At 43.3% G+C, this 72,089-nt stretch overlaps 2 protein-coding genes across 2 annotated transcripts; both read left to right on the top strand.

Annotated features, from left to right (window-relative positions):
- Nucleotides 1–6,275: 6,275 nt before the first annotated feature.
- Nucleotides 6,276–20,216, top strand: FGA (fibrinogen alpha chain). The gene is made up of 6 exons (XM_073645158.1): nucleotides 6,276–6,433; nucleotides 7,868–7,987; nucleotides 15,107–15,290; nucleotides 17,666–17,811; nucleotides 17,911–18,892; nucleotides 19,383–20,216. Exons 1-6 carry the CDS (start codon nucleotides 6,335–6,337, stop codon nucleotides 20,084–20,086), a joined length of 2,235 nt encoding a protein of 744 aa, XP_073501259.1. The 5' UTR covers nucleotides 6,276–6,334; the 3' UTR covers nucleotides 20,087–20,216.
- A 143-nt stretch (nucleotides 20,217–20,359) lies between these two features.
- LOC141157651 (fibrinogen alpha chain-like) lies at nucleotides 20,360–35,231 on the top strand. The gene is made up of 3 exons (XM_073645172.1): nucleotides 20,360–20,717; nucleotides 34,047–34,192; nucleotides 34,450–35,231. Exons 2-3 carry the CDS (start codon nucleotides 34,178–34,180, stop codon nucleotides 34,729–34,731), a joined length of 297 nt encoding a protein of 98 aa, XP_073501273.1. The 5' UTR covers nucleotides 20,360–20,717; nucleotides 34,047–34,177; the 3' UTR covers nucleotides 34,732–35,231.
- Nucleotides 35,232–72,089: the final 36,858 nt, after the last annotated feature.

Below are 72,089 nucleotides of genomic sequence, written 5' to 3' on the forward strand. Positions count from 1 at the left end.
TTCAGTCATAGGAGTGGGCCAGTGCGGCTTCAGTCACCGCTCAATGATACCTTGATATCTATGATCTGATGTTTTATTACAGAGAAATACACATTTTTTATATGTAAATGAGCTGTTAAGATCTATGGGCCAGACATAGATCTCCCAAAGAATCTGCTCCCAGAGCTTATTTTAAATGAAAAGGGGCATTAAAACTTGTACATACATACACATGGTTACTGATTGTTGTGCATGCCGGAGGTAACTGGAGCGGAAGTCACAGCGACTCACCAACGCCTGCGCAGAAGATCCCTGCGTACACTGCCCATAGAAGTGAGGAAGAGGTACGTATTGTGCAGGGAGCAGGCGCGGGATTACGGCGCCTGACTGCATGCCACAGGGTAGTGTGATGTGCAGGGGAGGGGGGAGGTATTATAATGAAGAGAGGAGGCAGGGATTTCTTACAGACCCCCTACACCCTGGGGCCTGGAAGAAATCATTAGCATACAGCTATAAAATAAGATTTCTGAACAACATGACACTAATATGAGAAATACAGGTAGGACTAGTTTAACATTTCTATCACCTGTATGCCCATATTAGTAGGTCATATACGTCCCAGGAGGTGACAGATTCCTTTTAAGAATGAATGTGCACATGATTGATAACCGTTCCTTTCACACAGGCTCTTCAGAGCCCCGTTTTTCAGTTTCAATCTGCAAATTAACCCTTACCCCATGTTTTCCACACTTTCAAAAATGATATTTCATGAAATTTTGTGGGCTTATTTGTCTTCTCTGTTTGTGACACGTGTATCTCCCTATCCACAGCCCTATTCCTTCCCCTCTCTGTATTTGGTCGCAATCATGTTTCCTTAGTCGTCCTGTCCCTGCAGCTGAAAAACACCCCCATAGCATGATGCTGCCACCACCATGTTTCACTGTTGGGATTATATTGGGCAGGTGATGAGCAGTGCCTGGTTTTCTCCACACATACCGCTTAGAATTATCACCAAAAAGTTCTATCTTCATCTCATCAGACCAGAGAATCTTATTTCTCATAGTCTGAGAGTCCTTTATGTGTTTTTGAGCAAACTCTATGCGGGCGTTCATATGTCTTGCACTGAGGAGAGGCTTCTGTTGGGTCACTCTGCCATAAAGGCCCAACTGGTGGAGGGCTGCAGTGATAGTTGACTTTGTGGAACTTTCTCCCATCTCCCTACTGCATCTCTGGAGCTCAGCCACAGTGATCTTGGGGTTCTTCTTTACCACTCTCACCAAGGCTCTTCTCCCACGATTGCTCAGTTTGGCTGGACAGCCAGGTCTAGGAAGACTTCTGGTGGTCCCAAACTTCTTCCATTTAAGGATTCCTTTGAGCTCATGATTCTCATTTGGTCTGACATGCACTGTGAGCTGTGAGGTCTTATATAGACAGGTGTGTACCTTTCCAAATCAAGTCCTATCAGTTTAATTAAGCACAGGAGGACTCCAATGAAGTAGAACCATCTCAAGGAGGATCACAAGGAAATGGACAGCATGTGACTTAAATATGAGTGTCTGAGCAAAGGGTCTTAATACTTATGACCATGTGACATTTCAGTTTTTCTTTTTTTATAAATTTGCAAAAATTTCTATATGTCTGTTTTTTTCAGTCAAGATGGGGTGCAGAGTGTACTTTAATGAGAAAAAAAATGAACTTTTTAGAATTTACCAAATGGCTGCAATGAAACAAAGAGTGAAAAATTTAAAGGGGTCTGAATACTTTCTGTACCCACTGTATTATCTAACATCTCTGTAACTTATGCAACTCTCTATTTTATTTTCCTTTTCCTGCCCTTTTTTCTTTTGTTTAAATACTCAAATTCTAGTACTAATGTTGGAATTCTCTGGCTCAGCACAGCAGACCCCCTTCCATTCAGGTTCAGTTTATCTGCAGAATACAGATTGCACCACACTGAAAAGTCAACCTGTGGTCTAGGAACCCAAATCTTTTTGATGTGCATCAATACTTAAGCCATGAATTTAACTCCTCAAGTTCCCACTGTCTCTGCTGTATTCGGCATGGCACAGCCAGTAATCCAGAGAATACTACCCTGGAGGTCCTTCCCTTAAGCTTACAGCCTAATTGTTTAAAATTATTCTTAAGGATCCTCTAAATACCACCTTCAGTGGCTTGCAAAAGTATTCACCACCTTTGGCTTTTTACCTATTTTTTTACATTACAACCTGTGTTTAAATACTTTTGTAATCTGATTTGTGTGTGCATCAGCACTAAATAGTCTAAGTTGGTGAAGTCAAGCAAGAAAAATATAGGCAAAAATTAAATTTATTTAAATAAATAAATATTGACATGTCCATATGTACTCACCCCTTTTGCTATGAAGCCCCTAAAAATTTCTGGTGCAAGCAATTATCCTCATAAGTCGCATGCCTAGAGAAAGGAAGTACACTTGTGTGCAAGCTGTCTGAAAAGCCACAGAGGCTGCCAGACAATTAACCAAGAGGCACCACCAACCAAACAACACCAAGAAGTCCAATGAGATCTCTAAACAAGTCAGGGACAAAGTTGTTGAGAAGTACAAATCAGGGTTGGGTTATAAAAAAATAAGCCAATCTCTGATGACGCCCTAGAGCACCATCAAATCCAACAACATCAAATGGAAAAAACATGGTACCACAACAAACCTGCCAGGAGAGTACTGCCCACCAAAACTCTCAGCCCGGGCATGGAGGGCATTAGTCACAGAGGCAGCACAGAGACCAAAGGTAACCCTGAAGGAGCTGCAGAGTTCCCAAACAGAGACTGGAGTATCTGTCCATACGGCCACAATAAGCCGTACACTCCAAAATGGAACTTTTTAGGAACCAAGGTAAATGCTGTGTCTGGTGCCAAATCAACACAGCTCACCACCCCAAGAACACTAGCCCCACAGTGAAATATGGTGGTGTCAGTGGCATACTGTGGGGATGTTATTTAGCAGCAGGGTCAGGTAAAATGGTTTGAGTCAAGGGGAAGATGGATGCTGTGAAATACAGGGATATTCTTGAACAAATCCTGTTTCAGTCTGTCAGTGATTTGAGACTGGGATGGAAATTCACCTTCCAACATGATGATGACCCAAAGCATACTGCTAAAGCAACACTGTAAATGTTTTGGAATAGCCTAGTCATAGGCAGATTATAATGAGGGCAATCTGGACTACCGCCCAGGGCCCGAGGCTCCGGGGGGGGGGGGGGGGGCCATGACCAGATTGCCTTCATTACAATGTTTTATGCGCCGCCTCCGTGCCGCCAATGCGGCACACATATCCCAGCAACTTCACGCAGGAGCAGCAGACTGGGCCGGGGAAGCCCTTGGCCACTCACCCAGCAGCTCCTTGGCCGCTCCCCAAGCCCGGGGAGCTCTTGGCCGCTCCCCCAGCAGTTATGCACAGATAGCAGGCATGGCCCTGTGCTCGGCCGTGTCTGCTGAAATGACGTCATGCAGTGTGCGCCCAGCCTGCACTGCTGCGTGCTTACTATTGGAGACAAGCCAGGGGATGGGGACCGGAGACAAGCCAGGGGATGGTGAGTGGCTACTTCCCAATGTACATCCTGTGTGTCTGTGTGCATGTATGATTGTGTTTATGTATGTGTGATATGTCTGTGTATTTTTCTGCATGTCTTCAAATATCTTTAGGCCTGTATGTGTCTTTGTATATATCTGTATATGTGTCTGTGTGTGTACATTTCTGCGACCCATGTATGTGCACGTCTGCTTGTATATACATGACTACTTGTTCGACTGCATGTGCATGATTTTGTGTGCGTGCCTGCTTGTGTCTGACTGTATGTGTGACTGCGTGTGTGTACTGTACCCCGGGAACTATGTGTGGCCCCATACTGTAGCCCGGGAGCTCCGTGCAGCCCCGTCTTGTAGCCCGGGAGCTCCGTGCGGCCCCATACTGTAGCCCGGGAGCTATGTGGGGCTTTGTATCGTATCTAGGGAGCTACGTGGGGACTCATACCATATCTAGGGAGCTATGTGGGGACTCGTACCGTATCTAGGGAGCTATGTGGGGACTCGTACCATATCTAGGGAGCTATGTGGGGACTCGTACCGTATTTAGGGAGCTATGTGGGGGCTTGTACCGTATCTAGGGAGCTATGTGGGGCTTTGTACCATATCTAGGCATCTATGTGGGGACTCGTACCGTATATAGAGAGCTATGTGGGGTTTATTCTGTATATAGGGGGATTATGTGGGGGCTCATATTGTATGTAGGGGGCTCATTCTGTAAATAGTGGGATGTCAGCATACTTAATTGTGCTCAATATTAAGTCATACAATTAATTATAATTTATATGTTAATATTAATATTGTACAGAATTTTAATTCAGGGCGGCCTCCACAACTGTCATGGTCTCTCATGTGGCCCCTTGGGAAAATTGATCTCCCACTCCTGCTCTATTTTGTTTAGTGCTATGTTATGCATAGCGCTGCACACAAGGGAAAAATTTGCGGTGCACGCATAGCGCGCCGCTTTCTGTCTTTTTCTGTCTACAGATATGCACCAAAGCACCTGTGTGTTGCTCACATGACCTATCACATGATTTATCAAAGGGGATCATGTGACATGTCACGTGATACATCAGGTACCGGGGGGCCCCACGCCTTCTAAACTGCCCGGGGCACTTGCTACTCTTAATCCACCCCTGGGCCTAGGTAAAACACAGAGCTTAATCCAATTGAGAATCTATGGTCAGACTTGAAGATTTCTGTTCACCAGAGGAAACCATCTAACTTGAAGGAGCTGGAGCAGTTTTGCCATGAGCAATGGGCAAAAATCCCAATGGCAATATGTGGAAGCTCATAGAGACTTATCCAGAGCAACTTACAGCTGTAATTGCTGCAAAAGGAGGCTCTACAAAGTACTGACTTTAGAGAGGTGAATAGTTATGCACACTGAAGTTTTCAGTGATTTTGTCCTATTTGTTGTTTGCGTCATAATAAAAAGAAAAACAAATGTTCACAGTCGTAGGCATGTTCTTTACATGAACTGATGCAAAGCATGAAAACAGTGAAATGCCAGGTTGTGAGGTAGCAAAACATGAAGAATTCCAAGGGTGGGTGAATACTTTCCACTGTATTTTGTCATGGGTTCCCACGTGGACCATGGCACACAGGTTATACTTCAAGCTCCCCAGTAATTTATCAGCCATTTTCACACACATGCTGAACCCTGGCAGAGGGAGCCAGCAAACCATTCGGTTGTGGTAGTCTTGATGACAAATTATTTTTTCCGTCTTCCCGATTGTAGAATTATCTATAACCATCAACTGTGGTTGACACCACTACATCTGACACTTCTGTAGGGCTTAGGCTTGCATGAAGCTGCTCGGCAATGTATCCCCATACCATGAAAGTCCAGGATCACAGTTTTTGTGCCAATGTTTATGCCAGAGGATGCTGGACTTAGTAAAGCATTGGTGACTTTTATGTACTATGCACCTCAGCACTTGAGGACCCTGCATTATAACTTTAATTTGTCTGAAACTTTATGGCTGAGTTGCTGTGGTTCCTAAGTGCTTCCACTTTTCAGAAATATCACTCACAGTTTATTTTGGAATATTTCTGAGGAAAGAAATTTTATGTACTTCCTTGTTACAATGATGGCATCCTTCTAAAGTACCGTGCTCAAATTCAATGAGCTCTTTAGAAGGACCCAGAAATTGAACTGAATGAAAAAGCTGAATCCAATAATTAAGTCTATACAGTGTATGTCACAGGCACAGAACATTGAATCATATCTTTTTAGTATAATCACTAGCACACATTATTACACAAAATCTAGACTGTACATCCAGAGATGGCATTTTGGCAACTCTGAACACACAAGTAGCATTTAATAAAAGATTGGCACACAACTTTTTTAATTTTGTGAATAATTAAAAAAACACCGTGTCGCAAACCTTTTCTTTTGTATTTGTGAATTACATCATAATATACTCAAGATACACCTCTTCATTTTTGGAAGTTGTATCACTATTACTAGTCATGAAATCTTTTGGGAAATAGAATGTATCATAGAGAATTCATTAATGATTAAGAAGTGGCTATGAAGTACCTTTTCTCCTAACCTGTTTACTTATTTCCTCCCACACTGTATATCTTTCTTATTATTTCTTAACAAATTACTACAATTTAGGAACACCAGGTTATCTAAGGGAACCTTTAGTAAATTTACTCAATTGCTTGAGCAATAATGACCAGGACAGTGACATGGGCCAGAGCATAGGTCTTATTAGCTTAGTAAACATAGCAAAATCCAATCGGTGATTACAGACTAGTGGGCAGCCTTATAAAGGACAACTCGATGGAAATACCTCACTATAGTCTTCACTCTACCAAAGCCAAAATGAAGCTGAGAGCAACACTTGTAACCTTGTTGCTCTGCCTTGCGAGCACCGCATGGGTATGGCATTTTTATTTACCTAATTATCCAATATGTCTATTATATAATATCTTAATATCTGCAATGTAACATTGATACTACCGTTACTAAACAGTCTGCTTGCATTTTAGCATTAAGGGGGTATGCCAAATGCCATAAGCGTATACAAGTCATCTATGCAATATCTTTAATTTACTTTTTATTTCTGGTCTCAAAAACAGCTAATTAAAATGGAAAAAAAAACAAAATTCTGTATCCTCAACAGTCACCTTCTTATGTCTAAAAGCCACTGCGGAAATGCAAAAGTTGGTCACACTTCTATAGATAGCCGTCAGGCTTATCTTCGGATTTCCAGGACACATATAGGATACATCTAAAGTTGGCACATTATGCATATGTATATTTAGACAAAAGAAAAAGCTTAAGCACAACTTGTGAATGGTGACCACAGAATTTTTAGTGTAATCAGTGGCCATAATTATTGCTGGTTCCCAGCTAAATTGTCTTGCATTTTTGCACTAGTTCTTGCTGACCTTAAACCTTCTTATGTGATGGAAATGTTTATGGAAATTAAGAGTTTTATTTCACATAGATAAGCTCTTAAATTCCATATATGCTGCATTTTGAACAGATATTTTAATACGTTTTTAAGATAGGGTATGTTGACTTGCTGCAAGTTTATTACTGACATTCATGTGGTTGTTCTTAATGGAATTTGTAGATACTCGTTCACAAACCACAGAAACGTATAGAACTGATTATCAACTCTATTTTTGCAACAAACCTGCTACATGTTAACCTTAAAGATCCAATAGAGAAATTTTTAGTCAGTTTTCACTTAAACAAACTTAAACAGTTTTCACTTAAACATTGATGCCCTATCCATAGGATAAGGCATCAATGTATGATCGTCCGGGGTCCCTCACGCGGCACCCCCGCCGATCAGCTTTTATCGGTGCCGGCGGCCGCGAGCCAGAAGTACTCACCTGTGGGGCTGCACCGTCAAGTGGTAGTGGCCGCCAGGGTGTACTGCACATCTGCCTCCTAGCTTTTATTAGCACCGATAAAAGCTGATCGGCGGGGGTGCCGCGTCAGGGACCCCGGCCAATCATACATTGATGCCCTATCCTATGGATACGGCATCAATGTAAAAGTAGTGAACAACCCCTTTAAGTAGTTACATATTTGCTTCATGTACCATAATTATTAATAGTTTGATTTGATCAAGAACCTGGTCTATACAGATACGTATTATACTCTGCAAATCTGTTAGCAATCTTGTTTTCATGCTTGGACAGAATATGTGGTAACTTACCTCATTGTGTTCAAGTGTAGATGAATTCTTTGATATATTATAGGCTTTAGTTTATTTCTTAGAACTTTCATTGATTTCTTCAGAGAAAATCATATCCTGATCGCTATGTCAATATATCAATTTTTTTTTCTTTGGAACAGTCAGATGAGGCCTTTGAGGAATCAGGTGCAACCGGCCGTGGCCCCAGAATTGTGGAGCAGAAAGCTGATACTGGATGCAAGCAAGAAACCAACTGGCAAGTCTGTGCAGATGATGACTGGGTAAGGACTGCTGAAAATACCATTGCTATATTAGATATTACTATTCTTAGCCCATATTACCCTTTATAAAAAGGAACCTGTCACCCTGCAAAAGCTGTCCAATCTGCAGACACCATATTAAAGAGCGGGGGCAGCTGAGCAGATTGATATATAATCTTGTGAGAGAAGATTCAGTGTAACCTGTGTTTTATTCACATTTAATCTTCGGCTCTTTCTGAGATATTTGGTCCAGTGGGCGGTCCTATCAGTGACTGACAGCTTTCTTTATCTAAGTATGCATACAGAGATAGCTGTCAGTCACTGATAACTCCGCCCACTGGACCTAAGATCCCAGAAAGAGCAGAGGATTAAAGGATGAAAACTCAGGTTATACTGAATCTTTTCTCCCAAAACTATATATCAATCTGCTCAGCTCCCCCTGATCTATAACACTGTGCCTGCAGATTGGGCGGCATTTTTATAGTGTCAGGTTCCGTACTTCTATTACTGAAAATTACAATTCTTAGGGTTTTACTTTGGGTTACAGGTGGGATACCCACTAATTTAAACTTCTCATTTGTAGGCAAGTTAGCAAAAAAGATTATTATCATTACTATTGTTGAAATGTTTTACATATTTGATTTGTGTGAAGTAAAGGAAGCAGAACTCACCATGGGGACTTATAGGGTGCAGCTGTTAGTTCTGCTTCACTTACTTCACACAAATCGGCTCTAGATAGGAGATCTGTAGACATGTTACAACTTACTTTTTGGTAGGGTTTTCGCTGCAGAAATAATGAGTAAATAAAGGTTTAATCTGAAATACTTCTCCAATTGCTAGCTAAAATAATCACAGCTTTTTGCAGTAAGCCACTCACAGACTCCTCCTCACTGCTCGACAGACGGCGGTAGTGGACTCTTGGTTGGATGCTACAGTACTTTGATCCCTGCAGGACAAACAGGTGGGATTGTGGATGTCTTACTGCTGAGACTCTAGAGTAGTGTTCCCCAACTTCAGTCCTTAAGAGCCACCAACAGGTCATGTTTTCAGGATTTCCTTAGTATTACTCAATAATAATGATGATTCCATCTCTTGTGCAATACTGAGGAAGTCCTGAAAACATGATCTGTTGGTGACTCTTGAGGACTGGAGTTGGGGAACATTGCTCTAGAGCAGTGTTTCCCAAACCCTGTCCTCATGGACCCCCACAGGTCATGTTTTAAGGATCTCCTTAGTATTGCACAGGTGAGAAAATTCCTGATGCCTTGATGATACTTCAATCACCTGTGTAAAACTAAGGAGATCCTGAAAACATGACCTGTGGGGGGCTGTGAGGATGGGGTTTGGGAAACACTGCTCTAGAGCAAGCACTTTAACCTTAAGCACCACCGAGATAGCGCTTGCAAGTATGGTATTTGCCAGATTCGAACGCTAGTCTCCTTAAAGAGCTCCTGTCGTCAGGTCAAAAGTTATCGGTTTTTGCTTTAATTTTGTTCCTGCTGCTCCCAAGATTATTCAGTTTTTTTCTTTTTTTTTCTTTATTTATTTTTCATCATGATTTTAGAGATGTTTTTTTCTTATATAGTGACAATTTGTATGATCCTTACTAAGGGGGCGTGGCGCACAGGGCAATTAGACAAAGATGCCAAAATACACTCCCCTGAGAATCCTCTGAGTGACACCCCTTTTGTAAAGACCATAAAAATAGCACTAAATAAAAAGGGCCATATTTATGAAGCCATATGGCAGATTAAAAAGAGGAATACTCAGGGAAGAAGAGAACATTAATCAAGCACAAAAACTGACCACGTTTGACCTGGTGACAGGTCCTCTTTAATTTTGTTCTAGTAAAAGTTATGTTATATTACGTCTACAGATCTCCTATCTTGAGCCTTAGCAGTTTTGCAGGATCAAAACTGCTGACAGACTCCCTTTAAATGTACACAGTTTGTGCTAGAATACTGGAATAAAACTCTCTCAAATGAATGTCTCATAATTTTTGCACAGTGCAAATGTTGTGTCTTTTGACATTTTTTGGCTAGTTCTGGCAACTTTTTGAAAAGTGGGAAGAGCTTAGTGACAGTGTGTGGTTGAGCTTAGCCAACAAATTTAGCAGAATTTATGCTACAAAAGTAACACATACTAAAGTACACTTTTGATGCTGGTGCACGTCAGCTGAAAGATGCGTCATATTAATTAAGAGGTGAACGAATCTTAATAAATTTGGCACATCTTCCCCCAGTGCATCCTGCCTTGAGACAGTGTGTAAAAAGAAAATTAAAATATAACTACAGACTGTGATATGATTGTAGTACTAAATGGCACTAATATCTGGGCAATGTATGCTAAGATTATGCCAATATATGGTACTGTTATAGGCTGTTATATTAAAGAAGTTGTCCAATACTTTAGATTACCCCCCCAATGTATCCCCCCGGGGTCCCTAAGGATTTTTGTAATTAGCTTACGTTGCAGATACTGCCTGTGAGCGGCGCTATCCTTGGCTGCATCACATGACCCCGCGCTGACGTCATGACAAATGAGGCGTGACTCAGCGCTGGGGTCCCCGCGGTGGCTGCTGGGTTGTGGGCGGGGTTACCTCCGTGTCACACCCAGCATCCACTGTGCACTTTCCCAATGAATGGGGAGAGGCAGAGCGTGCGGTGGATGCCGAGTGGAACCACCTGGAACGCAGAAGACTAATACCGGGGGTCACGTGACGCCTGTGAGCAGCCAGTGATAGCGCCACTCACAGGCAGTATCTGCAACGTAGGCTAATTACGTTGCAGCAGGGCCGCACAGCCCTCCATGTGCTCGCCAGAAGTAGCCTGACTGCCATTAGGGGAGGTAATCTAAAGTACTGGACAACCCCTTTAATCATTTATACCTGTGGACATTTGGTGTTGGAATCTACCTGGCCATGAATATCTAATAACTGTATATGGATTGTACAATATATTTGGAGAGGTGTTCTTACAACTTTGTATTATCCCATGACTACGAAGGGTAGTTTAAAGGAAACCTGTGATGTGAAAAAATACTATTAATCTGCAAATATGGGGCTACTCTAAAACTGCCCGGCCATCACACTGAAAGCCCAACTAATGGGAGGAAATTAACTTTATTGCTCCCATCAGCCTAGGGGTTTTGGTCATATAGGCACAGCCGATGTGGCTTCAGTCACTGCTCAGTACATAGTGAGCGGCGGCTGTAACCACGTAGAGCCAGTGATCAGTCAGTGCAGGGACATGGTGTACAGTCGCCGGCAGATTTAGAACGCTATTAATCTGCAGATTAGCCCTACATCTGCAGGTTAATAGCATTTATTGACATGACAGGTTCCCTTTAAAGTTGCATGTATGGACATGCAAACTTAAAGGGAACCAACAGGAAATCTCCTTAACTGAACTAACTGCCTCCCAGCCAGGAACCTCAACATGTCTTGAGAATTCCCCAAAGAGGAAACCTAATTGTTAATTTATTAAACTGGTAATATCACCTTTACAATGTTAAAAGAGTATTCCTAGGTCACATTATAGCCACAAGATTTGCCATATTCTCTTGATGGATGAGAGGCCCGTAGGTGGGACCCACATGTTGCGATAATGGGGCCACTTTGAGCTGCCAAGAATATGTAGAAGTGGTCATATGTGTTCTTTACGTAATTTTAAAATTAACATCAAAGAGAATGGAGAAAGATGTATAAATGTGACTACCTTACCGTTGAACTTGGGTTGAGACAGTCCTCCCCCTCTAACCCCTTCAGTGGTGGGTCCTGTACCTCTCAGACACTATCTGAGATGGGAAAACTCCTCTAACGAAATTCTCAAACTTTGGCCATTCGAGGTTCTTTGATGATTGGACTGGGACATGTTGGTAAATATAAATTAAATCTAGTAGGAGGGAGAAAGTTCTAAAAATGAGAATATTATTGGTAATTACTGTACTAGATAAATTGATAGCCAGACACTTGTTCTGTCACAGAACTGCTTATATGAATTTGCACAATTTTGAAATTACAATGTAGGATATTAGTAAGATACAAGTATAATGGATTATATTTTAAGCTGTTTTCCTGTAAGTAACTTGGAAATATCTGTCTGAGATCATGATATAGCACATAATGACTGATATGTACCCAGTTTCTGATTTTGATTTAGAGAGTGTAATTGAGCTGTCATTTGTCATCCATGTACTCACAGAATATTCAGTCTTTCTCATTTCTCCTGTTCATACAGCTTACAAATAGCCTGCTTGTTAGGTTTTGTTCACTTACATCATGACATCTATTCCATTCTATTCTATTCTTATAAATTCTGGATGAGATAGATGTGATGCATATATACATTTTTTTCAGAAACAATGATTGAGTTGAGGGACCCATAGGAAGTACTGTACTAGTACTGACGGACTGTTAATGGATCTGTCTGGTTTCCATATATTTTTACAGGGAAAATAGTGCAGTTTGCTACTCTCCTCTGGCCAACAAATGAATATATATATATATATACACTGCTCAAAAAAATAAAGGGAACACTCAAATAACACATTCTAGATCTGAATGAATGAAATATTCTCATTGAATACTTTGTTCTGTACAAAGTTGAATGTGCTGACAACAAAATCACACAAAAATCATCAATGGAAATCAAATTTATTAACCAATGGAGGCCTGGATTTGGAGTCACCCCCAAAATTAAAGTGGAAAAACACACTACAGGCTGATCCAACTTTGATGTAATGTCTTAAAACAAGTCAAAATGAGGCTCAGTATTGTGTGTGGCCTCCATGTGCCTGTATGACCTCCCTACAATGCCTGGGCATGCTCCTGATGAGGTTGCGGATGGTCTCCTGTGGGATCTCCTCCAGGATGGCACATCAATGCGAGCTGTGGCAAGAAGGATGGCTGTGTTTGTCAGCGTAGTGTCCAGAGGCTGGAGGCGCTACCAGGAAAAAGGCCAGTACACCAGGAGACGTGGAGGGGGCCATAGGAGGGCAACAACCCAGCAGCAGGACCGCTACCTCCACCTTTGTGCAAGGAGGAACAAGAGGAGCACTGCCAGAGCCCTGCAAAATGACCTCCAGCAGGCCACAAATGTGCATGTGTCTGCACAAACGATTAGAAACCGACTCCATGAAGGTGATATGAGGGCCCAACATCCACAGATGGGGGTTGTGCTCACAGCCCAACACCGTGCAGGACGCTTGGCATTTGTCACAGAACACCAGGATTGGCAAAGTCGCCACTGGTGCCCGGTGCTCTTCACTGCTTTGCACACTCTTGGCATTCTCTTGATGAGCTTCAAGAGGTAGTCATCGGAAATGGTTTTCCAACAATCTTGAAGGAGTTCCCAGAGATGCTTAGCACTTGTTGGCCCTTTTGCCTTCACTCTGCGGTCCAGCTCACCCCAAACCATCTCGATTTGGTTCAGGTCTGGTGACTGTGGAGGCCAGGTCATCTGGCATAGCACCCCATCACTCTCGTTCTTGGTCAAATAGCCCTTACACAGCCTGGAGGTGTGTTTGGGGTCATTGTCCTGTTGAAAAATAAATGATGGTCCAACTAAACGCAAACCGGATGGAATAGCATGCCGCTGCATGATGCTGTGGTAGTTCAGTATGCCTTCAATTTTGAATAAAATCCCAACAATGTCACCAGCAAAGCACCCCCACACCATCACACCTCCTCCTCCATGCTTCATGGTGGGAACCAGGCATGTAGAGTCCATCCGTTCACCTTTTCTGCGTCGCACAAAGACACGGTGGTTGGAACCAAAGATCTCAAATTTGGACTCATCAGACCAAAGCACAGATTTCCACTGGTCTAATGTCCATTCCTTGTGTTCTTTAGCCCAAACAAGTTTCTTCTGCTTGTTGCCTGTCCTTAGCAGTGGTTTCCTAGCAGCTATTTTACCATGAAGGCCTGCTGCACAAAGTCTCCTCTTAACAGTTGTTGAAGAGATGCGTCTGCTGCTAGAACTCTGTGTGGCATTGACCTGGTCTCTAATCTGAGCTGCTGTTAACCTGGGATTTCTGAGGCTGGTGACTCGGATAAACTTATCCTCAGAAGCAGAGGTGACTCTTGGTCTTCCTTTCCTGGGGCGGTCCTCATGTGAGCCAGTTTCTTTGTAGCGCTTGATGGTTTTTGCAACTGCACTTGGGGACACTTTCAAAGTTTTCCCAATTTTTCGCACTGACTGACCTTCATTTCTTAAAGTAATGATGGCCACTCGTTTTTCTTTATTTAGCTGCTTTTTTCTTGCCATAATACAAATTCTAACAGTCTATTCAGTTGGACTATCAGCTGTGTATCCACCAGACTTCTGCACAACACAACTGATGGTCCCAACCCTATTTATAAGGCAAGAAATCCCACTTATCAAACCGGACAGGGCACACCTGTGACGTGAAAACCATTTCCGGTGAATACCTCTGGTGGCACTGTTGGGGATTTATTCAAAATTGAAGGCATACTGAACCAGCATGGCTACCACAGCATCTTGCAGCGGCATGCTATTCCATCCGGTTTGCGTTTAGTTGCACCATCATTTATTTTTCAACAGGACAATGACCCCAAACACACCTCCAGGCTGTGTAAGGGCTATTTGACCAAGAAGGAGAGTGATGGGGTGCTACGCCAGATGACCTGGCCTCCACAGTCACCAGACCTGAACTCAATCGAGATGGTTTGGGGTGAGCTGGACCGCAGAGTGAAGGCAAAAGGGCCAACAAGTGCTAAGCATCTCTGGGAACTCCTTCAAGATTGTTGGAAGACCATTTCCGGTGACTACCTCTTGAAGCTCATCAAGAGAATGCCAAGAGTGTGCAAAGCAGTCATCAAAGCAAAAGGTGGCTACTTTGAAGAACCTAGAATATAAGACATATTTTCAGTTATTTCACACTTTTTTGTTAAGTATATAATTCCACATGTGTTAATTCATAGTTTTGATGCCTTCAGTGTGAATGTACAATTTTCATAGTCATGAAAATACAGAAAAATCTTTAAATGAGAAGGTGTGTCCAAACTTTTGGTCTGTACTGTATATATAAAATCTCCTTTCAATAGTGTTTTTTATAATAATAGAATAAAGTAGATGACACTGTTAATATGTTCATTAATGCAGTTTTTCATGTCTGCAGGGTCCCAAGTGTCCTTCTGGATGCAGAGTTCAAGGTTTATCTGACAAGACTGACAAAGAATTTAGCAACAGGATTGATGCAATTAAGAAAAAGTTAAAGGATGGTGAAACCAGTTATGACTCTATTGACATCAGAACCAAGGAAACATATAAACTAATCAAGGACAAGCTTGTCGCAGCCCAACGTAAGTGTAAATGAGTTTTATTCATCTGCGTCCATGTTATTAAACTCGGACCAAATATTGGCAGAAGAAAGGAGAAAACATTGTCCCTTTAATGGCATCCAAAACTGTCTTTATAAAAGTATAGAAGAGGGCATGCTATTAAAATAAATTTGTATCAATAAGATAACCTTAAAGAGAACCTGTCAGCAGGATTTTACTAAGTAAAGTACAGCCAGGGCCATATTGATGCTGTCATACTTATTAAGATGATACCTCAGGTGGAGAAATCCGTTTTGTAGATTTTCTTTAATTTTTGTTTGAAGTTCCTTCTGTATTCATATCTTTGTGCATTGGGGCGGGTGTGTGGGCGGGACTGTGGGTAAGTGTCTTAAGTATAGGATCAGATAGAGTGGACAGCAGTGTGAGCAGCCTTTTATTACCTCAACACACTTGGTATATCCAGTATTAGATCAGTAAGACAGAGTGGACAGCAGTGTGAGCAGCTTCTTCTTACCTCAGCACTCCTGGTATCTCCAATATTAGATCAGAGAGGGTAGACCACAGTGTGAGCAGACTCTTATGACCTCAGGACCCCTGGTATTGCCAATCTTAGATCAGATAGGCAAGTTGGATGGCAGTGTGAGCAGCCTCTTATCACCTCAGCACCTCTGGTATCTTAAAGAAGTTGTCCACTACCTTCACATTGATGCCCTATCCACAGGATAGGGCATCAATGTATGATCGGATGAGGGCATCAATGTCAAAGTAGTGGACAGCCCCTTTAAGTATAGGATCAGATAGAGTGGACAGCAGTGTGATTAGCCTTTTATTACCTCAGCACGCTTGGTATCACCAGTATTGGATCAGTAAGACAGGGTGGACAGCAGTATGAGCGGTCTCTTCTTACCTCAGCACTTCTGGCATCTCCAGTATTAGATAAGAAAGACATGGTGGACTGCAGTGTGAGCAGCCTCTTTTTACCTCAGCACACCTGGTATCACAGTATAAGATCAGAATAACCACAGGTAGCACTTCTTCCTACACATGAAGGGAGGTGGCGGAGCTTCCTACTGCACATGCTCACAGGTTCCTGTCCTAACATTCTAGTACAGGTTTCTATCATTGTAATAAGGCAGCTGATGTTTTAATTCGTTGGTGATTACCTCTCTAGAGGTGAATTTCTAATTAAAAGTATTTATGAATTTATTTATAGTTACATTTACTTTAGTTATTTTTTTTTCTATTTCTGGAGAACCCCTTTAAAGAGACTGGTGCAGATGGATTAATGCTGTCTTAAATTTAGACAGTTTAAAATAAGACTAAATTAATAAAACTAACTAAGACTAGTGTTTTGTATGCCAGTTTTAATAAAGTGATTATGATGAATTTGCTCCTTGTGAGTGTAGGTCAGAGGCAGCAGGTTATGGTTTAGTGGATTGAGGAATAAACTGTGATGAATTTATCATGCCTCATCCCGCCCGAGCTTCGTCCGCTTTTCAAGAAGTTGGTGGAGCTGGCCCGTACTGACGTAAAAACATCAACAGTCTCAAAAGTTTTGCACAACTTCTGGCAAAAGCTGCTTGATGAATCAGGCCCTAAATGTGCGAAGTTGATCAGAGTGACTCACAATTTATTATCAATTTTGTGTATCTTTAAACACTTCTCTTAAACTTTGGTTGGCTTACCTTAGACGAATAGTTTTAGAAAGAACTGTTGTCAATTGTGAAATTAAAAGAAACAAATACCAGTTTGTGCCGTCTCTGTCTACCTCCTTATCTGTACTATTCTGCAGCTATTTTCATTAGTAAAAAGTGTCATTGTGTTAGCACTTTATGTGCTCAAATGTTCAGTATAAGTATTATAAGTGTTCAATAGTTCAATAATTTCACAACAATTTAGTTTTATATAGTTTTGTTTAGTATAGTTGCTCACTTTGCTCGTGCTTTCCATTATAGCACTAAGGATATTTACACGCAGTTTTTTCATGTAGTTATCAGCATGTATTCCATACACAAAACTGAGTGAAAACCACCTACAAAATTTCCATTCATTGATTGCATTGATAAATTCGCCAGTCGCCACCTCAAAAAGTGACATTTCGGGTAGCCACAAGCCGATTAGCCACACTGAATGTGACTAATCTGCCCGCGGACCTGAGAAAGGTCAGTCTGTAAATCTACTACGTACATGCAAGGGTCTTGGATTTCTAGCATGGATTCCACTGTAAATACGTGTCAGAGTTTGCCAAATTGGAAAAACTCTGTGAACCTGTCTAAAGGCATTTAGGAGCTACACCTTCATACATAGTTTTAAAATCAGTAAAATATACTATCGAGAGCTGTGTTAGGATGTCCACCTCTGAAATAAATGATTATGCATTTTTGTATTATCTCTAGAAAGTGATGGCTCTTATAACCAAGTATCTGACAGCCTTCGGCAGAAAATTGACATTTTGAAAGTAAAGGTTTCCAGGCAGATAGAAAGAATCAAGTTGTTGCAGAAAAGCATCAGAGATCAGGTGGTGGAAATGAAACGCCTTGAGGTACGCAACTAATAATTCACAGAATTAGGAATACCAGCCTTATCCTCTGTGGTATGTTTCAGCTAACGTGATCCTTTAACGTTATCTTATTCTTTTCAGGTCGATATTGATATTAAACTTCGTTCTTGCAAAGGATCATGTGCAAAGGGGGTTGACTTCCATGTGGATGCTGAGAGCTATGAAAACATACAGAAGCAACTCTTGCAGGCGGAATCCACTGATCTAAGACCAAACATAAATCCTCTTCCTGTCCTCAAAATGAGACCTATGAAAGAATCTACAGTTGATTCCAACTACAAAGCTCTGGCTCATGAAAAAGAAAAGTATCCAATTTTCTCCGATATTGGTCAATATGAATTTATACTAGAAGGGAAAACTAAAGAGGTAACTGGGCAGCCAGTATCTGTCATTAATGTCCAGGGTGGTGTGAAACAACCTTCCAAAACAACTGAATTTGTTATCTATGGGGATAAAACTGCACAACCTAGTAAATCTGTGACTTCAGAAAGCCAAGTTATTTCCTGCACTAAATCAATTCAAAAGAAAATTATTAAGGGACCTACTGGAACTAAGGAAGAAATTAGCGAAGTAATTAGTGGTGGAGAAGAGTGTGAAAAATTAGAAAAGCTTAAAGCAGAAGGGCAGGGTGAGCTGGGTTCTGATGGCTCATATACCATCCGATTTCAAGGGGGTAAAGATTCAGGAAGTGTACTTCCAAGCTGGGAAGACTTTATTAGTGGTAAGACTGTGAATACAGATAGTCTTGTTAGTGGTGGCTCAACCTCAAAAATTCAAGGTTCTTTCAATGTTGGAGAAGATGAATTTGATGATTTTAGTCATATAGACCTTGGCTCTCCAAGTTTTACACCTGTGAAAACCCAGAGCTCATCATCCAAGACAGTATACAGCAGCAGTAGCAGCACAAAGGATGGCTACCAGGCAAGCAAACAAGTAAAGAGTGGGCCGGTATTTGAAGATCTTGGCCCGATCCTGCATGATAACAGTGAGGAAGACACGCCTGATTTTGGGGCCCGCAGTGTGCAAACAGGAGTGAAATTGACGGGAGATTACACTGGGACAGGTAAATCTAAGTGATAGACAGTGCTAGGATTAATATTAAGCTGGGAAAACACATAATTCAGCATTAAAACTACCAGGATGCTTAGGAGGGAGAAAATATAAAATCTGTAATTATTACCCATTTTTGTTAGGAAACAGGACAGAGATTACATTTTATTGGACATGGCATAATTGGGATTTTTTCAGTAAAAGTCTACTAAGCATCATCTATTTTTTGGCTTGAACATAGCACATAATAGTTATATGGTCCGCTATTTAGGAAGTGTTTGACCATTACAGACATTATCATCAAATAGTCTTAGAAGTAAGATGCCATGTACGATAGTTATGAAACATGTAAAAACATTCACATACTTTTACTCATTTATGTCCACCCGCCAAAGTCAGGGAAAAATGTAAGCTACAGTATATACTAACAATAGCATGACAATGTGCATCAATAATTAAAATAATAAAAAGAGGTAAACAAGATAAAATGCATTTCTTTTTAGACTGTGCTGATATCCTCCAGAAACACAGTTCTGGTGCCAAAAGTGGCATTTTCAAAATCAGGCCAGATGGATCCAATAAAGAGCTGTCAGTGTTTTGCGACCAAGATACCCAATTAGGAGGATGGGTCTTGATTCAACAAAGGGAAGATGGATCTGTGAATTTTAACAGAACCTGGCAAGACTACAAGAATGGATTTGGATCTGTGGACGCAAATGGGAAAGGAGAACTATGGTTGGGAAATGAATACATCCATCTCTTGAGTAAAAAAGAGACAGTTTTGAGAATTGAACTAGAAGACTGGTCTGGGAATGAGGTCCATGCAGAATACAGTTTCCATCTAGGATCCGAATCAGAGGGCTATGCTCTCGATGTCCATGATTATGAAGGATCTGCAGGAGATGCCTTGGTAGAAGGCTCTAAAGATGACAGTATACATACTTCTCATGCCAACATGAAGTTTAGTACATATGATAGGGATAGTGATAAATGGGAGGAGAACTGTGCAGAAATGTATGGAGGAGGGTGGTGGTATAACAACTGCCAGGCAGCCAATCTTAATGGGGTTTACTATAGTGGAGGTCAGTATGATCCAAGAAATAATGTCTATGAGATCGAAAATGGGATTGTTTGGGTATTGTTCAAACCAACAGATTATTCTCTGAAAACTGTCAAAATTAAAATTCGGCCTGTTGAGACTGCATAAAAATATCTGATTATATCCTACTGCACTCCCATAAGCCCAATTGTATTATGTGTTGTTTTTTTTTATTATTCCTGGCTTAATGTATAACGACTGTAACTGAAAAGAAGACTAAATCGTTCACTTTCATTAACTCTTTGTTGCGTTTTTTATTTGTTCTTATGCAAAATGATACTATTTGTCATAGAACCGGTAGAAGCAAATGTGCATGACATAAAATCATTCTACATAGATATCACATGAGAAAGTCATGTAATCAGTTATTATATTCTGTGTCTTCTGAGATCACTATTTGTTTTATATGTTACATACCTCATCAATCAGGTAGTGGCTGCTATTGACAATCTAAGCTCTAATAAGTGCACGTAGATGTCAGCAAACTAATAAATATTAACAGTGATTGGTAATCGCAAAGCCCAGAGAAGTGACTCAAACTCTCCTTATTGGCAGGTCAGCAAGTGCCCAAATGGGTGTAGGGTACAAGGCCTGATTACCAAAATTGAGAAGGAGATTTTCAGTCGAGTGGATACTGCAAAACAATCCTGGGTGACAAGTAACTCTGACAATCTAAAAATACTATCAGAATTAAAACAGATTCATGAAGTTGCAGATCGAAAAGTGCTTACAGAGAAAGGCAAGTACGGTCATGGTATATCTTAATTTAAAGGGAACCTGTCACCAGCTTTATAAAGTGGTGACAGGCACTCTAATTCCGATGCTGGGTCACTCACTATATTAGATGTGTTGCTCCTGTGGGTGTCGTAAAATCACACTTTATCAGCCACAGTGGGAGCCAAGCGCTAAAAGCCCCTTCATTATGTGAGCATGTCAGTCCTACACAGTCATCAGTAGGAGTGAGGGAAGAGAGCTGCTCATGAATACCTGGACTACGTGTTTATCTCCTGCTGTAACTAATAAAAGTATGTTTTTATGACAACTACTCCAATACACACAGTAAAGGTCTGTTTACAAAGGCTGATCGGCGGCACTAAACGACCACCAATCAGCTACTTATTTGCTGATCATCAGTCATTTAATAGCCTGTTTACCCTGCTTCAATCAGAAATAGATCATTCACTGCGCATAGGCTGCCATTGTTTTTGACAGAACAGGTCCTGTTTACACAGGACGATGCGCTACAAAGTACGATGATCTTTTGTTTAAACCAAAAGATCATTTTACTTGACTAAATCGTCTTCTGCTTGTTCGTTTGGTGATCAGCAGCCTGATTAGATTAGCGTTCCTACAAACACTCCTCCACTGTAATCATACAGTGTGAATGCATCTTTATTGAACAAGTGCTTCTGTCATTAATTCACATGGGGCAGTATAATCCTAGAGACAGACTCACATTAAATAGGGAGCGTATAGTTCACAGACATCCTCCAACATAAGTCATTTTAATTGTTAATCCCTATGGACAGCATTCAATTCACTGGTTATTTCTACAATCCAAACATTTAATTAGAACTATAATCCTACATCACTGCAAAGTCCCTGGCAGGGGAATCAGTGGAGCAGCTGGGTCACGAGTTAAAGAGAAGGTGGAGCTGGGCTGCCAAGGATTTTGCAGTGCTGTAGATTTAAAGAGTGAACACACGGGTTAGCGTGAGGCAGCAACTATACAAAAATGAAGATCATGGCACACTGCAGGCATGTGTACAGTATATTTGCAGAAAGGACCAATGAATGGCAGACCATTCACATGAGAACAAAGAAACAACAGAAGGACTTCCGAACCTAAGGTCCAAATAATAGCAAAACAATGTAATAGAAAGCGTAAAAAACCTTTATTAAGTGAATGGTTACGTGGCACTACAAACAAGAGTGCTCGCACTCAATGTAAAAAGCTATGGATATATATATACCTCTTGAAGCTCATCAAGAGAATGCCAAGAGTGTGCAAAGCAGTCATCAAAGCAAAAGATGGCTACTTTGAAGAACCTAGAATATAAGACATATTTTCAGTTGTTTCACACTTTTTTGTTAAGTATATAATTCCACATGTGTTAATTCATAGTTTTGATGCCTTCAGTGTGAATGTACAATTTTCATAGTCATGAAAATACAGAAAAATCTTTAAATGAGAATGTGTGTCCAAACTTTTGGTCTGTTCTGTATATATATATATATATATATATATATATATATATATATATATATATATAAACAGCAAGTCAAATATGGACCACAAATTACATGTCAAAGACACATGATATGGGATAGAAATGCTCTGACTGAGTAAGCCAGAAAGCTAACATCACAGACAACCGCTAGATGAATACCACTGCAGTGATATGATACCACAGGTGGGTGTGGAGCACACCACACTGAGGGGAAAGCAAGTTATGTATTTGTGTAAACTCGTATTTATGTAAATAACAAGGGGGTCAGTGGTGGTACATCATATATAGCCATAAATAGAGTAAATGGTATACAATAATTGTTGGTAAGAATACACAACAAAGTGGATAAGCAGAGGAACTATATATACTTGCCCCAAAAGCAAATATCCAGTAGGATCCCAATGTACATCTCTAATCATGGATGGAAATCTAAATACTATTGGTATAGTCACTTGTACTGATGTGGCTGGTAAGTATGTCCAGTACTGGCTATTCCATTGTGCTGGCAATTAGTCATATATGTCAAAGAAAGTATCTCATAGCAAATGGCATAAACATTCTATATGCTCAATATATACCTCTGGGTCCATGTGAAGGAGTGCGATGCATGCCTCGATGCGCATTTCGGACTGCAGGTCCTTTGTCAGGGGCTGCTTGAACTTTTATACAGATGGGGTGACTATCTGTGAGCATCACTCGAACATCACCCGATCTGTAAAAGACTTCAAAGCTGCTGCCATAAATCTCATGGTGCATCAGACAAAGGGACAGACATTACTGGTCAGTATTGTGGACTGCACTGACAGAAGTGACCCCGGTTGCAGGACACCACTGATTTGAATATGTCTCTTTCCCTCTTCATATATATATACAGTACAGACCAAAAGTTTGGACACACCTTCTCATTTAAAGATTTTTCTGTATTTTCATGACTATGAAAATTGTACATTCACACTGAAGGCATCAAAACTATGAATTAACACATGTGGAATTATATACTTAACAAAAAAGTGTGAAACAACTGAAAATATGTCTTCTATTCTTGGTTCTTCAAAGTAGCCACCTTTTGCTTTGATGACTGCTTTGCACACTCTTGGCATTCTCTTGATGAGCTTCAAGAGGTAGCCACCGGAAATGGTTTTCACTTCACAGGTGTGCCCTGTCAGGTTTAATAAGTGGGATTTCTTGCCTTATAAATGGGGTTGGGACCATCTGTTGTGTTGTGCAGAAGTCTGGTGGATACTCAGCTGAATAGACAATTAGAATTTGTATTATGGCAAGAAAAAAGCAGCTAAAGTAAAGAAAAACGAGTGGCCATCATTACTTTAAGAAATGAAGGTCAGTCAGTGCGAAAAATTGGGAAAACTTTGAAAGTGTCCCCAAGTGCAGTTGCAAAAACCATCAAGCGCTACAAAGAAACTGGCTCACATGAGGACCGCCCCAGGAAAGGAAGACCAAGAGTCACCTCTGCTTCTGAGGATAAGTTTATTCGAGTCACCAGCCTCAGAAATCGCAGGTTAACAGCAGCTCAGATTAGTGACCAGGTCAATGCCACACAGAGTTCTAGCAGCAGACACATCTCTTCAACAACTGTTAAGAGGAGACTTTGTGCAGCCGGCCTTCATGGTAAAATAGCTGCTAGGAAACCACTGCTAAGGACACGCAACAAGCAGAAGAGACTTGTTTGGGCTAAAGAACACAAGGAATGGACATTAGACCAGCGGAAATCTGTGCTTTGGTCTGATGAGTCCAAATTTGAGATCTTTGGTTCCAACCACCGTGTCTTTGTGCGACGCTGAAAAGGTGAACGGATGGACTCTACATGCCTGGTTCCCACCGTGAAGCATGGAGGAGGAGGTGTGATGGTGTGGGGGTGCTTTGCTGGTGACACTGTTGGGGATTTATTCAAAATTGAAGGCATACTGAACCAGCATGGCTACCACAGCATCTTGCAGCGGCATGCTATTCCATCCGGTTTGCGTTTAGTTGGACCATCATTTATTTTTTAACAGGACAATGACCCCAAACACAGCTCCAGGATGTGTAAAGGCTATTTGACCAAGAAGGAGAGTGATGGGGTGCTATGCCAGATGAACTGGCCTCCACAGTCACCAGACCTGAACCCAATCGAGATGGTTTGAGATGAGCTGGACCGCAGAGTGAAGGCAAAAGGGCCAACAAGTGCTAAGCATCTCTGGGAACTCCTTCAAGATTGTTGGAAGACCATTTCCGGTGACTACCTCTTGAAGCTCATCAAGAGAATGCCAAGAGTGTGCAAAGCAGTCATCAAAGTAAAAGGTGGCCACTTTGAAGAACCTCAATTATAAGACATATTTTCAGTTGTTTCACACTTTTTTGTTAAGTATATAATTCCACATGTGTTAATTCATAGTTTTGATGCCTTCAGTGTGAATGTACAATTTTCAAAGTCATGAAAATACAGAGAAATCTTTAAATGAGAAGGTGTGTCCAAACTTTTGGTCTGTACTGTATATATATATATATATATATATATATATATATATATATATATATATATATATATATATATATACACCATGTGACGTAGTCCTGTAGCCAGGGTCAGGGTCCTATCAGTGCAGTATTTGTCTCATCTCATATTGTAAATCCAGGGTGACAAACATAAAAACCCATTATAAAACCTTTAATTTAAAAAATAAATCCCCACAAAGTTGAGGATGAGTATAAATGCCCTTGAATGTATACTCAGTCTGGACAACAAGACCCCCAAAGGGAGAGGAGGGAGAAAGAAGACGTACCAGGGGGTGCACTTTCTTCTTTACGTGTTTAATATTCTACCTCTTTCTCTTTTTTCCGATTTCTTCTTTCTTTCTGTTCCCTTTTTGAGGTCTTGTCCAGACAAGAGTATTCCTTTTAGGGTTACCTAGATACATTCAGGGGCCTGGATCCATTTGTGGGCCTCTATACACACCTACTGGCTGTTTCTATTTTCTTCTATTTAGCTCTTTGTCAATATATCAGGGCTGTGCAAGTTGCAGCCCTCGGAAAGGGACAGACAGAGACCAGAAGGCATGAGAGTTAATGCCGGGGCCATTATACAGCGTGGGAGCTAATGCGGGGGCCATTATACAGCGTGGGAGCTAATGTGGGGGCCATTATACAGCATGGGAGCTAATGCGGGGGCCATTATACAGTGTGGGAGCTAATGTGCGGGTCATCATACAGCATGATAGCTATTGCGGGGGCCATTATTCAGTGTTGGAGATAATACAAGGGCAATTATACAGTTTGAAAGCTACTGTGGGAGACATCATACAGTGTAGGGGCCTATATACAGTGTGGGGGCTACTGCGGGGGCTTGTGATAAACTGTGGGGGTCATATAACAGTGTGGGGACTACTGTGGGGGCCTTTATACAGTGTGGGGGCTACTGTGGAAGCCATTATACAGTGTGGGATCTACTGTGGGGACTATTAAAGAGTGTGGAGGCTACTGTGAGGGCATGAAGAAGACATTTTACTATGTAAGGGGAACAGACGTGGCATTGCCTTTGTACCACAGTAATAGGGACAGTATTGGGGTATCAGCAGGATAAGGAGATTGTTCAGGTTGATAATAAATGGGGACGATGCTGGAAATGTGAGGAGTCAGATGTGTCTTTGATCGTAAACTCTGCAGACGAGTCTTGGCTGGAGAAGTCGTCATGTCGGTCTGGGCCAGATGGAACAGACAGGAAAAGTGAACGACGCCACCAGAAGAACGTCAGCGGTAACTGTACCGTACTGCAATTTCTTACATGTTTTGCAGGACTGGTATCTACCACTATATGGTCACTGTATGGTGGTAATATCAGTGTTGGTCTTTGTGGAGATTTTTATTCAGTTACAGCAGGGTCACCTGCTGAGGTTCCCCTATACTCATGATTAGAGTGCACCTCCATAGTTGTAGTCAGGGGTTGGGGGCCCACTCAGATGTTTCGCCCTCCCCTGAGCTAAACCCCTAGTTATGCCTCTGGTGGGAGTGCTTCTTTAAAGGGTTTGCTCAGGCTGAAATAAAGAAAAGTCTGCAGTCAGGCTATATAACAGTGACAGTGTGCAATAGTAAAGATTTTGACATGTTGGTCGGTAGTGTAGATTAAATTCCTGCACTTCTCTCAATTCTCTTCTATGGAGAAAAGCTGATAAGTTTAGTTGGCATGTGACCGCAAGTATGCAAATCACATACATCGTAAACATCACAGCTCACCTGCACAGGGGATAAAGGGGAATCGTGATGTCACAATTCGCCAGTCTGCAGTCACATAGATTGACTGCAGACTTTTCATGTCAGCCCGTACAAACCCTTTAACCTCAGGAATAATGGCAGTATAAGTGCCCGCTAAATCATTTTTTAAACATGCTATGACCTAACTAGTCTTGGGGGTACTGATATATAGATCTACAGTATTTTATAAAAAGTTTTACGCATGGCCTATTTCAGTTTTTTTTTCTACTATGTTTTAACTAAAGCCTGGGGGAGATGGGGAAGGAATGTAATATAGTAAAAAATATATACCCTCCTTCCTATCTTCCTGAGTAGCATCACTCCTGATTTCTCTCCTTCTGTGTTCCCCACCGGACTGTCGGCTTCAGGCCTCATGTGACAGTTGCAGCCTTCTCATTCTTTTAAGACTTTTTTTTTAAATTTTGATACATTCCCACCCCCCTCTCGGACAAACAAGCCTTATTTAAAATATAATCAAAGCCCCTTTAATGTCCAGTATGTTTATTGGAGAAAGTGGCCAGTGCAATGTGAATGATGTACTATTGACAACTCCTACTGCACTGAACTTAGTCTGATACATAGTGCCCTACACCAGTGTTTTTCAACTCCAGTGTTCAAATATCCCCCACAAATCAGATTTGTAATGTTACACATATAGACTTCTTCATTCTTGCCACTGCCTTCATAATTTCACGGATCTTCTTGCTTTACTGGAGGTTTTAGTGCCTGTATATGTGCAGCCATTATTCAACGCCAGCACAAAACAGGATGGAGACAGGGAGGCGATCATGTGATTGAGGGAGCAGTCACGGACGACAATCGCATCGAAATGCTCGGACTGGCCAGCAGCTTTCCTGACCCAAGCGTGACAGCCTGTATTTCTATGCAGCCATCACACTCGGGTCAGGAGAGCCGCCGGCCAGTCCATGCACTGTGATGCGATTGTCGTTCGTGTTATACGACTATCTGACTGTGCTCTTAATCATATAATCATCACCATCTTGAGTGCCAATCCTTGGGCAGCATGGGGCATTGAGCCAAAAGGCGTTTTAGGGTTTTCAACTGAGAGCAACTGTAACTAGAAAATGACTAATACCCTTTCAGTTCTGCTCTCGTGACACTGAATTAGTTATTCAACACTTGGACCAAGTAACTATAAATAAAGGGAAAGTAATTACTAGAAGATTAAAAACAGTTCAGTCACTGTGTAATTTACCATTTTCTCCAAATCTTACTTTATTAGAATATAACTTTTCATGGGTATTATTATTTCTTATTGATATGATACATAACTAGGATATGCCTCAGGTTTGGATTAGTGAGTATATGACCTTGGTCCTTCCCGGCCTCCTGCTGTGCAGAGAACTGAAACAGCCCTGTTCCAAGTGAATTCAGGGAAAAACTGTAAAATCGATGCTGCACTTAAAGGGATTGTCCCATAAACAACATATATCTCATATTCACAAGATAAGTGATAAATAAATGTCCATTGGGACCCCTACTGAACACAAAAACTGTGATCCCCAAGTCCCATGTGTGAACGAAGTGTTACCACTGTAACATTAACTGGTGTTATTGTCAGGTAAAGGGGGTGTCCACCCCTGAGAAAAATTTCGGCAAGCCCTACAGCTTATAATATAATTTATACACCAGGATTCAGATTCCATTTGCCAGTTGAAGTGGTCGTCACATGAGTAGACATGAGTAGAGTTTCAGCTGCTTCTCTCAATAGATTCTATTAAAAAGGGGCTGAGTCTCTATTGGGCGCATGGATACAACAATACAAATCGCATACTTGTGATGTGACAGTGTGGAGGTGGCAGCGAGAGGAGAGACCACATTTTGTAGAGGGTAGCATGGAGAGGCAGTAAAAGGAAGGGTCACAATGTAGAGAGACAGCAGAATTAGGGGCAGTGTGAGGAGAGGCACAGGTTCGAGAGTGCAGCATGGGGCGGCAATGTGAGGAGGAGGCATGGTTTAGAGAGGGACATTTGGGAGCACTGTGAGAAAGAGGTACAGTCTGGAGAGTGCAACATGGGGTAGTGTGAGAGGGGGTTGAAGTTTGGAGGGGGCAGCATGGGGGGACAGTGTGAGGAGGAAGCACAGTTTGAAGAGGTCAGCATTTGGGCATAGTCTGAGGGCACAGTGTGAAAATGGGGAACTGTATAGATATGGACAAGGGCAGCATGAAATGGGAGCACAGTATGGAGAGGGGGTAGCATGACAGGGGGAGAGTGTGGAGATATAGCAAGCGTGAGGAGAAACAGTGGAGAGGAAACAGCCATGATATAGGCAATCGTTCACAAGGATGGACAGTGTAGGGGTTATAGCTCAAAATAGGGAACAGTGTGGCGGTTATAGCTTATGAGGTCAGACAGTGTGGCAGTTATAACTCACATGGGAAAATAGTGTGGTGGGGACAGTGTGAGGAGAGGTCACAGTTTGTAGAGAGCAGCATGGGTAGTCAGTGTGAGGAGGGGCACAATATGAAGAAGGCAGAATGGGAGGCAGTGTGAAGAGGGGGCACAGTCTAGAGAGGGGAGCATGGGGAGACAGTGTGAGGAAGGATCACAGTTTGGAGGGGGCAATAAGGTGTCAGTGTGAAAATGAGGCACAGTCTGGAGAGGGCAGCATTGGCACAGTGTGAGGAGGGGTCACAATTTAGAGGGGGCAGCATGGGGAAACAGTGTATGGAAGGGGTACAGTTTGTAGAGTCCAGCATTGGGGAACAGTGTGAGGGCAGTGTGAAAATGGAGAATAGTATGGATATAGAAAGGGGGCAGTGTAAAAACGGAGCCCAGTGTGAAGAGGGGATAACATAGCAGGGGACAATGTGGAGATATAATGAGCATGAGGGAAAACAGTGGAGAGGGGACATCCATGATTTATGCTATGGTTCACAAAGGTGGACAGTGTTGGGATTCTAGCTTGTAATGAGGGACAGCATGTCACGGGTGTGTCAGAGGTGACAGACAGTCACCCTGCAGTTGGTTGCAGATCTCTGCGTTTGGCATTACAGACATCTTCTTAGAGGCTGTCTCTAGGACCCAGCGGTTACCTCCCTCTGGCTAATTAACACCCTGCCTGGGTGTATAAATACCTGCCGTATTTCAGCGGGAGGTGTCGGCGATATTCATTACTACCTGTGAAAGCTTTAGCAAGAGCAGTACTTCGTCCTCTCTGGAGCTTGAGGACGTGTGTGCATTTGTCTGGAGTTCGTTTAAAGCTAAGCAATTTCCCCCTGTTTATCCACCCCTGTTGTCTATAGTGTTTAGTGGAGATCAACCAGTGCTCATCTCCTCCCTTTCCTATCCTTAGTCATAAGCCAGGGAAAGACAGGGCGAGACAACGATTGGTGAAGAGCCAATACAGGGACGTTAGGGGAGGCAGGGTGACGCTAGATCAACCTAGGAGGTCTCCACTTCCCCCTTTCCCTAGAGTCTGGGCTCCCTTTCCCTCTTTTCCTTGTGTTGCACTAAGTCTTTCCCACACCTTGCATGACACAGCATGGCAGTTATAGCTCATGAGGTCAGACAGTGTGGTGGTTAGCTCATAAAGGCGGCCAGTTTGGAGATTATAACTCATAAAGGCAAATAGTGTAGTGTGGGCATCGGGAGGAGGGGGCATAGTTTGTAGAGGACAACACAGGGAGGCGGTGTGAGGAGGAGACACAATGTTGAGAGAGCAGAATGGGAGCCAGTGTGAAACAGAATGGAGAGTGCAGCATGGGGAAGCAGTATATAGAGGGGCACAGTCTGGAGAGGTAAGCTTCGGTGGTAGTGTGAGGAGAAGGCATAGTATGCAGAGGGCAGCATGAGGGGTCAGTGTGACGAGGGGACACAACATGAATATGGCAGAATTGGGGGCAGTATGAAGAGCAGCATAGATTGGAGAGTGCAGCATCAGGTGGCAGTGTGAGAAGTGAGCACAGTCTGGAGAGGGCAGCATGGGGGGCAATGTGTGAAGAGGAGGCATAATGTGGAGAGGGCAGAATGGGAGCCAGTGTGAAGAGCAGTACAGATTGGAGAGTGTAGCATGGAGCAGCAGTCTGGAGAGGTAAGCTTGGGTGACAGTCTGAGGAGAGGACACAGTTTTGAGAGGGCAGCATGGGGAGGCAATGTGAGGAAGGGTCACAGTTTATAGGGGACAAAAAGGGCAGTGTAAAGAGGAGGCACTGTTTGGAGAGGGCAGCATTGTGGCAGTATGAGGAGGGGGCACAGCCTGGAGAGGGTAGCATGTGGGCAGTATGAGGAGGGGTCACAGTTGGAGAGTCCAGCATTGTGATGGAACAGGGTGAAAATGGATAACAAAATGGATATGGAGAGGGGGTAGCATGGAATGGTAGCACAGTATGTAGAGAGGATAACATAGCAGGCTTAGTAAGTGTTAGGGAAAACAGTGAAGAGTGGATAGTCATGATATAGGCCATGGGTCACAAATGTGGACAGTGTAGGGTTTTTAGCTCATAATGGAAGACAGTGTGGTGGTAATAGTTCATGAGGTCAGACAGTGTGGCGGTTAAAGATCATAAAGGCGGACAGTGCGGTGGTTATAACTCATAAGGGCAAATAGTGTGATGGTTATAGCTCATAATCTCGGATAGAGTGGAGGTCATATACTATACGAGGGACAGCGCAGAGTCATATTTTGTGCAGGGAGCACAGAAAGGGGTAATTTATTCAGGGGCACCTCATAACAGGTGCTATGGGTGCACCTATAGGGGATATAGGTGCACAGCATGGGGAATATTTTTTATGCAGAGGACATTATAATATCACTCTTATTTTTAAGGGCGCTGGATGTGCTGCAAAAGGAAGGAGAAGAGGGAAGTCTGCAGACATGAGCTGTAGATATAAAAAGACATCATGGTGTCTGGACCAGGTCTCATCAGTACCTGTGGTTCCTGTCTGGTCTGCAGTCTAATGATGGCTAGGAACAACAAATCACAGCATCTACTTACCATTAAAGACAGTAATAGGTTTATGAGATATAAATGTATATGGAGCTGAGCTGAACTGATATTGTAATTAATGGCTATACTAAACTTTGTTATTCTTATCATGATCTGATGATAGTTTTGGTAATGTATTCATGTACTGGTAATTATTTTACTGAAGTACCCCTATACTCATGATGGTTCAGGTGCCATATTTATGTACTCGTGGTGGTTCTGGTGATGTATTCATGTACTGATGGTGGTTAGTGATATATTAATGTACTCTTGGTAGTTCTGGTGATGTATTCCTGTACTGATGATGGTTTTGGTGATGTATTCCAGTACTGATGGTGGTTCTGGTGATGCATTTTTGTACTGACAGTGGTTACAGTTATGTACTCATGTATTGATTGTGGTTTTAGTGATATATTCATATTCTTATGATGGTTCTGGTGATGTACTCTTACTGGTGGAGATTCTGATGTTGTATTCATCTAATAATGGTGGTTATGGTTCTGTATTCATGTACTGATGGTAACTCGAGTGATTTAATTATATTCAGCGTCTGTGGAAAGATGGGTATAAATTGTTACAGGCATTATAATGATCATTGTTTGTCATTAGCTCTTTGTATCAGAGAGCAGATATAGGCTCAGATATAGGTTGTCAGCAAATAGTATCACATTTAATAGGCTTAGGCAACATTCACAAATACACTTGAGCCTCAGTAAGGAAGTTTTGTTGCCAGCTGTATTTGTCCCATGACAAATGAAAACACCGTCAGACACATCCCTTTAACTATACTGGGGTTTGTTTCATTTCCATTAGAATATCAGTTAAATACTGGACACCTTAATTGAAACCAAATGGCCCCATTATACTTAAGCTATATTCATTCCCATGTCTATCCTTGGGTTTGACATTTAAATGATATGATGTCAGGGATGAATATCGCTATTTGTCCCTGGTTTTGTGTAAATGGTCCGCGAACAATGAGTGATTCCTATGTCTAACTATGAAATTGAATCACCTGTCAACCTACCCCCTAAAGTACACCACTTTTTTCCTTTTGTTGGTATTTTTCGTTGAAAAAAGTAACAATCCTAGTGGAAGTGGTCATCAGAGTTTGTTACCTAACCCATTTTGGAGTGAGAAAATACAATAAGGCTGTGTGCCCACGATGCATTTTTTAAGCTTTTCCGCAGCGGCAAAAACTCTGCAGAAACACTTAAAAAACGCATGGTAGAAGGTCTGCCATGTTCCCCAATGATAATCCGCATGTGCTGTGCACATGCTGCGTAAATTTCCGCTGCGGATTATCATTGCTGAAAAATCCGCAGCACTACCAATTATTTTGCGGAAGCGCTGCGTTTTTGCCGCCATTGACTTGCATTGAAACGCATGGATTACGCATCACTGCATCTGTACATGCGAATTCCATGCGTTTCAATGTGCGGATGGTACCCGGGTGTGGAGGACAGGAGACTCTCCTCCGGACCCGGGTACCATAGAACCTATGAAAAAAAAAAGAATAAAATAAAAAATATATGTTATATTTACCTTCTGACGGCCCCCGCTGCGCTCGTCCTCCCATGCCGGCAGATCGCGGTGGAGTGAAGGACCTGCGCTGATGTCATAGTCATGTGACTGCAGGTCCTTCAGTGTAGTGTACCGTGATCTGCCGGCAAGGGAGAACGGAGCGAAGCAAGACTCCGGGGGCCATCAGAAGGTAAGTATAGATTTATTTTTTATTTTTAACCATTTTTATTGCATGGATTTATATAGTGTGACCAAGTTGACAAGCACTTTCCAAGTGATGCTAATCGCTTGGAAAGCGCTTGACAACTCGCATGCGGAAATGCATGTGAAGAACGCTTCACTTCCGCTTGTCCCTGGCAGGAAAATGCATGTACAATCCGCATGTACAATCCGCATGCGTTTTTTCTGCCAGGGAGATGCAGAAACGCTCAGGAAAAATCTGGAGCATTTCTGCATCATGGGCACATAGCCTAAGGGTTTAATTACCTTATTTTCTGAACCATTCCTATGCTATGTGGCAGCGGTAGTGGGGGGTAGACTAATGGTCTCTTCTGCCCAGGACACCAAAATACTTTACCTAGGCCCTGCATAGTGACAGTGGTCAGACCCAGTCCCTATCATTTGTACTGAAGTGTCTAATGAGCCTGATCAAAGGTCATTGTAAAGGTGAATCCTGTGTATAGAGGTGTTACCTGTCATTGTAATCCTGCCTTTAATGATAAGAAGCCTTGCTGAAAACTCTTCCTGAAAATACAGGAAGTACGTCTCTAAAAACGTCCCAGTGGCCAACATGAAAATTGCAAGATTACTATTTTTTTATTATTTGTAATAAAGATTGTGATACGAAAAAAATTACCAAAATGTATTAAAACATGCATGTAGTACAAAAACCTGATTTAAACAATAGCTCATTTTTCTGATGATAGCTTACCTTTAACTTGCAATCTGACCCTTTCTTCTGAGAATTGGTGAGAATAATAGAACTCAGACCTCCACAACTAGTAAATGATGGCATAGATTAGTAATATGCCAATCCTATCATGAAAATATGCCTTTAAATTCAATACTTTGCCTTTCATTTCTATGATTTTGAACATAACAGTACATGTTTTTATAGAAACAGTGAAATACTTTGCCCAACTTGGAAATGAATTAAGGAAGCAACTTACTTACCTTAAAACAAAGGTGAACGAACAAGTAACAAAACTCAAACACTTACATAGTGATATAGAAGATCAGCTTGCAATAATGAAAATATTGGAGGTAAGAGACTTTTATTTTTCAGCTATATTATTTACATAAAAAGAAGATACTTAGTAATATAGTGAGCAGTTTCCAGTAAGGACTTCAACAATATATCTGTAATTAATGCAATCTAACCTAGACTACATTTTGGTAGTTATAACTCTAGATTTTTGTGTATATCTGATATATATGATGTATGTTATCTGATATATACTGTATATGGTGTACATAGTGCATATTATAGCTTTATGTGTAATATATTCACTTTTCTTTAGGTGGATATTGACATTAAGATTCGCACTTGCAAAGGATCATGTCAAAATGTCCAGGCTTTCATGACCAATCTCGAAAATTACAGATCCTGGAAGAAAGATTTGGAAGCAATAAGGAATTATCAGATAGATGACACCAAAACTCTGCAGAACATAGGCTTCGTTAATCTGAATGCACAAAAGAATGCGACCTACTTCAAGGAATTATGGCCTCTAATGGAGATGAAACAGTTGGAGATGTTTGAAAGTATGGACCAATATATGCTAAAATTAGAAGATGTATGATCAAGTGACTAATTTATTATTTGAACCCACTCCTTTAATGCAAGAGAAATCACTATTTTACTAAATTGTTCTTTATTTAATATACATATATTGCATACATGATGAAAATAAAATTGAAAAAAAAAATTATTGGACACCCTTTACAAGTTATGTTTTGCAGCAAAGCCAGGTAGGCTAGGGTTAAATCCTAGCTCTACATGTTCTGATTAGGTTCACCTGGCTAGCTCTGCATATAACCAGGCTAGTTGTTCACCTTAGTCAGAATGCTGAGTGAAGCTGAGCAGACTGGATTGTGTTGGAATTGAAGAGAGAAACGAGCCAGAGTCTCTCTCTGAGAAGAGACTACACTGGCCGGGTGCACTAACTGCAAGCATAACTGGATGCTATGGACGATAGCTGTTTTGTGGGTCTAGACTGGGGGTAGCTCAGCGGTGTCTGAAGTAGCCAGTTTATTTAACGCCTGGACAAGTCTAGGAATTTATGTTTATGGTTTTGATACTGTGCAAACACTAGAAATAAATTTCACATTGTTTTCTCATAAGAATCCAGTGCCTGTGTGAACGCCTCCCACTGCTGAACGTGAATCCCTACAATTTATTTTCAAAATTTACAAACTTTCTGCTGCTTGTCATAAACTAATGAAACAAGAACAATCGAAAAACTTCAGCACAATAATATAACAAATGGATTGTTCACATTCTCCAAAAAATCTTAAGTACCTGTAGAAGTCCTATACTCCTTATTAAATTCCTAAAGAAGTGAATAGAGAGAGACGGCCAAGCATAGCAACTTCATAATTTCAAAGGCACCAGGCAGAACAGGGCAGGACTCTTTCTGAATCTTGAGGTGGGTTTCAGGAGTGGGACCCTCATGCTTCAGACATTAATCTAAGATGAGGATAACCATTTAACAATCATATGTCTACATGCAGGGATGCAGTTGCAATCAACATTATTCAACTCCCATTGTAAAATATATTTTTTTAGCAAAATTTACAAACTTTCTTCTGTTGGCAACAAACCAATCAAGGAAGGACAATGAAAATACCTCAATACAACTAATAAGGCAATGATTTCTCCAAATTCCACACACAATGGGACTGGTAATGATTAATGCAACCTCAGAATTATTGAACCCCTTCATGACAAGCATCTGCCTAGTAGTGTTGAGCCACCCCCGTAGTGTTCGAGTTCGGTTCGGTTCGTCGAACACCCGTATGTTTGCCGAACTGTTCGTCGAACTGCTCGTCGAACACCTTCGAACACCATTAAAACCAATGGCAGGCAAACAAAAACACATAGAAACACATAGAAAACACTTTCAAAGGTGTCCAAAAGCTGACAAACTGCTCAGAAGACACAACTAACACATGGAAAAGTGACAAGTACATATAGTCATGCGAAAAGAAGAGAGGTCGAGGAGTAAAAGGAGGGGGAGACACAGATATAGGCATGTCATCCCCTTCTAAAACCTAAAAAGTGCGAAGCCGACACAGGCCAGTCCATTCCTGCCCGTGCAACCTCCGTGTCGCCGGGTTTGTGCCAGAGCTGCGGTGGACCCTGACGGCCAGCCCCCCTCTCCCAATACTGGTGCCTGTCCGCTGGTGGGTCGAGCGAGCCCCCCTGTGGTGGAGGCAGGTCTAAGCTTTTTAATTTAAATTGTCTCTCTAATTTGAATTAATACACTTTAAATCCTTTTACAAGGATCTATTGGAGGGCAAGTCTCATGCCAGCAGCCGCGTAATTCAAGCTCCAGTAGCGTCCACTAAAGCTGCTGCAGTTAAAAAACTTTTATAAGGATCGTGCTCGGTGGTCCACCGCTAGGCGTCCTACCGCCAGTCCCAGCCCCTATGCCTTGGGGTGCCTCCTGATACTCTTCACTGAGTATCCCGGGGTCCCGAAGCATTTCCTTTGAAAAAATGAAGTGTCCAAACTACAGGTGGTGTAGCTTGCTTAACAGCTGGGATAATCCGCTGACTAGCAGACACTGCTACTAGGCACAAAGTATTTCCTGGGCTAGATGCAGTTAAAAATTTGTAATTAGATACTCTCGTTGGATGCTGAGAAAGCATTCCATAGAGTCTCCGGGCACGCCATATATTATTCTCTTAAAAAGCTTGGGGTAGGGGTCTAGGGGACCCTTTTATAGCCAAAATCACGGCCCTGTATCGCAATATGTCTCCTAGGCTGAAGATAAATGGAACTGTAGCACCCCGAGGGCTCGGTTGCTACAGAGGTATTGCACCTCACCCAGAGGTGTGATATCTCACTCTCAGGTAAGGATGGAGTGTGGATCAGGACCCCGACACCTGCATTCATTACACCACATTGCCGTGGGGCAGGGCGACCAATATGCCCCTGAGATGGGCATGACAGTCCCTGTCCATGGCTGGAGTGGGGGGAGGGAACACCGAGGAAGAGGAACCCTGTAGTGCAGGAGCAGGGAGGAAGCAGTTCCTGGGTGCATTGAGAAGGGAGTATAAAAGGTGGGCACCATCTTAGTTCAGTGCAGAGAAGTCTGAGCAGAAGGGACAGGGAGCAGCGGCTCTGCATGAGCTCTGCTCCGGAGGCGGGCCTAGTAACAGAGGCTCAGGCCTGGAAGAGGGAGAAGGAAGGAAGAGGAGCGGAGAAGGCTGTGACATTTTATGTGGCGCAGCCCCTCGCTACACCCGCTAGGAAGGCACCACATAGGGTCAGGGAAACTGGCGCCAAGTTTACCAAGAGGAGGCCCAAAGCAGCCGGACAGAAGCGTTGGTAAGAAAGGCCAGACAAAGGACACACAAAGGGGGTCCTGTGAAGCGCTCCAAAGTTATCTGGGAGTTGTCTGAGCCCCTCACCTGGTGAGCACAGTACGACGTGGGCAGACGTTACCTGCAGAAGTGGTCTGGATAATAAGAACTGTGAGTAAAGGCCCTGGACTGCATCACTGACTCCGTGTCGTTACTGCTGCTGCCCTGCACCATCACCCCCATCCTCCGCATACACTGCCCTGAGGCTATACTCCTCCCGTGGGGAGTTATACTACGCTCTGCTGCACCCACACCAGCCTCAGCGGTCTGCCCTGCAGCGGCGGTTCACTCTGACCGCAATCCACGGGTGGAGTAGTCGGAGAATTAAACATCAAAACCACATAAATAGTTCCGCCACTGGTTTGACCGCCCTGAGCCACGGAACCGGGTTGCCGCCACGGAGACTACAACCACCAGCATCCACCAAAAAGGGTCCGGCTCCGGGTGTCCCAAGGCCCAGGGGGCGCGTCAGAACATTTTCATCACCTTTCATAATCACCAATGGGACAAGGCAGGGATGTCCTCTGTCCCCTCTCTTATACATCCTAGTGACGGAGCACCTGCTCTCATCAATTCGCCATAACCCCAATATTTGGTGGATTGAGGTGGGAGGTACCGAGTACAAGTGCTCTGCATTTGCTGATGATGTCCTAGTATATATCACTCAATCACATATATCCATCCCTGCTGTTATGGCTGAAATAGATCACTTTGTTACATGGTCAAATTTTAAAAACAATGCAGCGAAGTCTGAGGCCCTCGATGTCTCCCTCCCCAAATCCATGCAGGATTCCATCCAGTCCAACTTTCCCTTTGACTGGCCCTCACAGGGTATCAAATACTTAGGAATTCTGTAACGGGTCTGGGAGGTGGAACCTCTGAGCTACTATACAAAGGGGCAGTCCTTGTAAGGAAGCGGGTGGCTCCCAGGGAAGGCGGGCAGGTAGTCACGGCAAGTGACAGGGACAGTCTCTGGGTAGAAGGGCAGGAGGTCACGGCTAGTGACGGGAACAGTCTCTTGACAGGCGGGTGGTCACGGCAAGTGACAGCAGGGTAGGAGTCTCTAGACAGGCAGGTGGTCACAGCAAGTGACGGCAGAACCTCCAGGTAGGCTAACAGGCGGGTAGCAGGTGAGCGCTTCCAGGGAAGCGGGTAAGAGTCTCTCGGCTGGCTGGCAGGTGGTCACGGCAAGTGACGGCAGAACCTCCAGGTAGGCTAGCTGGTGGGTAGCAGGTGAGCGCTCCCAGGTGAGTGGGTAAGAGTCTCTCGGCGGGCTGGCAGGTGGTCTCAGGCAGGTATCAGGCAGGTATCAGGCAGGTATCAGGCAGGTGCTTCCTGATCCGCAGGCGGACTGGTCCATAGACAGACTGGCGGATGCTGGTAGACAGACTGTCGGACCGCAGGGAAAGCAAGCAGGTAGCCAGAGCTGGAAACAGACTGGCAACGGGACCTGAGGGCTGAAGCAGAGGTGAAAGGCTTTGCAACAACTTTGCTCGGGCACCTCCATTTTGGAGGAGGTGCCTTATATATGGGAGCTCCACCGGCAATTGGCCGGGGACTCCTTAGGACGGCGCGCGCGGCCCCTTTATGAGAGAGGGAGCGTGCGCGCCCTAAGCACAGTGCCCGGGAAGTGGCGAGCGCTGCCAGCAGCTCGGGAAGAGGACGCCGAGGACGGAGCAGGGAGGTCAGAGGAACGGCGTCTCTGCCTAGCAGGAGGCAGGGACGCCGACGCTACAAATTCCTATTCATAGAGACCTCTCCCTTCTATGTTATCTTAATTTTGGGCCCTTTATTGAACAACTCCATACAGACCACGGTTGGCAAGATAGAACTGTAAGATTCACTACGTGAACCACTGGTATTTTGTGGAAAAGCACATGTACACTGTGTTCCAAATTATTATGCAAAAAGTGTTTAGGAGTGATAAGGGAAGAATTTGTTTGTTTGTCAGTTAAACTCATTGATGGTGATGTGTGTCAGGGCTCTTTATATCACTGTAAGCAATTGCAGACACCTGTGCTAATTAGTTTGGCAGGTGTGTCCAATGAAAGGCAAGACTACTTAAGAAGGCTGTCCCACATTATTAAGCAGCCTCAATTTTCTGCCAAAATGGGAAAGAAAAAGGATGTGTCGGCTGCTGAGAAGCAACAAATTGTGGAGTGTTTAGTTCAAGGCATGACTACAATCAACATTGCCAAGACACTTCATCCTGATCATCGCACAATCAAGAAGTATGTAGCTGATTCACAGTACACACGTGTGCGTGCTGATAAGGGCAAATTGAGGACTCTTTCCTACAGGCAATTATGTCAGGTTAAAAGAGCAGCGGCAAAAAAGCCTTGTCATAGCAGCAGACAAGTTTTTGAAGCTGCTGGTGCCTCCAACGTCCCCCAAACAACAAGATGCAGAGTCCTTCAGAGGTTTGCAGCTGTGCATAATCCATCCTGTCGACCTCCTCTATCCACTGCACACAAGCAGAAACGGCTCCAGTGGGCCAAACAATACATGAAGACTGACTTCAAAACTGTTTTGTTCACCGATGAGTGCCGTGCAACGCTCGATGGTCCAGATGGATGGAGTGGAGGATGGCTGGTTGATGGACACCCCACGCAAACACGGCTACAGCGCCAACAAGGAGGAGGTGGAGTAATGTTTTGGGCTGGAATCATGGGGAGAGAGATTGTCGGCCCCTTTAGGATCCCTGAAGGGGTAAAGATGAACTCTATAATGTATGTGGAGTTTCTCAAACAGCACTTCCTGCCATGGTTCAAGAAGAAGAACCGTGTATTCCACAGCAAGATCATTTTCATGCATGATAATGCACCGTCTCATGCTGCACATAACACATCTGCATCTCTGGCTGATATGGGCATAAAAGGGGACAAACCTTTGGTGTGACCCCCATGCTCCCCTGACCTCAACCCCATTCAGAACCTCTGGAGCATTATCAAAAGGAGTGTCTATGATGGCGGTAGGTAGTTCACATCTAAGCAACAGCTCTGGGAGGGTATTCTGTCCTCATGCAAAACAATTGAAGCAGAAACCATCCAAAACCTGACAAATTCAATGGACGAGACAGTTCAGAAGCTCCTTTCGAACAAGGGGTCCTATGTGCAAATGTAACATCACCTAGAATAAAGTTTTGAGTTGAAAACTGTTTGATTTCAGTTTCTAATAACCTGCTAATGCTTATAATTTCAAAAATTACCATTTTTTTGTTCTTTATTAAAATGAAAAGGTTGATCGAAGAGTGTGGGGGATCTAAGAGTGTGGCAACCCAGTAGTCAGGATTACTTCGAATTCTGACAATCTGAGGGTCATGTTGCAGGTAGTGCAGCAAGAAGGCACTCATGTGTCTTGCGCATCTAGGAGACCCAAAATTATTTTCCGGGCTAGATGCAGCTATAAATTATTATTAATTTTAAATCTGGCGGAGCTTAGTATAGATGGCCTAATAGAATCAGTACTGCACACTGCTACAAAGCCCAAATTATTTTCCAGCCAAGATACAGATAAACATGATTTGTAATTTTAAATCTGGTGGAGCTTAGTATAGATGGCCTAATAGAATCAGTACTGCACACTGCTACAAAGCCCAAATTATTTTCCAGCCAAGATACAGATAAACATGATTAGTAATTTTAAAGCTTAAAACGGTTGGTGAGGTGATTTTAACAAATCATCAAGCTTTTACTCTCCCCAGGATGACAAAGGGGTAGAAAAGTCGTTTCGGATCCATGATTTGTTCATCTTTATGAACGTGAGTCTGTCTACGTTATCAGTGGAGAGCCGCGTGCACTTATCTGTCAGCACACCACCAGCAGCGCTGAACACACGTTCAGACAGAACGCTGGCTGCAGGGCACGACAAGATCTCCAAGGCGTAAGTGGCGAGCTCCGGCCATTTATCCAGATTGGAAGTCCAAAAAGAGCAAGGGTCTAGTGACAAAGTCATGGCTTCAATGTTTACTTGGAGATACTCCTGTACCATCGTCTCTAGGCGTTGACTATGTGTCAGACTTCTTGTCTCCTGTGGCCTTGCAAAGGATGTGCTAAAAAAGTGGTGAAATGATTCCGCAAAATTGATGTTATCAGCAGATACTGTGTTTCTGTTACGGTTTGAGTGCTGAACACTCGACGGTCCCACGGTTGGCTCGTTGGAACTGTGAGATTCACTACGTGCACCACTGGTGTTTTGTGGAAAAGCACATGTAAGATTTTGCAACAGTCTCTGCTGATACTCCTGCATGCGTGCATCCCTTTCTATGGCAGGAATAATTTCTGCAAATTTACTTTTGTACCGGGATCTAACAGTGTGGCAACCCAGTAGTCAGGATTATTTCTAATTCTCACAATTCGAGGGTTATGTTGCAGGTAGTGCAGCAAGAAGGCACTCATGTGTCTTGCACATCCAGGAGCACCAAGTCCCTGTTGTGTTGGTGGCGAGGTAACAATCATGCTTCCTTCCTCTGTCCTCTCCCCCCAACCTCGCACAACAGAAATGTGATCAAGGTCTCCCTCATCTGATGAGTCTTCCATCCGTTCGTCCTCCACTTCTTCCTGGGCTCCTGCACCTTCCTCACTAGTTTGGCTGCTACCATACGCCCTGGTAAAACCATCTCCCCCACCCTCACATGCCTGCCGCCTTGGTGCTGCCGACCGTCTGGACCTTGCAGATGTTAGCCCTTCCGCATACAACTCCTCCTCCTCTACTTCCTCCACCTCCTCTTGTGCCACCACCTGACTCCGAATTCTGTTTAACATGTGCTCCAGCATGTAAATCACCGGAATAGTCATGCTGATAATGGCATTGTCAGCACTAAACATCTTCGTCGCCATTTCAAAACTGTGCAGAAGGGTGCATAGGTCCCTGATCTGAGACCACTCCTCCAGCGTGATTTGCCCCACCTCTGGATCTCGTTGACCCAGGCTATACGTCAGAACGTATTGCACCAGGGCTTGTTGGTGCTGCCACAGTTGCTGCAACATGTGCAGAGTTGAATTCCACCGGGTAGGCACATCGCATTTTACCTGGCGAAGTGGCAGGCTCAACAACTTCTGTAGAGATGTAAGTCGCTGAGCTGCGGGATGCGAATGGCGGAAGTGAGCACACAGCGACCGTGCCCTCTGCAGAAGGCCATCTAGTCCGGGATAGTGGGCTAAAAATTGCTGGAAACCAGGTTCAACACGTGAGCCATACAAGGCACGTGTGTGACATTGCCCCGGAGAAGGGCCGCACCCAGGTTTGCAGCATTATCGCACACGGCCTTCCCTGGTTTCAGGTCCAGCGGAGACAACCATTCATGAAACTGGTTCTCCAGAGCTGACCACAACTCCTCAGCTGTGTGACTCACATTTCCCAGACATTTCAAAGTAAAATCTGCCTGATGACGTTGAGCCCTGCTGCCAGCATAGTAAGGAGGTGTGCAGGATCCCTTCTGCGCAGTTAGAAAGCTTGTGGCATGACCAGACAGGCTTTGGGTGCAGGTGGAGGACCGAGAGGAGGTTGAGGAGGCAGAAGCAGAGGAGGAACTTTGAGATAAAGAGGATTGACGCACAACTCGTGGGGACGGCAAGACTTGGACAGCAGCCCCTTGTCCTGCTGTCACCATAGTTACCCAGTGCCCAGTCAGCGACATGTAACGCCCCTGTCCATGCCTACTCGTCCAAGTGTCTGTGGTGAAATGCACCCTGTCACACACAGAGTTTCTCAAAGAAGCGGTGATGTTGTGTGCGACATACTGGTGGAGCGCAGGCACACTTTTCTTTGAGAAGTAGTGCCGACTGGGCATCTGGTACTGGGGCACTGCGACGGACATAAGGTCTCGAAAATCCTCTGTGTCCACCAGGCGGAAAGGAAGCATTTCTGTAGCCAAGAGCTTGCAGATGGTGAAATTCAACCTCTTAGCTTTCTCATGGCTAGGAGGAAATGGTCTTTTACTTGTCCACATCTGAGGGACCGAGGGCTGGCTGTTGTGCTTAGACGGGGTTGAGAAGGGTGTCCCCGGCAAACTGCCGGTCTGTGAGGATGATGCAGGCGGACATGTTAGGTTGCCTTGATCCAAAGGTGGTGCTATCGATGTCGGACAGCGCTCAATACCAGCTGGTGTTACCACCTCCAAAGAAAATGATGACCTGCCAATCACGCTGGCTGTTGCGGGTAAAAAAGTGGCAGGTCTGCGTCCCAAAACAGGTGTGACTGCTGTACCCCCAGTCACAGAGGATGAAGAGGCCGCGGATGCACAAGATGTGGCAGACGGTGGTTGGCCCGGCCGGCTAGGCCGCATTGTAGCACAGTGAGCTTCCCACTGCAACTTATGCTTCATGTCCATGTGCCGGTTCATGCATGAAGTACTCAAACTCTGTATTTTTTGGCCTCTACTTAGCTTTTGCGGACAAATATTACAGATAACACAAGTTGGGTTATCTTTATTGATCTGAAAAAATGCCCAGGCTATGCAAGGCTTAGCACCCATGCGACCTGAAGAGCCACCACGACTTGTGGTCAAAGGCAGAGTTGTGTTTGAGGATGCAGTTGTTGACGTGCTTCCAGTACTACGTCTCTGTCCAGGAAGGCGCAACCTGATCTCGTCATCACTAGCATCCTCCTCCACCTCCTCTGCTGACCTCATCTCTTGGCTGACTGTGGGTTGACAGTAAGTGGGATCTCCAACCTCATCATCATCACCCTGTGTGTTATCACACCCATCGTCCTCAGAGCCAACCTGTTCCTGCCCTGACAAAAAACTAAAGTTGTCGCTCCAATCAGGTATTTGAGTTTCATCATCGTCTTCCTCATTGTCTCCACCAAAAGGAGTTACAGTTTGGGAACGAGGGTCTACATTATGGTCAGAACCTTCTGCGTCTGGTCCTGGATCCGACTCATAAAGATTCTGGGCATCAGTGCAGATCATTTCCTCGTCTGGATTCACAGAAGCTCTTGAGCCGACCTCTGATTCCCAGGCTATAGTATGAGTAAACAGCTTTGCAGACTCAACCATCTGTTCTACCCCATACTCAGATGGGCAGCTGGAGACTTGGGAGCTGTGAGGAAGCAAGTGCGATTGGGGTGACACCTCTGAGGACTGGAGTATTTGTGATGTTGAAGTTGAGGTGGAGGAGAGCCCACTTAAAGGAGCACTTGATATCCGTTGAAGCACCTGCTGTTTTTGTGCCTCATCTGGAATTTGTAGCGATTGGTGTGGCCGTAAGAAAGGGATCTTATCACATTGTCCGCTAAAAGAAGTAGACATTTTAGTTTGGCTGGAAGATGGTTTTTCTTCTGCAGATGTTACTGTTGCTTTAACACCTACCCCACGGACACAACCTTTTTTCCCCTTCCCAACACGCCTATTCCCCTTTCCACCAGCAGCAGGCCTTTTTCCACTCATTTTGGTGGTTATAGATGGACTAATAGAACAAGTCCCACACACTGCTACAAGCTGAAATATTTTTTCAGAGCTAGATGCAGAAAAAAATTATATTGAATTTGCAACCTGATGGAGGTCAGTATAGATGGACTAATAGAACAAGTCCCACACACTGCTAGAAGCCTAAATATTTTTCAGAGCTAGATGCAGAAAAAATTATATTGAATTTGCAACCTGATGGAGGTTAGTATAGATGGACTAATAGAACAAGTCCCACACACTGCTAGAAGCCTAAATATTTTTCAGAGCTAGATGCAGAAAAAAATTATATTGAATTTGCAACCTGATGGAGGTCAATATAGATGGACTAATAGAACAAGTCTCACACACTGCTAAAAGCTGAAATATTTTTTCAGAGCTAGATGCAGAAAAAAATTATATTGAATTTGCAACCTGATGGAGGTTAGTATAGATGGACTAATAGAACAAGTCCCACACACTGCTAGAAGCCTAAATATTTTTCAGAGCTAGATGCAGAAAAAAATTATATTGAATTTGCAACCTGATGGAGGTCAATATAGATGGACTAATAGAACAAGTCTCACACACTGCTAAAAGCTGAAATATTTTTTCAGAGCTAGATGCAGAAAAAAATTATATTGAATTTGCAACCTGATGGAGGTCAGTATAGATGGACTAATAGAACAAGTCCCACACACTGCTAGAAGCTGAAATATTTTTTCTGAGCTAGATGCAGAAAAAAATTATATTGAATTTGCAACCTGATGGAGGTTAGTATAGATGGACTAATAGAACAAGTCCCACACACTGCTAGAAGCCTAAATATTTTTTCAGAGCTTGATGCAGAAAAATATTATATTGAATTTGCAACCTGGTGGAGGTTAGTATAGATGGACTAATAGAATGATGCTATGCCCAAAAGGTTTTACTTCACTAGGTGCAGTAAAAAAAATTGTATTCTATAGACAGGTGGTGTAGCTTGCAACACAGATAGGCTACTCCACTGACTAACACACTCTGCAATAGTCCAAAAAGGATTTGCTTTGCTTGATTTAGCCAAATGCTGTGAAAAAAACTTGCACAGCACTGGCACAGACCTGCCTGGCAAAAAGTGATAGGAACTGATGTAACCTAGCCCTGAAAAGGACTGCAATTACAATTAGTCTTTACTCCCACAACCTATCTATTTAAGAGCACAGACCTGCCTGATAAAAGTCGTAGGAAATTATGTAACCTAGTCCTTAAAAGGACTGCAATCACAACTCTTCCCTACTCCCAAGCTATCTGTAGATTTGTTCAAAAATTGGCTTGAAATTAACAAAGTATAGCGCATACAGCAACAGCGGTGCCGTCTAACACGCAGCTGCAGCAGTGAGAAAAAGGTGGCGACGGGGAAAATGGCTGGGTCTTATAGGGCAAGGACATGTGACATACACTGCCAATGACACATGCCCTTGCTTGTGTGAAAAAAAGCAGTTCGCTCTGTGTGTATGCTGCTGATAGGCTGACAGACTGCACCATCCCCTGCCCCTCCCCCCGCCCCGCTGTACACTCAAACTGCGTATTAACATTAATTTTCAGCATTACTGAGAAAAAATCCAGTTATGATTTTGGTGCACGAACAGTTATCGAACATAACCTCGAACAGCCGAATTTTTTTCAAATCGTTCGTGTTCACTGAACGGCTCGAACACCGCCCAAAACAGCTCGAATTTGAGATTGGCGAACAGTTCGAGTCGAACACCGCTCATCTCTACTGCCTAGTAGAACACCCTTGTCTTTTATGACCTGCTGCAAAAATAATGCACAAATAAACACCATCTTCTGGCAGCGTTCTTGAGAAATCTTAGCCCATTCTTTATGAGAAATAGCCTCCGGTTCACCAATATTCTTGGATTTGTGTTCTGCAATCACCATCTTCAAATAGCACTAAAGATTTTCTAAGGTGCTCAAGTCAGGTGACCGTGATGAACACTCCATAATTTTACAACACTATTAAAACCAAGCATTGGTGCACTTTGAGGCTTTGGATTTTTGTCAGCTTCCCCATAGAACTCATGACATTTTATCATTGGGTTTCCTGATATTTAATCTTAAATTTATCTTACCCTCCACACACTGTAGGTTTTTAGTGTCAAAGGAAGCAACGCAGCCCCGAAGCATCATCAAGCCACCACCATGCTTCACTGCAGGCAGGGAGTTCTATTCAACATATGTTTAATTCTTCCTCCTCCAGACATACTACTGATCCAAGTGCCACAAAAGTTTTAGTTTTGTATCATCCACAGAACAGAATTTCAAAATGTCTGTGGCTTATTTATATGGTTTTGAATATGGCTCTGATTAATCAAGACCAGCATTTTTCACGCTGCTCTGGATGTGGAGGCATGCTGGAGTCAGATGTACCTGATTCATTAAGAGGCACATACAAGTGCTTCTCACTAAATTAGAATATCATCAGAAAGTTAATTTATTTCAGTTCTTAAATACAAAAAGTGAAACTCATATATTATATAGAGTCATTACAGAGTGATCTATTTCAAGTGTTTATATCTGTTAATGTTGATGATTATGGCTTACAGCAAATGAAAACACAAAAGTCATTATCTCAGTAAATTAGAATACTTTATAAAAACAGCTTGAAAAATGTTTTTAAAATCCAAAATGTTGGCCTACTGAAATGTATGTTCAGTAAATGCACTCAATACTTGGTCGGGGCTCCTTTTGCATCAATTACTGCATCAATGCGGCGTGGCATAGAGGAGATCAGCCTGTGGCACTGCTGAGGTGTTATGGAAGCCCAGGTTGCTTTGATAGCAGCCTTCGGCTCGTCTGCATTGTTGGGTCTGGTGTCTCTCATCTTCCTCTTGACAATACCCTATAGATTCTCATAGCAGATGACATGGCTCCCCAAATCATCACTGATTGTGGAAACTTCACACTAGACCTCAAGCAGCTTGGATTGTGGCCTCTCCACACTTCCTCTAGACTCTGGGACCTTCATTTCCAAGTGAAATGCAAAATTTACTTTCATCTGAAAACAACTCCTTGGACCACTGAGCATCGGTCCAGGTCTTTTTCTTCTTGGCCCAGGTAAGAAGCTTCTGGCGTTGTCTATTGGTCATGAGGGGCTTGACACAAGGAATGCAACACTTGTAGCCCATGTCCTGGATACAGCTGTGTGTGGTGGCTCTTGAAGCAATGACTCCAGCAGCAGTCCACTTGTGAATCTCCCCCAAATTTTTGAATGGCCTTTTCTTAAGAATCCTTTCAAGGCTGCGGTTATCCCGGTTGCTTGTGCACCTTTTTCTACCACACTTTTTACTTCCACTCAACTTTCCATTAATATGCTTGGATACAGCACTCTGTGAACAGCCATCTTCTTTAGCAATGACCTTTTGTGGCCTACCCTCCTTGTGGAGTGTGTCAATGACTGCCTTCTGGACATCTGTCAAGTCAGACTAAGGGTCCTTTTTAAACGATTTGGAAGCCTTTGCAGGTGTTTTTTGTTAATTATTCTAATTTACTGAGATAATGACTTTTGTGTTTTCATTGACTGTAAGCCATAATCATCAACATTAACAGAAATAAACACGTGAAATAGATCACTCTGCTTGTAATGACTCTATATAATGAGTTTCACTTTTTGTATTGAAGAATTGAAATAAATTAACTTTTTGATGATATTCTAATTTAGTGAGAAGCACTTGTACCTCCTAATGAATCAGGCGCGTCTGAAAAGTGGCTTGTGCCTTGCCAAAAACTTTGTTCAGTCAGAGGCGGGAGTAATATTTGTGGAGTAAGGAATGCTGCCGTTCATCATGAATTTGACAAGGGGGGGTTGCCATGCCTTTGTGCCTTCCCAGCTCTGTCCACTTTGTCAGAGCTGGGCAAAAATGTTCTGAAATCGGTAAGTCACAAAATTTTAGCGCAGCCTTTTGTTGTGACAAAATTGTCCAACTTTTCAAAGCTTTTTATGCCAGAATCCAGGCTTATAAGGTTTGTCAAATCAGGGCCTTTAGTTATAGTGCTTTCAGATCAGTAGAAGTGTGCATCTTGGAGTTTGGGAAAAAGAGACCTTTAGAATTTAGAATGGGCCTTAGGCCAATTTCACATGCTCGTATTTTCGGTCTGAGTGCTGTGAAAAAAACTGGGTTGGGTTGTTCTGATGATATATTTTGGATGAGACTTGCTCATTTAAGTCTGTGTGTTCGCAAAAATAAATCAGATTCCATACAGATCAACCATATAGCAGCTGAGTTTTACAGATACAGATTACATTGCCATTATTAATATAAGAAAATGTTTTTGGCCTTGTAAATTTTATTCATTGTGGATGTATAAAAACGTGTGCAATATGGCTTGAATACAGATGACGATACAGATGAAAACTCGTGTGTTTTTTCTGGATGGAAATAGGACAATTTTTCATGCGCTCATATGAACTTAGCCTTGCTGTGCAAACTGAAGCCTCAGTGCTAGCTGCCACCAAATCTTGTTGTGGGTCCTTTGACCACCTGCCTCCTCATGAATCTATTGGCAGCTGGTAATAGCTTTCTCTTTCCTGTGTAGTTCGGGCAGTGAAGCCAGTGTTCCTTTAGCTTTGATCTTGAGAATTATGCTTTTAACTGTATCTATGCCATTGCCTTTACTATCCTTTTGTATCTTTTCACTAGTTATTGCATGGCAATGATCCCTTAATTTTTTGACCCATCTCTTGGACAAACCATTAGTGAACTAGAAGCCATTGACCATGACCATGAACAATGGGCTATGTTTTTTTACATGAATACTTTCCTGGCTATGCATCATGTTTGCAGCAGGTCATAACAGCCTAAAGTGCTCTACTAAGTAGTAAAGCCACTTGTCATGAAGGAGTTGGATAATTCTGAGACTACTGTAGTCATTAAATGCTGAATTTTATGTAAATGTGGAGAAACCACTTGTTATATTAGTCAAACTATTTAAATTATTTTTGACTGTGGTTCATTGCAAATCGGAGAAAGTTTGTAAGTTTTGCTAATAAACCTAATTTGCAATCAAGGATGAATAATACTGATTGCAAATGTATTTTGGATGTAGACATTATATGATCATTAAATGTGTGTTCTTATCTTAGATAATTGTAGGATATCCACAGGATATGTCATTAATGTCTGAAGCATGTGTGTCCAACCACTGAGACCCACTACAAGATTCAGAAGGAGTCCTGCCCTGTTCTGTCTGGTGTCGTAGCCTTTGTGAATATAGAGATTACCGTGCATTGATGTATCTCTATTCACTTCTATAGATTAACAAGTCACTTTGTATTACGACTCCCATAGAACGAAAAGAGTCGTACAGTCCTGCTCATTGTTATTGGCACTCATGAAGTTTAAGTACATAATGTGGAATATCTCCTGAAAAAAATGAATCAAGTGAAAGTTTTCTTGTATAGAGCACTCATGTTAAATACAAAAGAGCAAATGATAAACAATAATTTAAAACAAAAAAAATGGGAGGGGAAAATAGAAAAATAGAAAAATCTAAAGCTTGCTGTGACACTGGTATTGGCACCCTTTACATTAATGTAGTATGGAAACACATTTTGACTCACCTGTGGTAAATCACAAAAGAGATTTACTTGTGATTAATTGTCGGTGCCCATGTGACATGAATTAGCCAATGAAACTTCAGTGTTTTAAAAAGCCACATGGTAGGCCCTGTTCCTTTGTCACAGTAGTGAAGACAAAGGTGCTGTCTGAGGACATCAGAACTGCTATTATTAGCAAACACAAGACTTCCAGAGGGGATAAGGCCATCTTTAAAGACCTTGATATCCCAGTTTCAACAGTGCGCAATGTTATTAAGAAGTTTGCCAAGCATGGAACCATCAAGAACCTCACTGAACTTGGGGGAAAGAGTAAAATTGACAAGAAATGTCTTCAAAGGTTGGTGCGAATGGTGGTAAAAACACTACGTCAAACATTCAAAGATCTGAAGGCCAACCCGGAACAGTCTGGGGTCATGGTTTCAATAAGTACCATATACTGCACACTAAACCAAGCAGAGCTTTATGAGCAAATGCCAAGAAAGAAACCATTGCTGAAGAAAAGACATAAAAAGGAATGACTGATCTTTGCCAAAGAGTACCTTGACAAACCACAATCCTTCTGGGAAAATGTTCTGTGGACAGATGTAACAAAAATAGAGTTTTTTGGCAATGCAAAGAAAGCAACAGTTTGTTTACAGACGGCACAATGAAGATTATAAGTAAAAGAACAGCTTACCAACAGTTAGGCATGGCGTAGTATCCATAATGTTGTGGGGTTGCTTTGCTGCGTCTGGTACTGGAGGCCTTGACCGTATCACAGGAATCATGAAATCAGAGAATTATCAAGAGATTTTAGAGCGAAATGTCCTACCCAGTGTAAGAAAACGCTGTGCAATACCATGAGTGTTGAAAGTCTTTGCCTATACAGACTTTATAATAAGCCTGTGCTGCTTATCCAGATTTTTTAATTGGCTTTGACTTAGTGAAAATAATGGACTTACAACTTACTTTTATTATCTTTAATTACTTTATTTTGCATTATCACTATGTATTTTTATGTACTCTTTTAGGTTTGATGTGAAATAAAATATTTAAAGGGAAAATGTCAGCTTCTTTTTCCATTGTCAAGAACACGTATTGCTGTCTAGCTCAGTGTGCCACAGTTCCCATGATACTTTTTTGGTCTGGATTGTTGCACCAATGTTGAGAAATTTTCTTTTCATCTTTGCAAATTTGTCTGCAAGTGTACTGGTGGACGTATCAGTGTACTTGCAGTCCATGTCTCTTCTGCTTTTTTCTCTGTCAGGTGCCACCTTTTGCTTGTTAATTAACAATAGAGACAGACTCTGGTGTGTGATGTGGTTCTGTTACATTCAGATGACAAATCTCGGCTGTGTCTGACAGATATATCTCTGCTAAGTCCAGTTCTGCATGCTACTTGAAGACAGATATAACACAGAAAGCTTCAATGTACAGGTCTTTGCATGGCCTGACAGTAGCACAGTGCTCTGTAATGTACAGAGCACAGTGGTTCTGTCCGATCACGAAAAGTATATTTGACAGATGTATGACAGCCTATGATTGGCTGCAGTGGTCACATAACATAACAATGTCACATGACTCTGTGAGACACAATGTCGACATCACTGGAATAGTGTAAATCTGGGAGGAGAGTATGTGATTTTTTTAATTTTATCTAGCAGTTGAGAAGGGGTTATCTAGTAGTGGACCAACCCTTTAAATAATTAGATCCTAGGAGCTGCTATTTCTATTGCTCCTTCCCTCTCCCTCCCATGACATCATCTCTGGCTGTCAGTAGGCTTCTCTGGTAGTCATGGGCCTGCTGAAGACCCTGTCCCCTGTCATCGTTATCTTTATACTCCAATGAAGTACAACCTGTGGTTGGGTTCCATAGGAGATTGGTAAACTGAGAAGATGCAGAAATGATAAAGAATGCAGAGTTTTGTACAAAGAAACAAACGATCTTCAAGTTCCCCAGGGGGAGCTCTAAAAATGTAGGGAAAAATACTTAAAAAATGTAAAGAAATATACAAGTTTTAATCAGCCCCATTTTCTCATTCCAAAAATGTTATAATTGACCTTCATTATTCTTAGGCATCAAATATGTAAAAATTCTGATAAATAACCTGTTCTTGTGAGTATTTTCAGCATGTGAATACTGACTATTCTGCACAACTTATACATTTTGTTATTTTGTTCCCTTTGAGTTAGACTTAACTCCTGTTTACATTAGCGTTCAATGTCCTTTGTGCTGGCTGATTCTGCAAAAGAGGCCTTGAAATGAGAGGGTTGAAAAAGCAAACAAAAATCTGGGCAAGACCTCAACTGCAGTTTAATAATTTGTATACAAAAAAAGAAAGTTGGAGTCTAAGGTGCTTCATATATAACAAGCATTTTATTAGTACACAGAATTGTAAAATAGAAAATTACATAAAGACAATGTTTAAAAGATGAAATAGTAAAGAAGAGGGCTGACACAAAAAAGTCTTTTAAAGGGACTCAGAAAATGACAATAAATCAATAAATAGTCTTAACAAAGTGGCAAAAGACAGTGTATAAGTCCATCCCCCCATGATGAAGCGTTACATCTGAGCAAGCGAAACGCGCATAAGGAAAAAAGGGGGTTCGTTTCTTGGGCTGACCCCTTCTTTGGTGCTGCTATTCATTTGTATGTTCTGTCTGACTATCATAACTACAATTATCTATCTATATAATTGTCTTATCCCGTCTGTCTGTCTGTCTTTCTGTCTGTCTGTCTGTCTGTCTGTCCAGGAAATCCCGCGTCGCTGATTGGTCCGGCCGCGGCCAATCAGCGACGCGGCATTTCACAAAAAGATGGCGGCCGTTAGCGGCTGATCTGCCGCACGGAGATGAAGCCGGCTGCTCGCAGCATACGTCCCCCGACCGGAGGCGCCGCTGACCCCCATGCGGCTACTGTCGGGAGATCAGCGGCTACGGCCGCTTATCTCCGGACGGTAAAAGTGACGCCCCTCCCCTCTTCTCCCCTCCTCTACTCTTTCCTCCCCTCTCCTCCTGTCCCTCCCACCGCTCGCTCAGGACCCCGGCACCCGGCGCCATACTCACCCCTCCCCTCTCCTCCTCTCCCCTCCCCTCTCCTCCTCTCCCCTCCCCTCTCCCCCCCCCACTCGCTCAGGATCCCGGCACCCGGCGCCATACTTACCCCTCCCCGTGCCTGCGCAGCAGCTCCTGTGTCTTCCGCTGCTGCTGTGTGACGTGTCAGATCAGAGAGCGCGGTGACGTCTTTACACCACGCTCTCTCCTGACCGGTCACAGCGCACAGCGGGAACATGTGGGCTACGCTGGAGTCCAGAGGAGCTGCTGACAAGTGAGGTGGGTATTGGATTTTTTTTTTTTTTTTTATTGTATGGGGCCATAGGGCATTAAATGGTGGGGTGGGGAAGTGTGACATCGTGGAGGGGCCATTATAAGGGAAGGGGGATGTGACATCCTCCATGGGGCACTATGGGGGGGGATGTGACATCCTGCATGGGGCATTATAAGGGAGGGGGGGGGATGTCACATCCTGCATGGGGCACTATGGGGGGGATGTGACATCCTGCATGGGGTATTATAAGGGAGGGGGGGTGTCACATCCAGCATGGGGCATTATAACGGACGGGGGATGTGACATCCTGCATGGGGTATTATAAGGGAGGGGGGGTGTCACATCCAGCATGGGGCATTATAACGGACGGGGGATGTGACATCCTGCATGGGGCATTATATGAGGTGGTGGGAGTCACATCCTGCATGGGGCATATTCTAGAATACCTGATACGTTAGAATCGGGCAACCATCTAGTAAGTGTATATTCGTCCATCACATGTCGAGACTTATGATACTTAGGATTCATCCAATAGTGTGAGACTGTCAGCATATTACTTTTTAATGCTTGTCATCTCCGATAATGCTATTATCCTACTGATATAGGGTTAGCCTGCAGGTTAATAGCTTTTTTACTGCCCAGACGCAGTACTGAAGGAGCGGCACTTGGAAGAAAATAAAGTTTTATTTCCCCTGGAAGCCACTGACTTTCAGTCATGCAGGAGTACCGGCGTGGCTAATGTCATCACTCAATATATCGTGAGCGGCGGCTGTAAGCATGCCCTGGCACTTTGACTGACAGTGCATCACTGCAAAGACGACTGTGAGTCAAAGTGTTCGGGCATGGTCACACCTGCCACTCGCCATTCTCTGAGCCGTGACTGAAGCCACCCTGGCACGCCTGCTTGACTGAAAGCCGACGGCTCTACTGAGAAGTTAAATTTCTCCAGGGTACAACAATTCCTTGTTTTGGCTTACAAATACTGAGGTAAAAAACTCAACAAATACTCAATGTGTCTAGGTGGCTTTAGTGATTTTATACGCTGTTTCTACCACATTTTAAAGAATAAAGGGGCCAAGTTCTTTAAAATCCAACATGCCCATTTTTTCTTTCTTTTGACATCTGCCATCAGGATAAAGTTGGAAGATCCAGCATGCAAAAAAGATCATAACCAGTGATGAGCGAACGCGCTTGCCACTGCTCGGTACTCGCCCGAGCATCACTGTGCTCGACGAGCTCGGCGAGTATTTCCGGGTAGCTTTGGCGGGAACTCGGGTCCCCTCCCTGTATGTTTGGCGCTCTTTAGAGAGCCAATGAACATGCAGGGATTGCCTGCCACGCACTGTAATGCCGTAGCCATGTTGGTTGTGGGAATTACTGTGATTGGCTGGCCGTACAGCGTCATCAGGTCTATATAAGACCTGGCGCTGCTATGCTCGTCAAAGTCTACCCCGGAATCAGGCAGAGTAGGGAGAGGTGCTTCTACATCAGGGAGAGATTTGCTTCTTTATAGTTAGTATAGGTATTTTACAACATATACAGTGGTGGCCAAAAGTATTGGCACCCCTGCAATTCTGTCAGATAATACTCAGTTTCTTCCTGAAAATGATTGCAATCACAAATTCTTTGGTATTATTATCTTCATTTAATTTGTCTTCAATGAAAAAACACAAAAAGAATTGTCCTAAAGCCAAATTGGATACAATTCCACACCAAACCTAAAAAAGAGGGTGGACAAAAGTATTGGCACTGTTTGAAAAATCATGTGATGCTTCTCTAATTCGTGTAATTAACAGCACCTGTAACTTACCTGTGGCACCTAACAGGTGTTGGCAATAACTAAATCCCATTTGCAGCCAGTTAACATGGATTAAAGTTGACTCAACCTCTGTCCTGTGTCCTTGTGTGTACCACATTGAGCATGGAGAAAAGAAAGAAGACCAAAGTACTGTCTGAGGACTTGAGAAACCAAATTGTGAGGGAGCATGAGCAATCTCAAGGCTACAAGTCCTTCTCCAAAGACCTGAATGTTCCTGTGTCTTCCGTGCGCAGTGTCATCAAGAAGTTTAAAGCCCATGGCACTGTGGCTAACCTCCCTAGGTGGACGGAAAATAAAAATTGACGAGAGATTTCAATGCAAGATTGTGCGGATGGTGGATAAAGAACCTCGACTAACATCCAAACAAGTTCAAGCTGCCCTGCAGTCCGAGGATACAACAGTGTCAACCCGTACTATCCGTCGGCGTCTGAATGAAAAGGGACTGTATGGTAGGATACCCAGGAAGACCCCACTTCTTACCCCGAGACATAAAAAAGCCAGGCTGGAGTTTGCCAAAACTTACCTGAGAAAGCCTAAAACGTTTTGGAAGAATGTTCTCTGGTCAGATGAAACAAAAGTAGAGCTTTTTGGGAAAAAGCATCAACATAGAGTGTACAGGAAAAAAAAGAGGCATTTAAAGAAAAGAACACGGTCCCTACAGTCAAACATGGCGGAGGTTCCCTGATGTTTTGGGGTTGCTTTGCTGCCTCTGGCACTGGACTGCTTGACCGTATGCATGGCATTATGAAGTCTGAAGACTACCAACAAATTTTGCAGCATAATGTAGGGCCCAGTGTGAGAAAGCTGGGTCTCCCTCAGAGGTCATGGGTCTTCCAGCAGGACAATGACCCAAAACACACTTCCAAAAGCACTATAAAATGGTTTGAGAGTAAGCACTGGAGACTTCTAAGGTGGCCAGCAATGAGTCCAGACCTGAATCCCATAGAACACCTGTGGAGAGATCTCAAAATGGCAGTTGGGAGAAGGCACCCTTCAAATATCAGGGACCTGGAGCAGTTTGCCAAAGAAGAATGGTCTACAATTCCAGCGGAGCATTGTAAGAAACTCATTGATGGTTACCAGAAGCGGTTGTTCGCAGTTATTTTGGCTAAAGGTTGTGCAACCAAGTATTAGGCTGAGGCTGCCAATACTTTTGTCTGGCCCATTTTTGGAGTTTTGTGTGAAATGATCAATGATTTGATTTTTGCTTCATTCTCTTTTGTGTTTTTTCCTTGCAAGCAAATTAAATGAGGATAATAATACCAAAGAATTTGTGATTGCAATCATTTTCAGGAAGAAACTGAGTATTATCTGACAGAATTGCAGGGGTGCCAATACTTTTGGCCACCACTGTATACAGTATATATCCATCTGAACTAACAGTCCTTCTGAGGACTAATCCAGCGGCATATATTCAGTGGTGATAGCAGGAGTTAGGCAGACAGGCAGTGTATGTGGCAGACTGCAGTGCATGCAGTGCAAGAGGGTCCATTGAATGTCCTGTTAGCATAGGTATTCCACAGTATACACTGCTCAAAAAAATAAAGGAAACACTTAAACAACAGAATATAACTCCAAGTAAATCAAACTTCTGTGAAATCAAACTGTTTATTTAGGAAGCAACACTGATTGACAATCAATTTCACATGCTGTTGTGCAAATGGAATAGACAATAGATGGAAATTATTGGCAATTATCAAGACCCACTCAATAAAGGAGTGGTTCTGCAGGTGGGGACCACAGACCACATCTCAGTACCAATGCTTTCTGGCTGATGTTTTGGTCACTTTTGAATGTTGGTTGTGCTTTCACACTCATGGTAGCATGAGACGGACTCTACAACCCACAGAAGTTGCTCAGGTAGTGCAGCTCATCCAGGATGGCACATCAATGAGAGCTGTGGCAAGAAGGTTTGCTGTGTCTGTCAGCGTAGTGTCCAGAGGCTGGAGGCGCTACCAGGAGACAGGCCAGTACACCCGGAGACGTGGAGGGGGCCGTAAGAGGGCAACAACCCAGCAGCAGGAGCGTTACCTCCGCCTTTGTGCAAGGAGGAACAGCAGGAGCACTGCCAGAGCCCTGCAAAATGACCTCCAGCAGGCCACAAATGTGCATGTGTCTGCACAAACGGTTAGAAACCGACTCCATGAGGGTGGTATGAGGGCCCGACGTCCACAGATGGGGATTGTGCCCACAGCCCAACACTGTGCAGGACGCTTGGCATTTGCCACAGAACACCAGGATTGGCAAAGTTGACACTGGCGCCCTGTGCTCTTCACAGATGAAAGCAGGTTCACACTGAGCACATGTGACAGATGAGTCTGGAGGCCACACACAATACTGAGGAGCCTCTTTTTGACTAGTTTTAAGGACATTACATCAAAGTTGGATCAGCCTGTAGTGTGTTTTTCCACTTTAATTTTGGGGGTGAGTCCAAATCCAGGCCTCCATTGGTTAATAAATTTGATTTCCATTGATGATTTTTGTGTGATTTTGTTGTCAGCACATTCAACTTTGTACAGAACAAAGTATTCAATGAAAATATTTCATTCATTCAGATCTAGGATGTGTTATTTGAGTGTTCCCTTTATTTTTTTGAGCAGTGTATATATATAAAGCTACTTAAAGTGGCCACTTGCAAGTTGTTCTCCTGTTTGAATCTCCTCTGAAGAGTGGCATCATGGGCTCCTCAAAACAACTGTCAAATGATCTGAAAACAAAGATTATTCAACATAGTTGTTCAGGGGAAGGATACAAAAAGCTGTCTCAGAGATTTAACCTGTCAGTTTCCACTGTGAGGAACATAGTAAGGAAACAGGGACAGTTCTTGTTAAGGCCAGAAGTGGCAGGCCAAGAAAAACATCAGAAAGGCAGAGAAGAAGAATGGTGAGATCAGTCAAGGACAATCCTCAGACCACCTCCAGAGAGCTGCAGCATCAACTTGCTGCAGATGGTGTCACTGCGCATCGGTCAACTATACAACGCACTTTGCACAAGGAGAAGCTGTATGGGAGAGTGATGTGAAAGAAGCCGTTTCTGCAAGCACGCCACAAACAGAGTCGGCTGAGGTATGCAAAAGCACATTTGGAGAAGCCAATTTCTTTTTGGAAGAAGGTCCTGTGGACTGATGAAACCAAGATTGGGTTGTTTGGTCATACAAAAAGGCGTTATGCATGGCGGCAAAAAAACACAGCATTCCAAGAAAAACACTTGCTACCCACAGTAAAATTTGGTGGAGGTTCCATCATGCTTTGGGGCTGTGTGGCCAATGCCGGCACCGGGAATCTTGTTAAAGTTGAGGGACGCATGGATTCCACTCAGTATCAGCAGATTCTTGACAATAATGTTCAAGAATCAGTGATAAAGTTGAAGTTACGCAGGGGATGGATCTTTCAGCAAGACAATGATTCAAAACACAACTCTAAATCTACTCAGGCATTTATGCAGAGGAACAATTACAATGTTCTGGAATGGCCATCCCAGTCCCCAGACCTGAATATCATTGAACATCTGTGGGATCATTTGAAGAGGGCTGTCCATGCTCGGCGACCATCAAACTTAACTGAACTGGAATTGTTTTGTAAAGAGGAATGGTCAAAAATACCTTCATACAAGATCCAGGAACTCATTAAAAGCTACAGAAAGCGACTAGAGGCTGTTATTTTTGCAAAAGGAGGATCTACTAAATATTAATGTCACTTTTCTGGTGAGGTGCCCATACTTATGCACCTGTCAAATTTTGTTTGAATGCAGATTGCACATTTTCTGTTAGTACAATAAACCTCATTTCAAGGCAGAAACATTACTGTGTCCAACAGTTATTACATATATCAAACTGAAATAGCTGTTGCAAAAACACCAATTTTTATAAAACAATAAGCTTAAGATTAATAGGGGTGCCCAAACTTTTTCAAATAACTATATATATATATATATATATATATATATATATCTCAATCTGAACTAACAGTCCTTCTGAGGACTAATCCAGCTGCATATAATCAGTGCTAGGCAGACAGGCAGTGTATGATACAACACAAGACGGTCCATTGAACGTCCTGTCTGCTGCTGCTGTAATAATTACAGATATAAGTTGACATAGCCTCAGATATCAGGGGCCAGGGCAATTTTTTTTTTATCTTAATCCTGGTTATTTGCTTAAAAAGCAATCCGGAGTACACCATTTTTCTGCTCCATGTGCTTGTTCTCACTGCAGAATAAAGCCAGATCTGTCCCATATTTCAGAGATAAAAATCCAGAAATTTAAACTGAACGTGGAATATATTGGCCTCCTTTTCCATTTTGTTGCAGTGTGTCGGTCAAGCTATTTACACTAGGTGTCTGTGAAGAATAGTATGAGTAAAATACAGGCCTGCTATTTAAAACCGTGTTTCTCTGTCAGACATAACACCTATAAGAGTGTTCCAAAATCAGCCATTTCTTCCATTTTCATTTTGTTGCAGTGTGTCGGTCAAGCTATTCACACTAGGTCTCTGTGTGGAATAATATTAGTAAATTACAGGCCTGCTATTTAAAATTCTGGTTCTCTGTCAGATGTATCACATATAACTGCGTTCCAAAATCAGTCATTTCTCGTGAACGTGGAAAATATTGTCCTCCATTAAAAATGGGCAAGGTTCGTGGCAACGGACGGGGAAGTGGACGTGATGGTGATGGTGCATGTAGAGGCCGAGGACGTGGCCGTGGGCAAGCTGAAATTGTGCCACAACAAACACCCACATCTTGTCGCTCGACCTTCCTGTCCCAATTACTAGGGGACTCCAGTACACCACTATTGAACCCGGAGCAGTGTCAAAAGGTTGTTGGTTGGATAGCAGATAATGCTTCCAGTCACTTTGCCACCACCACCCTGTCTTCCACACTGTCAAGTCTCAGTAGCCATGAGTCTGGACCACATATTCCTCACCCTGATCCTCCTTCCTCCCACCATGCCGAGTGCCCGGAGACAACTGATTCCACACTTGGATACTCAGAAGAGCTGTTCACTTTTCCATTTGTACATTTGGGCCTCTCGCCTGGCCAGCTTCCAGCGAGTCAAGAGGACTTGCAACAATGCCCAAATATTGGAGCAGCCATGGTCACACGAAGGCGTCGGTGGTAAAGTGCAATTACTGTCGCAAGAGGTGGATGATGATGATGAGACACAATTGCCAAAAAGTCAGGAGGAGGACTAAGGTGCGGAAGTGGAAGACAAGGTGATATAGTAACTGACCCAACCTGGCAGGGGGACATACAGAGAGAGGACAGCAGCACACAGGGGGAGGGAGGCGTAGCACCACGATAGGCAGGAAGAAGCAGTGTGGTGGCCGCAGACACAAGGTGGGAAAGCGTTCCTCGTAACGCCAACACGACGGAAGTTGCCAGTACAACTGTTAGGTCTTTCCGAGTCTGGTTATTTTTTTAAGACTCTGCAGATAACCCCAAAAGGCTATTTGCACCATCTGCCAGGCTAGAATCAGCAGGGGTAGCAAAACTAGCAGCCTGACCACCACCAGCATGATCAGGCACATGGCAGCAAAGGATCCGACTAAGTGGGCTTAACCCCAGGGTCCAGCAACAGTGTCTGCGGGTGACACCACTGCTTGTTCAGCTGTTGTGCGTGCACGTCAATCCCCTGTCCATGGCGCATGCCAAGATGCCTCCCGCCCTGCACCTGTCTTTGAACATTCTCAATTAGCACCATCAGCAAGCACGTCCACATTCTTGTCCCAGCGCAGCGTTCAGTTGTCCCTACCCCAGTCCTTGGAACGTAAGCACAAATACGCAGCCAACGCCCCACAGGCCACACTACTAAATTCACACATTTCACGAATGCTTGCACTCAAAATGTTGCCTTTTTGGCTAGTGGAGACGGAAGCTTTCCGCAACCTGATGGCGGCAGCCGTCTTTCGGTACTCGGTCCCCAGCCACCACCATTTCTCCCAGTGTCACGTCCCTGCATTATACAAGCACGTGTCCCACAACATTAGACGTGCCCTCAACAACGCAGTTACTGGGAAAGTCCACTTAACCACGGACACGTGGACAAGTGCTTGTGGGCAGGGACGGTACATCTCACTGACGGCCCACTGGGTTAATACAGTGGAAGCCGGGACCCAGTCGGACCTTGGGACGGAACACTTCCTCCCGACGCCAAGGATTGCGGGCCCTGGATCAATCAGAGTTGCCCCCACATTCTACAGCTCCTGCACCTCCTCCTCCTCTTCAGCCTCCATCTCCGAAATGACCACATCAGTCGCAAGTTGGAAGCACTGCAGCACTGCCTCGGCCAAGCAGCAACAGGCTGTGCTGAAGCTAATATGCTTAGGTGACAAACCGCACAACGCTGAAGAGTTGTGGACAGCTCTGAAAGAGCAGGCAGATCTGTGGCTGACACTGCTGACCCTACAGCCAGGCACGGTCGTGTGTGACAATGGCCGGAACCTGGTGGTGGTTCTGAGGCGAGGCGTGCTCACATACGTACCATGCCTGGCCCATGTGCTTAACCTCGTGGTTCAGTGGGTTCTCCAAACCTACCCGGATCTATCGGATCTGCTTGTCAAAGAACGTCGCCTGTGTGGCCATTTTAGAAAGTCAGCTACAGCTTCCGCCGCCCTTGCCGTGCTTCAGCAGCGTTTGCAGCTTCCAGCTCACCGACTGATCTGCGATGTCCCCACGCATTGGAACTCTACATTGCAGATGTTGGGTAGGATTTGTGAGCAGAAGAGGGCAGCTGTTGACTACCAGCATCAACAAGGCTGTCGGTATTCAGGTCAGACTCTACACATAAAACCTCAGGAGTGGACATGGATGTCAGACATATGTACCATCCTCCAAAACTTTGAGGACTCCACCATGATGGTGAGCTGTGATGAAGCCATAATTAGCATCACCATCCTATTTTTCTGTCTTCTGAAACGCTCTCTGTTCACAATTAAAGAGGATGCATTGCAGGTGGAGCACGATGAGATGGAGCAAGGAACCATACAGGGTGATTCCACACAGCCAAGCCTCATCTTATCCCAATGTGAATTGGGTGACAATGAGTAAGAGGAGGAGGAGGAAGAACAGGAGCTAGTTTTCTGCACTATAGACGGTACTACCTGCACAACTGTCATACCGTCTGTTCAGCGTGGATGGCCTGAGGACAGGGCGGAGGAGGAAGAGGAGGAGGATGAGGAGGAGAGGATGGTTAGTCGTCCTCTTGGCGAGGATATGGAAGTCTTGCCTCTCTGCAGTCTGGCACTCATGGCTGAGTTTATGTTACACTACCTTTCCCGTGAACCTCGCGTTGTTCAAATTTTGGGTGACAGTCATTATTGGTTGGTGACACTTCTAGACCCATGCTACAAGGAGAACTTTCTGTCTCTTATTCCCGCGCAGGACAGGCCTAATAGAATCATAGAATCATAGAATGGTAGAGTTGGAAGGGACCTCCTGGGTCATCTGGTCCAACCCCCTGCTCAAAGCAGGATTCACTAGATCATCTCAGACAGATGTCTGTCCAGCCTCTGTTTGAAGACGTCCATTGAAGGGGAACTCACCACCTCTCGTGGCAGCCTGTTCCACTCATTAATCACCCTGTCAAAAAGTTTTTTCTAATATCTAATCTGTGTCTCCTCCCATTTAGTTTCATCCCATTGCTTCTAGTCTTTCCTTGTGCAAATGAGAATAAAGATGATCCTTCTACAATGTGACAGCCCTTGACATATTTGTAGACAGCTATTAAGTCTCCTCTCAGTCTTCTTTTTTGCAAGCTAAACATTCCCAAATCCTGCAACCGTTCCTCATAGGACATGGTTTGCAGACCAGTCACCATTCTGGTCGCTCTTCTCTGAACTTGCTCCAGTTTGTCTATGTCTTTTTTAAAATGTGGTGCCCAAAACTGTACACAGTATTCCAGATGAGGTCTGACCAAAGAGGAGTAAAGACCGATAATGACTTCACGTGATCTAGACTGTATGCTTCTGTTAATACATCCCAGAATTGTATTTGTCTTTTTTGCTGCTGCATCACACTGTTGACTCATGTTCAGTCTATGATCTATTAGTATACCTAAGTCTTTTTCACATGTACTGTTGCTTAGCTCTATTCCTCCCATTCTGTATATGCTTTTTTCATTTTTATTGCCCAGATGTAGTACTTTGCATTTTTCCCTGTTAAAAACCATTCTGTTGGTTGCTGCCCACTGCTCCAGTTTATTTAGGTCTTTTTGAATCCTCTCTCTCTCTTCTCTAGTATTAGCTATCCCTCCTAGCTTTGTGTCATCAGCAAATTTAATCAGTTTACCCTCAATTCCTTCATCTAAATCATTGATAAAGATGTTGAACAATACAGGTCCCAGGACGGAGCCCTGTGGTACCCCACTTGAGACATTCATCCAGCTGGATGTGAAGCCATTTACAACCACCCTTTGAGTCCGATCACTAAGCCAGTTATGAATCCACCTAACAGTTGCCTGGTCCATTGCATACTTGGTCATTTTTTCAATAAGGATGGTGTGAGATACTTTGTCAAATGCTTTGCTGAAGTCAAGATATACTATATCTACAGCATTTCCCTGATCCACCCAGTCAGTGATTCTGTCATAGAAGGAAATTAAGTTAGTCTGACATGACTTGTTAGTTACAAACCCATGCTGACTCTGGTTAATCACTTCATTCTTATCCATGTACTTACATACATGTTGTTTAATAATTTGTTCAAAGATCTTTCCTGGTATAGAAGTCAGACTCACTGGCCTATAGTTCCCTGGGTCCACCTTCTTCCCCTTTTTGAAGATAGGAACAACATTTGCTCTTCTCCAGTCTTCTGGGACTTCTCCTGTTCTCCAAGAATTTTCAAAGATTATGGAGAGTGGTTCTAAAATTTCTTCTACGATCTCCTTCAGTACTCTGGGGTGTAATTCATCTGGACCTGGAGACTTGAACTCATTTATGTTAGCTAAATATTCCCTCACAATCTTTCTGTTTACAGATAACTTGGATTCCTCTATTCCTTTAAAAGGACAGTGAAGATCAGTTGATGTTACATTTTCTTTCTGAGAGAAAACAGATGCAAAATAGGAATTAAAAAGTTCGGCCTTCTCAACATCCTCTCTTACCATTTCTCCATTTTCATCCTGTAAAAATCCTATAGCATCTTTGACTTTTCTTTTACTTTTGACATACCCCCAAAATCCTTTTTTATTGCTTTTGACATCTCTTGCAAGCCTTAATTCATTGTCAGCTTTAGCTAACCTGATACGTGCCCTGCAGGATCTGCAGACTGCATTATAATCTTCTTTAGATATGCCTCCCTCTTTCCATTTAATAAACATTTCTTTCTTTCTTTTTAATAAAACTGGGCAGTACGAGAAGGCCCTTATTGCGAAATTATAAAAAAAAATCCCATCTGAAAACGCTGGCGGTAGAAGTCACAGTTATTTGGACAACCAAGGAGTACAGGCGAGAGAGACACAAATGCAATTGAGCAGAGGCAGAGGAACACTGTCAAAGTTCTGGGACAGTTTTCTCAGACCCTCCCATCGCACAAGCCCTGATGCGCGGGGTAGTCTCCCAAGGAGGGAAAAGTTGCGGAAGATGCCGAGGGACTACCTTGCCGACCGTACCAACCATCTCCGTGATTCCTCTGTGCCTTATAATTATTGGGCATCCAAGCTGGACACATGGCATTTCCTGGCTCTCTACGCCTTGGAGGTCCTGGTCTGCCCTGCCGCTAGCGTTTTGTATAAGCGGGTTTTTAGTGCCGCCGGTGGAATTATAACCGATAGGTGCATCCGCCTGTCAACTTAAAATGCTGACAGGCTGACTCTTATAAAAATGAACAAGGGCTGGATTGGGCCAGACTTCTCAACACCACCGAATGATTGCAGCATAACATAAACTCAAATACAGTGTCTTTTTTTTGGGAGGTCTAACTCTATTCCCATGCACCTCTGCCTTCACATCCAGACATGGGTATATGCTTCCTGATTTTGTATATTTGCTGTTGTCCTCCTCATTCTCCGCATCCTCATCCTCCAACACCATATCACCACCATATGTACCATATCAACATATCTATGTCCCTTGCAAAGCCATTGGAGTTCCTCCAAAGTTTTGCCAGCCGTTGCTTCACTGCATAGGCAAACAGTATGAGAGACACACTTCTTAATAATGGGAAAATTGTTTTCAGGAAGCCCTCTGACCTCTACGTCTCTTGCAAGGGGCATTGGAGTTCCTCCAAATTTTTGACAGCAGTTGCTTCACTGCATAGGCAAACAGTATAGGAGACACACTTTATAATAATGGGAACATTGTTTTCAGGAGGCCCTCCGACTTCTACGTCTCTTGCAACAGGCATTGGAGTTCCTCCAAATTTTTAGCAGCCGTTGCTTCACTGCTAGGGGCAAAAAGAATGGGAGACACACTTCCTAATAATGGGAACATTGTTTTCAGGAGGCCCTCCGACCTCTATGTCTCTTGCAAGTTGCATTGGAGCTCCTTCAAATTTTTGGCAACTGTTGCTTCAATGCATAGGCAAACAGTATGGGAGACACACTTCTTAATAATGGGAACATTGTTTTTAGGAGGCCCTCCAACCTCTACGTCTCTTGGAAGGGGCATTGGAGTTCCTCCAAATTTTTGGCAGCCGTTGCTTCACTGCATATTCAAACAATATGGGAGACCCACTTCCTAGTAATGGGAACATTGTTTTCAGGAGGCCCTCCGACGTCTATGTCTCTTGCAAGGGGCATTGGAGTTCCTCCAAATTTTTGGCAGCCATTCATAGAATCATAGAATCATAGAATGGTAGAGTTGGAAGGGACCTCCTGGGTCATCTGGTCCAACCCCCTGCTCAAAGCAGGATTCACTAGATCATCTCAGACAGATGTCTGTCCAGCCTCTGTTTGAAGACGTCCATTGAAGGGGAACTCACCACCTCTCGTGGCAGCCTGTTCCACTCATTAATCACCCTAACTGTCAAAAAGTTTTTTCTAATATCTAATCTGTGTCTCCTCCCATTTAGTTTCATCCCATTGCTTCTAGTCTTTCCTTGTGCAAATGAGAATAAAGATGATCCTTCTACAATGTGACAGCCCTTGACATATTTGTAGACAGCTATTAAGTCTCCTCTCAGTCTTCTTTTTTGCAAGCTAAACATTCCCAAATCCTGCAACCGTTCCTCATAGGACATGGTTTGCAGACCAGTCACCATTCTGGTCGCTCTTCTCTGAACTTGCTCCAGTTTGTCGATGTCTTTTTTAAAATGTGGTGCCCAAAACTGTACACAGTATTCCAGATGAGGTCTGACCAAAGAGGAGTAAAGACCGATAATGACTTCACGTGATCTAGACTGTATGCTTCTGTTAATACATCCCAGAATTGTATTTGCCTTTTTTGCTGCTGCATCACACTGTTGACTCATGTTCAGTCTATGATCTATTAGTATACCTAAGTCTTTTTCACATGTACTGTTGCTTAGCTCTATTCCTCCCATTCTGTATATGCTTTTTGCATTTTTATTGCCCAGATGTAGTACTTTGCATTTTCCCCTGTTAAAAACCATTCTGTTGGTTGCTGCCCACTGCTCCAGTTTATTTAGGTCTTTTTGAATCCTCTCTCTCTCTTCTCTAGTATTAGCTATCCCTCCTAGCTTTGTGTCATCAGCAAATTTAATCAGTTTACCCTCAATTCCTTCATCTAAATCATTGATAAAGATGTTGAACAATACAGGTCCCAGGACGGAGCCCTGTGGTACCCCACTTGAGACATTCATCCAGCTGGATGTGAAGCCATTACAACCACCCTTTGAGTCCGATCACTAAGCCAGTTATGAATCCACCTAACAGTTGCCTGGTCCATTGCATACTTGGTCATTTTTTCAATAAGGATGATGTGAGATACTTTGTCAAATGCTTTGCTGAAGTCAAGATATACTATATCTACAGCATTTCCCTGATCCACCCAGTCAGTGATTCTGTCATAGAAGGAAATTAAGTTAGTTTGACATGACTTGTTAGTTACAAACCCATGCTGACTCTGGTTAATCACTTCATTCTTATCCATGTACTTACATACATGTTGTTTAATAATTTGTTCAAAGATCTTTCCTGGTATAGAAGTCAGACTCACCGGCCTATAGTTCCCTGGGTCCACCTTCTTCCCCTTTTTGAAGATAGGAACAACATTTGCTCTTCTCCAGTCTTCTGGGACTTCTCCTGTTCTCCAAGAATTTTCAAAGATTATGGAGAGTGGTTCTAAAATTTCTTCTACAATCTCCTTCAGTACTCTGGGGTGTAATTCATCTGGACCTGGAGACTTGAACTCATTTATGTTAGCTAAATATTCCCTCACAATCTTTCTGTTTACTGATAACTTGGATTCCTCTATTCCTTTAAAAGGACAGTGAAGATCAGTTGATGTTACATTTTCTTTCTGAGAGAAAACAGATGCAAAATAGGAATTAAAAAGTTCGGCCTTCTCAACATCCTCTCTTACCATTTCTCCATTTTCATCCTGTAAAAATCCTATAGCATCTTTGACTTTTCTTTTACTTTTGACATACCCCCAAAATCCTTTTTTATTGCTTTTGACATCTCTTGCAAGCCTTAATTCATTGTCAGCTTTAGCTAACCTGATACGTGCCCTGCAGGATCTGCAGACTGCATTATAATCTTCTTTAGATATGCCTCCCTCTTTCCATTTAATAAACATTTCTTTCTTTCTTTTTAGCATGTGTTTAAGTTCTGTGTTCATCCATCCTGGTTTCCTTAAATGCTTCCCATTCTTCCTACTTTTCGGGATTGTTAACGATTGTGCTTTGAGAATCTCATTTTTAAAAACTTCCCATCCTTCCTGGACATTTTTGTCCTTAAGGACATCCAGCCATTGGATCCCTCCTATTCTCTTTCTGAGTCTCTTAAAATCTGCCTTTCTAAAATCTAACCTTGAAGTTTGAGTCTTCACATGTCTTCCTCCTCTAGTTATCCAAAATTCTATAATAGCATGATCGCTGCCTCCTAGGGTCCCAGCCACCTTTACCTCCTCAACCATTTCCTCCCTGTTTATAAGGATTAGATCCAAAGTAGCAGATCCCCTTGTTTTCTCCCCTACCTTTTGGAAGATAAAGTTGTCAGCAAGAGAGGATAAGAATTTGCTTGACCTGTTAGTTTTACTTGAGAGAGATTCCCAACAAATGTCTGGATAGTTGAAATCTCCCATGACCACTACGTCATATTTTTTGGAGAACTTGGTCATTTGATACATAAAGAGTTCATCCATATCTTCAGCTTGCCCAGGTGGCCTGTAGTAAATGCCTACAATGGTGTCCTTTCCGTTGTTCTCTCCTTGTATTCTTACCCAAACAGTTTCCACAGAACTCCCAGTCTCTGAAGCTTCAATCTCTGTGCAGATATACGCTTTTCTAACATACAATGCGACACCTCCTCCTCGTTTATCAAGTCTGTTTCTTGCAAATAAGTTGTATCCTTTTAGCCTTTTATTCCAATCATGTGTATCGTCCCACCAAGTTTCAGTGATTCCAATGACATCATATTCCTTTTCCTGCATTAGTAGTTCCAATTCTCCTTGTTTGTTGCCCATGCTTTGTGCATTTGTATAAAAACATTTTAGTTTGTGATTGGTTTCTCTTCCTCCCATATTTTTATTATTTAGATTTTTTTGTCTTTGTTCTTCTTTTCCACTTCCAGTAGCAGAGATCTCAATAGTATTTGTCAGCTGTATGGCTTTTTCTGGCCTTTTGCTTCCCTTCCCACATTGTTCTAGTTTAAAGCTCTTCTGATGAGTGTAGCAAGGCGACTTCCAAATACATGTTTTCCAGTCTTCGTAAGGTGCACCCCATCTCTAGCAAGTAGTCCATCGTATAGGTAATTCATTCCGTGATCCAGAAATCCAAATCCTTGTTGACGGCACCATCGACGTAGCCAGTTGTTCACCTGTAGAATCTTATTCCACCTCATTGTTCCATGGCCATCCACTGGGAGGATGGATGAGAAGACCACCTGCGCTCCCAATTCTTTCACTTTCTTGCCTAAGTCTTCAAAGTCACTGCAGATGGTTTCCAGGTCCTTTCTTGCGGTGTCATTTGTCCCCACATGTATTAGCAGGAATGGGTAGTGATCTGTAGGTCTGAAGAGTCTTGATATCCTGTCAGACACATCTTTAATTTTTGCTCCTGGAAGACAGCACATTTCTCTTGAGGTTATGTCTGGTCTGCAGATAGCGGCCTCTGTTCCTCTTAACAGGGAATCCCCCATGACCACCACTCTCCGTTTTTTCTTCACAACATTCTTCTTTCTCCATCCAGGAGGATTCTGAGGGCTTACAAGGTTATTCATTGCTGGCAAAGTCTTATCTTGCTGTATTTCTTCATGGTTCTCCTGTGTGAGAGCCTGGTACTGGTTCCTGAGCAGTATGGGTGCTGACTGCCTCTCGATCCTCCTGCTTCTGTGGGTCACATGCTTCCATTCCTCTGTTTCGTCAGGTGCAGTTCGAATTTCTTCTCTTTCTGAATCATGAAGAGATAATTCTGCTCTGTCTAAGAACTCTTCACCTTCCTTAATGATTTTCAAGGTAGTTAACCTCTCTTCTAGATTTCGCAACTTTTCCTCCAACAGGGACACAAGCTTGCATTTCTGGCATGTGAAGTCTGGCTTTTCCACTGGCAAGTCTGTGAACATGTAGCAGGATATGCAGCTCACCAAATGGCTCCTGGACTCTTCCATGTTCTTATTGTTAATGTTCTGAAAACAGTGAAAAAAGCTTAAAAAAAAGCTTCAAAATGCGCGCGCCGACAGGCGCGCGGTTTACCGATGTCCTCTTTTCAGCTCCAACAGCCAAAATCCAGTGTTCTTTGAGCTCGCGGAGACTCTTCACTTACCCCAAAATGCAGTGGGAATATGCAAATTATCTCCTCAGGACTCCTCCCCTGGTTTACCGATGTCCTCTTTTCAGCTCCAACAGCCAAAATCCAGTGTTCTTTGAGCTCGCGGAGACTCTTCACTTACCCCAAAATGCAGTGGGAATATGCAAATTATCTCCTCAGGACTCCTCCCCTGGTTTACCGATGTCCTCTTTTCAGCTCCAACAGCCAAAATCCAGTGTTCTTTGAGCTCGCGGAGACTCTTCACTTACCCCAAAATGCAGTGGGAATATGCAAATTATCTCCTCAGGACTCCTCCCCTGGTTTACCGATGTCCTCTTTTCAGCTCCAACAGCCAAAATCCAGTGTTCTTTGAGCTCGCGGAGACTCTTCACTTACCCCAAAATGCAGTGGGAATATGCAAATTATCTCCTCAGGACTCCTCCCCTGGTTTACCGATGTCCTCTTTTCAGCTCCAACAGCCAAAATCCAGTGTTCTTTGAGCTCGCGGAGACTCTTCACTTACCCCAAAATGCAGTGGGAATATGCAAATTATCTCCTCAGGACTCCTCCCCTGGTTTACCGATGTCCTCTTTTCAGCTCCAACAGCCAAAATCCAGTGTTCTTTGAGCTCGCGGAGACTCTTCACTTACCCCAAAATGCAGTGGGAATATGCAAATTATCTCCTCAGGACTCCTCCCCTGGTTTACCGATGTCCTCTTTTCAGCTCCAACAGCCAAAATCCAGTGTTCTTTGAGCTCGCGGAGACTCTTCACTTACCCCAAAATGCAGTGGGAATATGCAAATTATCTCCTCAGGACTCCTCCCCTGGTTTACCGATGTCCTCTTTTCAGCTCCAACAGCCAAAATCCAGTGTTCTTTGAGCTCGCGGAGACTCTTCACTTACCCCAAAATGCAGTGGGAATATGCAAATTATCTCCTCAGGACTCCTCCCCTGGTTTACCGATGTCCTCTTTTCAGCTCCAACAGCCAAAATCCAGTGTTTTTTGAGCTCGCGGAGACTCTTCACTTACCCCAAAATGCAGTGGGAATATGCAAATTATCTCCTCAGGACTCCTCCCCTGGTTCACTGCAGAGGCAAACAGTATGGGAGACACACTTCCTAATAATGGGAACATTGTTTTCTGGAGGCCCTCCGACCTCTATGTCTATTGCAAGTTGCATTGGAGTTCCTTCAAATTTTTGGCAACCGTTGCTTCACTGCATAGGCAAACAGTATGGGAGACACACTTCTTAATAATGGGAAAATTGTTTTCAGGAGGCCCTCTGACCTCTACGTCTCTTGCAAGGGGCATTGGAGTTTCTCCAAATTTTTGGCAGCTGTTGCTTCACTGCATAGGCAAACAGTATGGGAGACAAACTTCCTAATAATGGGAACATTGTTTTCAGGAGGCCCTCCGACCACTCCGTCTCTTGCAAGGGGCATTGGAGTTGCTCCAAATTTTTGGCAACCATTGCTTCACTGCATAGGCAAACAGTATGGGAGACATACTTCCTAATAATGGGAACATTATTTTCAGCAGGCCCTCCAACCTCTCCGTCTCTTGCAAGGGGCATTGGAGTTCCTCCAAATTTTTG

The sequence above is a fragment of the Phyllobates terribilis genome, unplaced genomic scaffold (genome assembly GCF_046119375.1).
Source record: "Phyllobates terribilis strain yellow unplaced genomic scaffold, ASM4611937v1 Scaffold_1__5_contigs__length_1240528914, whole genome shotgun sequence".
Classification (NCBI taxonomy): Eukaryota; Metazoa; Chordata; class Amphibia; order Anura; family Dendrobatidae; genus Phyllobates; species Phyllobates terribilis.

Bases quoted from the DNA above. Each gene is read 5' to 3' on its own strand.
- FGA (XM_073645158.1), top strand. From the start codon at position 6,335: ATGGAAATACCTCACTATAGTCTTCACTCTACCAAAGCCAAAATGAAG. The intron at 6,434-7,867 runs GTATGGCATTTT...TCTTTGGAACAG, and splicing joins GCCTTGCGAGCACCGCATGG to TCAGATGAGGCCTTTGAGGA. The intron at 18,893-19,382 runs GTAAATCTAAGT...ATTTCTTTTTAG, and splicing joins GGGAGATTACACTGGGACAG to ACTGTGCTGATATCCTCCAG.